This window comes from Mytilus edulis, chromosome 10 (assembly GCF_963676685.1).
Source record: "Mytilus edulis chromosome 10, xbMytEdul2.2, whole genome shotgun sequence".
In the NCBI taxonomy this organism is placed as follows: domain Eukaryota; kingdom Metazoa; phylum Mollusca; class Bivalvia; order Mytilida; family Mytilidae; genus Mytilus; species Mytilus edulis.
This window is the reverse complement of record NC_092353.1, coordinates 48,098,252-48,161,335: the sequence shown is the minus strand read 5'-3', so window position 1 is coordinate 48,161,335 and position 63,084 is coordinate 48,098,252. Positions and strand designations below refer to the sequence as shown.

Here is a 63,084-nt window from a genome sequence, read left to right as displayed (position 1 = left end):
GAATAGTAGTCAGTATTGGATCATGAGTAGAGGTATTTATAGACTCACGTATAAAAGTCAAATAATTGCTAATGACACTTTTGCTTTCTAAAAAATAATCTATCTGGGAGGTATCTCTTCCATTATAATGATAAAAGGTAAAAGTCTTTCCGCAAGACGGTGGTATTATAAGATTGTTTTCCTTTATAAAATCTCTAAAAACTTTATCTTGTTTAGAATCTCTATAAATAGATGCATTCATGTCCCCACCTATCACAATTCTGAATGCATTGCTATATTTTATGTAAATTTCTGATAGTTCATCAAGGATTTCCTGATAATTGTCTATGCTATTTGCATTGCCACGACACGGGAGATATGTAGATAAAAATATAAATGGCTGTGTAGTATTAAACTTGATACCTATAATTCTGTTGCCCCCGTCTGGTAAAAGTTCAACAAATTTTTCAAATTTCTTGTGAATACATATTGCCACTCCAGCATGGCCCCTACGGCGCTCATATGCATCAGAAAGTGAATTATCATCAAAACATTTTGCATAGCATATAAAGTCTTGTAAAAATTCATCAAGCTTATGTTTTTCATAACTGTGGAGCCAATGTTCTTGTAATAACAAAATATCGGAACGCTTTGAAAGAGTCTCAAGATATAACTTATTGCTATTAAATCCCTCAATATTAAATGTTAATAAATTTAAGGACGAAAGTACTGAAGACGGAGTCGATTCTTTCTCAATAGGGTTATCTATAGGCGAGTCTGCTGACTTTGGGTATGCCGAGTAGGTTTCCCCTTCTCCATATGAAGTCTGGTGATTGGTTGAATAAAATGGAGGTTTTGGTGATTTTGGTGTTGTTGGTTGAAGACCGACGCTCTTTGTTGGTAAGATGGTGGGCTTAGACATTGTGAAGTTTTCGTCATGTTCGTAGAGACATGTTTCGGACGAAAATTTTTCAGTCTTACTTTCGTCGGAGAGTGAGCACCTAAAAAATCAGAATTCTCATCATAGGACTTCATAGAGATTGTTTCATCACTTCTTGTGTTCAAAAGAAAGTCATCCATTTGGTGACATATGTTATGTAAACTTGCTGATTGAGCATGCGTTTTAATATTATCATTTTGCATATATGGCTTTCGACGTTTCTTTCCACGAGAAGTTTTTACATGAGGCACATGCGAGTTTCTTATGAAAGTTAATTCAGTGTTATTTTTATGCACATCAAGTTCTAATTGCCTAACCTTTTGCTCTAAAAACCAGATTTTCATTTCTCCTATTTCAGACTGTGGTGTACTCTGTACATTTTGTGTACAAGAATGTGAATTAGTAGAACCTTGTGTTGGATAATTTTCTAACTGTTCAACTCTCTGGTTAATAATTAGTAAAGAATGTTGAAGATCTTTATTCTTATCTTCCAAAGTTATAGAATATGCACGATTGGTAGCTAACTGCTTTTTAAGTTGATCAATTTCAGACTCATATTTCAGAATTTTACTGTCTTTAACTTTCAATAATTTATCTCTTTTTTCAATTTGAGTTTGGAGATGAGCAATCTCTGCTTTATGTAATTCAGTGTTATCAGGTGAATTAGCCATATTCGGACCAGATGGTAAGGTATTTACTTGATCTAGCAAACTTTCAGTCATAGCAGTTGGCTGACAGTTCTCTTTTAGTTCAAAAGTTCTAGTCGAGGGTGTTTGACCTACACTTTCTGTGTTGCTATTAAGATTTGCCTGGCGAATACAAGAATTAACAGCAATGTCTATGTCTGGGTTTACAGTACCCTGCTGACTGGTACACATCCTACATATATATGAATCGTCTTTAAGCTCTATCTCTAATACATTTTCAGGTGTTAAGCCCTCACATTTGAAGTGTATCCACTGATAACAAATGTCACAGGCTACAGATGTGGGATTTTCATCACATTGTTTATTACATACCAAACACAGTGGGAACTGGGGACCTATGAGTGGTTCATTACCACATGCTGCATTGTCCACAGCTGGAAGAGACAAAGCTTTATTTACATTTAATGAAGACAGTTTTTTCCCAGTAGATGCTGTTTCAATCTCTTGACAATTTTCTGCTGACTGACCCGATTTATTAAGGAATTGTTCACAGTATTCACGGATTTGCTCATTTATGTCACTAAAAGAGTCATTTCTATCTAAAATGTCTAAAATATGTATCAAGTAGTTCTCCACAAAAGTTATAATATGACCTTGATTCCCATTTAACAGTATCTTCGATTTTGAATTATAGAAATTTAACACAAAGAGTTTGTTATTTCCTTCAAAAACGGCAGTTGACTCAGAAACAACGGCCCCCCTTTTCTCTGTAGTTTCTGTGGTGTTTAAGGTAAGCCCTTTGCTATGTAAATAGTTTATTGTTACACTTTTAAATTCCTCATAGGCAGCTGCTGAAAAAGTTATCACAATGTTTCCTCGTGCCATAGATAATATTACTGAGTGAGGTCTAGAAGCAGCCTCAATTTTATTCTTTATTGCTTTACTCCTATCAAGTTCATAGTTTACGGGGAGTACAGTAAGATTTACAGTATCTACTTTCGCATCTTTAGATTTTAATTTAGAAGGTGTAAATGGCACCTTGGTGACTCTTGAGCGCCTACTACGCCTCGACAGTTCCATGACGGCACAATTATAAATAAGTCAATACTATCAATGGTAAAAATAAAACACGCAAGTAAAAATTTTACAGTAAAAATCAGGTAAAATGTACAACTACGCAGGTAAAATAATATACAGATGGTGTGGTGATGCAGTTCATGAAAGTTCTTGATAAAAGTCACTTCATTTAGAAATAAAAAGCTTACAAACAGATGCCTTTTTTAACAAAATTTCTATGCATTCAAGATGGCGCACAGTCCATGCCGTTTGAGATATGTACAGATAAAGTTCAACTTTCCAAAAGGAACGATATTTGGGCAGGAGTGAACGACGGAATGAGGAAGAATTGCTGTCTGATAAAATAATGTGTAAATAAAACACTGTTGTTAAAAACGAGAGTGCATAAAACCATAAAATAGGGTGCAAATCTTCTCTCTTGAATTTTCCGCCCGCCACCATTCCACACATGCGCAGACCTTACCGACCTTAGCCTCGATTTGAAATTTTAGGCGGAACTTATGAATATTCGTTGAGAATGGAGATGTGACCTCAGATGTCGAAGTTTTTTCGGCTTGAATACATACATGTAATGACCAAGAAAATATTAACACCAGATAGTTTTAAAACTAGAAAACAAGAAATTAAAGAATGAGAAGCAACATCTCAATTAAGATAGTTGATTGAGGTGCCCAAGAACAGTAAAGGGGGGTCAATAAAGCCTCATGTACTAACTGCCCATTTTAATGTATTTTTCCTTGTCAATATTCATTGTTTTACCAAAGGCAATAAAGAACTTCATATTGTTGTATAACCACGTCAGACTATGTTGGCAAGTTTCCCCAATGAGGTCTATTGGTTATGTTTGTTATTGGGTTTGTGCTTAATTCATGTTTACCAACCACCTTGTATTCATATTCATCGGATTTGTAGTGTCATTTATCTATTATTCCTGTTTATAAAACTACTAATTTAGAAAAGAGTGGCCATCAGAGTCCTTCGTTGATCTTGGCAAATGCCATTGGTTCCTTTGTTATGCTGGAGACCTTATTTTACTGTATTTTTGTCGAAAAAGCGAGAAATAGCGATCCTACATTCCGTCGTCGGCGTCCACAAATATTCACTCTGTAATTAACTTTTTGAAATTTTAATTACTTTCTTAAAATATCCTGGATTTCTACCAAACTTGGACAGACGCTTATTTATGACCATAAGATAGTATCCAGCATTGATTTTGTGTGAGATAAGGTCCCATGCACGTTTACTCCATATTCCTTTATTTCTGTTAAAGGATCTGAACACGTCTTAATGCAAGTTTAACCCTTCAATATAAAAGGTCATATGGCAATACATTGATGCTTTTTTTTATATAGATGATTTGATACCGGGAAATTGGTGGTCTTACTTTAATTTAAACCATGTCGGCTCTCTAGTTTTATCTAGAAAAAAGAGCCAGTTTTGTATTCTTTGATATGCATAAACGACCAGTAGCATCGTATATTCTTAAAATATTTTCTCGCACAATGTCTGGACATCGGTGGAGATGCAACATTGCAAAACCACACGTTTACAAATGAAAATCAACACTCAGACTATAGTCATAAAGTAGGAAAATAAATGAACAAAAGACAAACCCGGGACACAGAAGTACAAACAATAGACCAACAACTCTGAAAACTAAAAGTAAAATAGAACCATGGATCACGAAAAACATGAAGGGGCGACATCAGAGAGTGAAGAGAACTTGCTTTTTACAAGACACTTTCCGTGGAAACGATTTGATATGAAGACAATCTTTTGTTATTTGGTTTTTTTTTTTGAAATTTCCAACATAAGGCATTTGCCTCATTTGCTTCAATGTAGTTACGGCCCTGGCAACATAGTCTGACGTGGTTATACTACAATATGAAGTTCTTAATTGCCTTTGGTAAAAAAAATGAATATTGACAAGGAAAAATACATTAAAATGGGCAGTATGTACATGATGCTTTACTGACCCCCCTTTACTGTTCTTGGGCACCTCAATCAACTATCTAAATTGAGATTTTGCTTCTCATTCTTTAATTTTTTGTTTTCTAGTTTTAAAACTATCTGGTGTTAATATTGTCTTGGTCCTTACATGTATTCAAGCCGAAGACCTTCGACATCTTAGGCCACATCTGTTGCTTAGCTATATTTTGAATAAGCTAAATGCATTTTCAACCTATGTTTTAGTTTACTATGATCAATTTAAAACAATTGCCTCTCCAAAGACATATATATTTCTGATTTGGTACAAGCATTTTCTTATGTGTAACAGGTGGATTTATTCTGGTTTTGAAGTATCTTGCAGTTTGTTTGGAGCCATCTGATTTACATATAGTTTAAAATATAAACATTGGTAAATCAGCAGATTGTACAGCCCTTCCTACGCACCATAGTTCCTTTCCACATTGTGACATCATAACAAAACAAAACAAAAAAAACCAACACGTTTATTAATGTCATTTGTCCGAAGAGATTTTCTGGATTTACCTTCATTGAGAACGCTCAAAGCCAAACATTTAAAACATTTTTCGTATTGATTTTCATGATTTTACCTTTTGATTTGGGAACTTTCTGTATTGAATTTCCTCGGAGTTCGGGATTTTTGTTATTTTACTTTCATATACGTTATATCTCAAAAGAAAGTTAAACTACGGCACAATATCGAACACAGCTGCAAAATCTTGAACACATTCGAATTTAAATCAACTAATAGCAAATTCAAATATGTCTGAATAAATAAGAGCATTCACTTTTTGATAATTTTTAATTTATAAACGGGAAATTGAAACAAGGTGCGATTGTCCATAATTGTTTAAAGTCACTTCATTTAAACTGTGGTGGATAATTGTCCCTTTGGTAATCATATCACATCACCTTATTTTTAAAGATTTTCGGAAGACAGTGAAAACTTCCTCTGTTTAAAACAAAGTGTCAAACTTAGTAAAATATTGCAAAATAAACTTTTCCTGATGAATTTAAACCACATTTTGTAAACTTGACGGAAAGTTTCAAAGTAAAAAATAAAGTTCATGGTGAGTTAAATACACGACACGATAATATTGTATACTAGTACATGGTATGTTTACAGTGAGTTTCAATACAGTGAGTAAACAAGAGGCTATATAAATACTTGAAATATAATAAATTTTCGTTATAGATTTGATACAGGTGTGCGGATTTATTCATAATTCTATATTTTAAGGAACTCTTCCTGGTGTATTGTCATTCGGTTAAAGTTGAATTTATAACTTTAATGTTTGATTTTGATATGGATGAAGTGGATAATTTATTAACATATTCAGATTGATAAATGGCTTCATAGGTGATACATAAAATATCTCCATGCAAAAGATAGCAGACTAAACGACTTTATGTACACAGGGCTATTACATTACAAACAGTTTAGACTTTTAAGCTCTAAAATGTATAGGTAAATGTTATTTCAAAAAGTCACTTAGTTAACGATTTTAATGCATCCACAAAACATAGGGATATATCAAATATCATGAAAGCTTATGCTCTGCACTTTCTGTTTTTGCACAGTCGTCAATAATTCGCACGGTAGAGGTTTTGTTAAATCTATGTCAAAGGTCAATAATAAACATTCTAAGTTTTGTCGTAATCAAACAATATGGTCTGTGTTGGTTTTTGTATAATATCTTTATTCTAAAAATCATATGAACAGAATACAACACAACACTACAGTTCTAAATCAGTTGCGCAATGGTAACAGAAAATTGCAATTAAAAAAAACACCCGCAGAAGTGATAAAATTGTACATAAAGCTGAATTTGTCTTTACGCAATGATATTTATATGTTCAAAATAAAATCAGTTTATCTTTTATAGGCAAAAGAATTCTTTAGTATTTTTTAACTGCAATGAACGTAGAACTAGTCAGCTTTTACATTTGCCCTTACAACTACCATCTACATAAATGGATCAGTTTTCTTTCCGTTGTCTTGTTCCTACGAGCATTTGTGTTTGTTCTTTCCGTTCATATATATATATATATATATATAATAATATTTTTAAATTTGCAAACTACATTTCACATCAAATAATAACAGTTCGTTAAAATATTGTCACTAGCGCTTTCATGCCTTCTGGCAATCTTCAGGCGACGTTTTAACAATCTATATATATTGTCCCCGTACGGCCTTCAACAATGAGCAAAGCCCATAGCGCAAAGTAAGCTAAAGAAAGGCCCCGCAATAAAAATGCAAAACAATTCAAACGAGAAAACTAAGTTAATTCAATTCAATCTGTGGATAACTGTCATGTTCTGAAAAAGGTCACGATGGGTACTTAGCAGACGGACGGCATTTGTAATAAACCACCACAATCAAAGACGTGTTAAAAGTGTCATTTGTTAGTTCAGTCTGTTTTTGACGGAAATACAACGAAATGTGTCTATTAAGATTTGAGTGTTTCTCCTTGACAACATCTGTACTTATGTCAGCATCACATTTTTCTCACCGGTTGGGACAGACTTGTTTCTGCATGTTAATGAATTCCATTTCATGACCAAAGAATGACAAAACAGATAATTTTAAATTTCATTGAAAATTTATAAAAATGAAGAATATCATCATGACTATTTTTTCAATAATCAGAATGATTAAGGGTCACCTTTTCCTAAGTCAATACTTAGTTTTTAAATAGTTATAATTCTATAGATTGACAATTTAAAACGATTTGTTACACATAAACTCATCATAGATGCCAGGATTGAAATTTCATATTTATGCAGACGCGCATGTATTAGGCATGTCAGTACAGAGGTACAAATATATATTGTTAATTAAAACATACATAAATTCCAGCATTTTGATAATATCATCTTCGTCAATTTTTCTGATCAATTTATATCTCCGATTCTCATTTTTATGGAAAAAAAATCTGTTTAATCCGATGGTGAAGTCGATCTTTTAAATGAGAATGGGTAATAGTAATGTAAAGCGTTGAAAAAACAAAGGTCTAAATAATTAATGAAAATATTGACTGAATTATTTTCAACGTATATTCAAGTTGATTAAAATCGTCCCTTACTATCGACTTTTAAATTAGACTGCACGTATATTTCAGTTATTCTGTTACATTTTGTTTTCTTTCTTTAATTTTTTATTTAAAATTACTAGAGCATGACATTTTTTTCAAATTATTTGCTTTGTCATATCTCTTGCTTGAATTGTGCATTTTACATTGTTAACTCTTCGTCTTTGTTACCACACAATATGTTTTAATTAAATGTGGAAATGTGGAAACGCTTTTTTATCATATCGTTTATTACAACAATAGCATGTTAAATGGTTTCTATTTTGGAATATTAAGGGGGAAGGGGGTTGTCCCGATGTCCCGAAAAAGGTTCTGTACTCCTCATTAATGTTCACGTGGCAGTTTAATATTAACCATATACAATTTATCTAATATATGTTATGATAATTTCGTCACCATTACCAAATGTCTATATTCGTCAAGTGAGATACATTATGTAGTTGTTGGAGAAAAATGACATATTCTTCTCATGATATTCAACAGTTAACGAGAAGAAAAGGGGTTGGGGATGAAGTTTAATTTCATACAAAATGACACAACTATCCATCAAATTATAATTAAAGTGGACGAAGGCAATTTTAAGTAACTGTACGGCTTTCAACAATAAAAAATAAATCCGTATCGAACATGCATATGTATAGTCGGCTGTAAAAAAAACCTGACATGAAAAATACAAAACAATTAAATTGAGAAAACTAATTAAATATTTTTTTCAATCATTATTCGTTACTGAACATATACATGTATATGTGCATGTGGTGTTTTGTTCTATTGTAATATCTTGGACCTTGTTGTATGGATAGACATATCTCACCCTAATTGACTCATAAATCTGACACCAAGCTTGCCAGTGTTTGTTATTACTCTCTCGAGTGCCGCTAGCTAAGCAGAGGAAACAAAATACTTAATTACAAATATTTCGGGCTAACCCGCCTTGAGTTCAAACTGATGATATCTCAAAATAGAAGCTAGCACAATACCACAAAATCATCAAGATGGTTCATATTGAAATGACATCAACTGTACTGTACTGTGATACAACTCGAGATTCTACTGACGAGGAAAGGTAACACTATGCCACAGAAATCTCTTGCATGAGTTCAAATCCCACCGAGGGAACCTTCCTGAACTAAATTGCAGATTTAACATTGTTGTGTTTATATGTAGAGTAAGCATGTTTACTTTTTTTGCAAAATACAACGTTAGAGGAGGGTAAAACAGAGATATCCTAGCGCATGAAATACATGTATGAACAACATTTATCAGAGAAAAGTAAATACATAAAATGAGAACTAGTATACCATCAACATAAGATATGGCTGATCGCAAATACATAAATATGTAGAATTTCTTTCAATGTACTGATGAATAGTCCTTTAGTATAATAAAAAATAGGTAGGTAAATAGTGTCGTTTTAGATTGAGGTCGGGATAATTTAGAACCTAAAATGAAGTTAACTTATTTGATAGGGACAGAAATGTAACCTTGTAACGTGTCACAAATGTACCCTTCATAAAGTGTTTGCAAAGGTTTTTAACCTGCAAAGAGCTTGCATTATCTCTATCTTCATGACGAACTAACATAGCTGCGAATTATCATACATCCCACACATCGATCAGGACGTCTCACTCAAAGGTTATACTGCCAGTCAGCGAAAGACCTTAAGTGACGATACTTCATATCTCCAGCATCCCTAACGGTAATGTGAATGTTTGTTTAAATATAAAAGAATTACACTGCTTTCTAGTATACATGTGTTTCAATTTGTTTTTGCTTTACAAATCATCGACAACATACGTTTATCAATCATCATAAACATTTCAAATCAAACGTTACAAAGCTATGTGCATCTTAGGAATTTTTGTACAAGTGTGGGGTTAATATTTTCTACGAAAATTAACTGTTGTATAGTACTCGATAACAGGGTTTTATGGGTTTCCCCTTAATGAGCCGTTTGCCCAGTTCTTTGTCCTATCATAACGGGACTGTGGTCTTCCGTCTTCTTTATTTCCAAATTGGTATAAGCTCCTTCTTTTCCATTTGTCTATTCCATTTCACTTCAATTAAATGTTAACATGGGGTATAATATTCTTATTAATCGTTATTAACTGTTCTAGTTGTCTCTTCGGAATCAGCAATTTCGTCTGTTTCTTGGCTTTTGACAATTAGATCATGGTCTCCGGCCCTTTCGATCGTAAAATTAATAACATCTCTTTTATTTTTTATTTCAGGTTCCCATTAACCTTTGAGTTTTAAATATTTATTACATTTTACTAACCCACAAAGATAACGTTTTGCTACATAAATTGAACCTTCGATGACTGCTTCACTGACTCTTTTCCTACCTCATCACAACAAGCATTAGTGAGGTATTTTATGACCAGATGTTCTTTTGCATTTTCTCGTTCATTTTGAAATGCCGTTTCTATCAATTCTTCAATCCTGTCTGAAAGTTCGTCCAATAACTCATTTGGATTTGGGAAGATGTTCTTTAGATTTTCGAAAATGAGTAATGGATAGCCAACTGAGTCAAATCGGTCGTTAAAAAGTTTGTACAATGTTCTGTAGTATGCTTGTACCGTATATGGCCTGTTCCTATATAACTTTAGTTCATATTGGATATGTTGAATCTGTCTGAATGGTAAAATCTGTCTTTACGTCAGGTGAGTTTTCAATCAGACATAAACATGGAGCCTTAAATAGTGTCTGGAGTGATATGGCTATATAGAAAACTATTATTAAAGAGTCTAAATGTTGTAGAGGCATCATATAGGACTGACAAGGAAAAAACCGCTGTACCTTAATGGATGCTTAAAAGACACATCAATACGCAGTTTAGCTGTAAAATTGGATAAAGTTCAGGATAAGCCACATAGGCAGTAATTGATCACGAAGTAAACAAGCGAACGACAATGGCCCGAAACAACAAGAATGACTCTAATTTGTTAGGGTATATGCATTCAAATATGACTGATCCATCCATTTAAATATGTTAATGTTGCCGATCATCCTAAGCCATTGAAAATTACTAGTATTTCTACAGAAATGAAAGCCTCAATGAATGTTCATGATTCTCCTCTTAAATCTCTTGAACATGGCAACAGATGGTTAAATCTTTTGTGGAAGGCTGCACGAATGAGTCTGAAACCCATGTCTTCTACAGTCTTATGTCGAGGTATTCTCTTGATACTTTCGATGATACGACCTAGACCTCAAAACTCAAGTGTAAAGCAGGTGACTTTGTTAAGGCATATATAAACCCAGTAAAAATAGTTCGTCGTGCATTAGTTCTTGGTAATGTTCGTGAGAATGAGACTTTGGTCAGGATATTTGCAAATCCTATGGTCCTATACCTTCAGCTCTGTTCCATGATGATGGTACCATGTGGAAATGTTGTAAATGGTATATAATTCATCTCATTGAAGAGCAAATTTGCACTTCTTTTAATCTTCCAAGTTATGATAATATTTATCAAAGGTACCAGGCTTATAACTTGATACGCCAAACGCGCGTTTTGTCTACATAATACTCATCAGTGACGCTCAGATCAAAATATTTAGAAACCAAACAAGTATAAAGTTGAAGAGCATTGAGGACAAAATTTTCAAAAAAATTTGCCAAATCCGATAAGTTTTCAAACGGGAGGTTATGAATCACCGTTAACATTGGAGGTGCATATATGATCCAAAGGAAAAGTTCAGGTATCTTCATGATGATCAAAGGGTGGAGTTTGCCGCCACAAAGAATGCCAGTCTTGTGAAAATTATCACCTGTGAAAACACGTTTTATAGCACATCACAAGTGCAATGCTTCAAACGCAAGTTTGAATAAACTCTCATATTGCTAAACCAGTGATAATACTTTTCAAAGACTCTGGTTGGTAAGAGTCTAACACGGTTTGCTCTCGGTTTTCTTTAAGGGACCTATGTCAGCAGATTTCCTTCAATACATTTGTGTACGTATACGGACAAAGGCAAACAGCTTGCAATAACAATTGTGTATGCAACCAACAGAAATCCGCGTATACCCATATTTGTTTGTGTGAAGGGTCTGATGGTTGTAGAAATTATTTAACTCACCGCGTAATACTGAAAGAAGACGACGATGAAAACAATGATTGATATCAGGTTTTCGAAAGTTGGCATGCCCTTTGTTTGTTAAAATATCCCATACAACCACTCTTTCTAAGGAGTCCATGTGTGCTTTAGCATGGTAAAGCACATAAAATTTCATAGAGCTAGAATATACGCTGAAACTTTAGTCTATCATTAAACTCATTTGTTTTAATTGCCTTGTGAACTATTTGTGACTGGCAAAAATATATATAAATCAAAGCAAAAACCAAATTGACTTCGATTCTTTTTATGAATTCCGTAAAATTCAGAAATATATCTTTAGAAGTACATGCGATGTAAAAAAATGAATTGAGTCGGTTGTTCCATCTTCGATTTAGTTGCTAGTCTGAACTCCCTTTAAAATGTGCATTTCGTGGTTTCATTATTTTCAAATCAAGTTGAAAATAAAGTGTCACAGTTTATTTCATTATGAATTTCTTGTTTAGTAACAATTCAGATATTTTTTGGAGACCTTTTATAATCTGTTGTGAAATAAATTGGAAGTGAAAAACTCAATCATTAACCTTTGACCTTATTTTAAAACAAATTGCACCATATGTCACTTCTACGACCAGGCCAAAATTAAAAAATACATATTTCTCTTTCCAAAAAGTCATAATTCATCCTGCAGGTAGGGTAGTCAATTAAAGTTGAAAAATTGTTGGCTTGGTCACTCCACTATATGCATCATAATACATTTGAAATCAATTATTCAAATAATTGATTAGATTGACGCCATTGGTCACATTTTGTGAATATAACATTCAGTTTGCAATGATCATGTTATATGTACAGGTAACTATACAGGTATCTACAACATTAAAAAACAAATAATAGTCAAATTGTTTAAATACACTTTGGCAAATAATTCATGAACACTATTGATCGTTATTCGTTCAAATTTGACAAGTGCTGTCAATACAACATGTGTACAATGGTCATGTAATACAATTCCCAGACCTACTTGTGTTTTTCTTCGTGTTCAAAATGGCTCAAGCGGCGTCTCCAAAATGTGGAAGTTGTTTCCAAATCCATGAAATATACATAGTATATTTTTGCATTGAATGTGAGAATTATTATTGTGAAGAATGTAATACAGCACATACATATCAGAAGGTTACGCGTCATCATCAGACTCAAAAAGCCACCGACCTGATTCCTGGAGTTAAATCTGTATGCAGCGAGCACAAAGAAAAATTTGTCTTAATGTGTAATACCTGTAATGTACAGGTATGTACCAGTTGTGTTGCAGAAAATCACAATGGACATAATTTTTCGAAATTTGTCGATGTAGTCTCTAAATTACAAGAAGAAAATGGAATAAAAGTTCGTGCCAAGACAAATGTGGCAAATCAAAATATAAACGAGATTGAGAATAACTTGAAATCATTTGAGAATGACGTTGTGTCTGTTATTAAAGCCATCACCAATGAAAGCAGCATGATAAAACGTATGATTGATACATCTGTAGCTGAGATGATTGCCTTGGTGAAAGATCAATCTAAGAAGGAGAAAGATAACATTGACAAGATACATCATGCTTCTTATCGCGTTTATATAGATGGACAGGACCTAGACAAATCGAATCGGGCACTTGATAAGACATGGCCGGTCTGGGCTAGGATACAGAGGCTGAATGATCTGAAAGAAAAGATCAAGAAACTAGATATAAATGTTCTTTCCGAGTTTCCAACCGTATCTCTCAATCGCAAATCTGTATCTGAAGATGATATCAGGAAGCTAATCAGCACATATACTTTAAGGTAAATACTAACATATCTGTGTTCTGATAAATTTGTATCATTAATTTAAATAAACCAAAAATTACCGAAATACATATTTGATTTTGGTTTATATTGTCAAACTTTTTAAAAGTGAAATCAATAAATCTCAACCTTTAGGTTAAAGACAGACACAGTTTTGTTCAAAAGATCTCTTATTAAGAAACAGTTCTTCACAGATAAGATATTTATATTTAAAGGAAAGCAACCACGTGCGATGATAATGTAAAAAATTGAATCAAAGTAAATGTTTCTCATTTCTAAAAAAAAAAATCACTTGTTTTCTATATAATATTTAGAAACCGGTATTGATTCTAAAAAATACCAGAAGTTAGTACTATGAACCTAAATGATTGAAGCGCTGTAAAGTGTATAATAGATTTTTTTAATTTCATGACAATTCGGATGTTTTTTTCGTGCATCATTTAATCAATATACCATCTTTTCATCCTAAGAGCTTCTCCTCATCCTATCAGGACTGCTTTTGTAGTAGGCCTTAGACCATAACTAATTCCCTTTGATCGCGGTCTAGGAATATAGTTCCCAATTAATATATGAGGTATTTCTTCCTACGTATTCTGACTACGTTTTTTGTAATGATTACTATTAAAGTGGTCCTATAAGTTGCATAGATATTGAAATAAGTAAAACATGTGTACAAGTTTTTTTTTGTTTAAAGTGAAAGTAGTGATTTGGCCAAAATAAAAGTAGGGTAACAATTAGCCTTCGTCATTTATTCAAAATTCAAATCTTACCATTGGCATGTTAATAGGGCTCTCAAAAAGCACAGATGGATTGTCCCGGGACAAGCATATTTTATTCAGATAATTATGGTCTATAAGCATTTAAATTTAACAAATTAAATTGAGTATCTATCTTAAGCCATTTTTAATCAAAAAAATAAATGCATGTCAAGTTTCAAATTAAAGTGAAGCTTAGCATAAATTGATGTGTTCACAAATTAATGTAGAAAAAGGTAAACATGTTAAAAGATTAGAGTAGTTTAAACTGACAATTTAAAGGTATATTTACCCCAATTCGGTCACTTATATATTATAACAACTCTTTATTGTTCATAGTTTACAAGTCTTTTCATCATTATTCTATTTGCATTGATAAAAGACAAAGAGAACAAATTTGACGTAAATCTATTGATAAGTTTAAATTCTTATGAAAGTTGAAATTATATACTAGTAAAGAATGTTCTAAAGAAAAATACTGTACATTAAAAATTAAAAAATACGTTAGATACACGTTGTTAATTATTAAGCAATGTTTTGTTAAAGTTGTAAAACATTCATTCCTCACTGTAGTATGTGTTCACCAGTCAAAGAAAAACAAGACCAACAACATGGAAATCTATATAGATGTTCTTATTGTGGGTAAGTTCTAACAATAAACTTGTCCTTTTGATTTTAGATCACATAAAATGCCACTGAAAAAGCTATGTGTCAACGTGACTAATACGTAAGATGAAAGAGATAGTAAACACAATTGATCTCTTTTGACAGAACAATATCGTGTAACGCCTGATTTTGTCGTAGTATCGTACATGCATCTTTCTTTTTATCTAATATTTATGTCAAGCAAATGGTCATTTGCAAATAATATAAACAAGATTTATATTATGTTCGCTGAATTTTCTAACTCAGCATTTTCAAGACTATTTCGTGGCGTATTAGTGAACACGTTTTTTGTTAACTTGGTGAACTAAAATCAATGTGATTTTAGTTTGAAGTTTTCTCGATATTTTATGTAAAGGAGTAGGTCCAGTAAGACCTCTTTTTGGCCCAGAAATATAGTAGTTTTACAAAATTGTTAAAATGTAAACTTTTAGTTATTTATTGTTCGTAGATAGTAGATGTTTTTGTGTTCTGTTAAATTGTTCCTTTTAAAATTGTTAAACGATGATGACTGATGTACCCATATTTTGACTATTATATTTATTGTGTCTGTTTATTTAACGCATCAATGTAAAAATATCGGATATTGATGAGACTGTCATTAAAGTGAGAGGGTTAGCGCTATAGAACCAGGTTTAATCCACCATTTTCTACATTTGAAAATGCCTGTACCAAGTCAGGAATATGACAGTTCTTGTCCATTCGTTTTTGATGCGTTTTGTTATTTGATTTTGCCATGTGATTATGGACTTTCCCAATTGATCTTCCTCTAAGTTCAGTATTTTTGTGATTTTACTTTTTATTGCACAGTAAAATGCTTCTGCTACATAAATATGGGCTGTTTTTGACAATACAATGCACATTTATCGGGTACTAGCACCATTAAGTCATGCTAAATAACTGAAAACTTCACAATTCTAGCATTTTAGTTAAATTTTAGACGGTTTTCGTGTAAAACGAAAGTGGCCGCATACGTGTTCATCCTTAATATTCAAATGTAAGTTGTATTTTACGATAAAACATAACATATATAAAGGTTGAGGATGAACACTGATGCGGCCACTTTCATTTCAGACAAAAACCAGCTGAAAGTGACATTTTTCGGCATATTTGGTAGATTTTTCATATTTCAGCTTGAATAGGTGCGTTTTTAATGACTAAATCAGTTAAAATCTTTCACATCAACTAATGGAATCAAATAAAATAGGCACTTAAGTGTTTAAAAAGTGTTCAAAATCTTTCGTCAGATGAACCTGAAATTTGAGGCCAAAATCGGTCCTTACTGGACCACTCCTTTATTTATCTTCTTGAGAATTTGAATTGCCCGGTAAAATATTTTGCCGTACATTAAGGTACGTGATTTCCCCTATAACCGATCGAGCACACATTTTGAGTGAGCTTTTTTGATAAAATGTTCGATAACGGTTGATGAAGTACATTACATTTGTCTTTTCACTTAGTTATGAGTACTCGTCATGAATATTTATGATAAATTAGGCACTGGACGAATAGTCGATCAGGAATAAAATTGTGTTGATATGTATACATCTAGTAGAGTCTACCGAGTAAAGACATTTGCTATATAGGCCGTCTGTGGAAAAACAATGCGAATGTTGTTTACATATTTTAATAACGCTCAAGTCTGATATGAAAAGTCTTAAACACGATAATCTGTCATAAGCAGACCTGTCGTCAGGTCTAGTCAATAGCATGCTTGTTCACAGGTCTGATCAGAAGCAGACTTTTCTACAGGTCTGGTTAGGAGCTGACCTGTCGACAGGCCTGGTCTGGGACAGACCTGTCATCAGGACTGGTCAAAAGCAGACTTGTCCACAGGTCTGGTCCGGAGCAGATCTGTCGATAGGTCTGCAGCAGTCCTAAAAAAGCAGACCAACGGCGAAGTTAACTTGCTTGTCTGCTTCAAATGGAGAAGGTTCACGAAGGGTTTAAATTAGTCCTGAATTTTTTATGTTTTTTAAATCGGGCCAAAAAATTACAAATTTCACTTAGAAATACATGTGATAATGCTAGTAAGACAAAAATATTTTTTCTGGCACTTCCCTTTATAATTTATGGAGCTATGACCGCTTAAAATACATAATTTGTATTAAAAGGTTAATTTTGGTACTTTTTTCCCATAATTGTAATTGTGTTTGGAATAATTAACTTTGGCCGCCATCTACGATCCAAATTGTTTTTATATTGATGAAATCTATATCAAAATTGGAACCTTTTGGTTACAACACATTTTGGATCGTAGGTGGCGGCCAATGTGTTTCTAAAGCTTTTAGGTCTGAAAAATGCACAAAATCATCATATTTTGACAAAATGTCTAAAATAGGTATACTTTGGAGAACGTTTTGTACCCTTATGAAAAGAATTGATATATTTAGCATTAAGACATTTGAAATAGACCAATTTAAGAACCAATTTGAGACCTTTTTGGTGTTTTATGATAAAGTTGATATTTTAGGCCATTTTGTGCCATAAGTTAACTTAAAAAGCAGTCAACAAGTCTGCTCCAAGTTAACATTTGTCAAGGTTAGGACCACACCCACCGGTACCTTTAATAACATTTAATTATTGTATAACCTGAGGCCATAATTGTTCTCTTAATAAGACGTCATTGAAATCTAAACAAAGTTGGCATCTCATTGATAAGAAGTATTGGATCATCTGATTAATAAAGACAAGAAGTTTGTTGGGAATTGTTTTTTTGGTTCTATTCAGAATCATAAACAGTTTTTAGTGTCAAAATGGGATACCTGTTTTTATATCTAAACAAGAATTTCAATGCATAGACATTAGTACATTGTCAAAAGAATTTTGTCTACTTTCTAATTTTTGAATAAAAAGGCTACGACAAATCAACTGTTTTTCTAGTCTAGCTTAATTTCTAACTCTTATTGAAAATTCCGCTCCAATGTTAATGTACTACAGAACTTAACATAAGACTCATTTCTTATTATGATTTTTAATCTATTTTCTTGTTTCACAATAAAAGTTCCTTAATTTATTGACAAGCATTTAAAACAGTAAAGTCTATTGATATACATAACAATTTGGAGGTAGATCTGATTGAGCATAATGCAGCTTATAACAATAGATACAAGTAAGTCATTTAAGGGGGCTCGGGTGTCTTCCTCCATCTTGTATTTTGCAGAAGCAGATAACTTTGGTCTAGATATTTGATGAAATGTGCAAATTTTGAGAGTTGCATGTAATTTATGTAAAAGACTTTTGATATAAATATAAACAATTGTGTGTTTTATCAATATTACAGCTGTAATTTCTCAAAAACACCTTGTTTGTGTTTGAATATTTTTTTTAACTTTGCAAAATGACGGGTGATAATTCAGATAAAGTAAATCTTATAATTGAAAGTGTTATGAATTTACCTATCTTGAAGTAGCAAGAAAACAAGTTTGGTGACCCTATTTTTTCTTTTTCTTATCTGAAAGCATGTTATCAGAGCCATCGTCTCACATTTCATCTTAAAGTTTTGATAGTACTTTTTAGCTCACCTGGCCCAAAATCTTCTCCTCTGAAACTACTGGGCCAAATTTAACCACACTTAGCCAGAATCACCATTAGTGTATCTAGTTTACAAAACGTGTCCGGTGACCCGGCCAACCAACCATAATGGCCGCCATGAGTAAAAATAGAACATAGGTGTAAATGTAGATTTCGGCTTATATCTCTAAAACCAGAGCATTTAGAGCAAATTTGAGAAAGTAAAATTGTTTATCAGGTCAAGATCTATCTGCCCTGAAATTTTCAGATGAATCCGACAACCAGTTGTTGGGTTGCTGACCAATAATTGGTAATTTTAAGGAAATTTTGTCGTTTTTCGTTACTATCTTAAATATTATTATAGATAGAGATAAACTGTAACAGCAATAATGTTCAGCAAAGTAAAATCTAATAAAAAGTTAACATGACCAAAATGATCATTTGACCCCTTTAGGAGTTATTGCTCTTTATAGTCAATACTTGTCAATTTTTCTAAAAAATTTGTTATCTTGTACAAAAATCTTCTCCTCTTAAACTATTAAGACAAATTTAACCAAACTTGTCTTCAATTATCATTAGGGTATCTAGATTGCAAAATGAGTCTGGAGACCAGGCCAACCATCCAAGATGGCCGCTATGGCTAAAAATAGAACATAGAGTAATATGCAGTTTTTGGCTAAATTCTCAGACCCCAAGCATTTAAAGCAAATATGACGTCGTCAAATTTGTTCGTTAGGTCAACGTCTATCTGCCCTAAAATTTTTAGACCAATCAGGAAACCCGTTGTCGGGTTGCTGCCCACGAATTAGTAATTTTCAGAAAATTTTGCAGCTTTTGGTTATTATCTTGAAAATCATTATAGATAGAGATAAACTGTAAACAGCAATTACGTATAGAAAAGTAAGACCTACAAATCAGGCATTATAATTCAAATGGTCAATTAACCCCTAAAGGAATTATTGCCCTTTATAGTCAATTTTCAACAATTTTATAAATTTTGTAAATTTCTATTCGTTTATGATATGCACATAGACCAAGGTGAGCGACACAGGCTCTTTAGAGCCTCTAGGTTTTTTTTTAGCACACATAATTTGATTTTCCATGCATAATCTATACAAAATCTAACAATTTTGCACAACCTGTAGGGTGAAAAAAGTCCGATGACTCATACTTTTTAATATATTTTGAAAAAAGCATGATAAAAACTTCATTTTGAAAAGTTATCAAAAAAATGTATCAATCTTAATTAAGACTCCATTGCAACCTCAATAAACTCTGAAGTCTTATTAAGTTAAATATTCTATTTCATCTGAACATTAAAGTCATGTATACAAAACATATTTTTTATTTAAAAAAGGTGATATTTCATCAAACTTTTTCACTAAAGTAATCGAAAAGTAATCGATGATCACATCACAATTTTTGCTGTAATTCAATAAAAGACGATAACATGTAATCGAAAATGACTTTGATAACAGATTATTGTCGATTACTGGAAAATATGTAATCAATTAATTACAATCGAGTACGATTTCAGGTAATGATTACCCCTATCCCTGCCTTTTATGGTATCTACACATCAATCAATGGTCAGTGTTATCTACAATAATTCAATTGACAACTGGATATAATTTCAAATTAAGTTATCCAACGGTTGTAAAATCCTTACAACCGTAACTTAAATGTTTAATTAAGCTAAGACATAATACGTCACTGACAAAACAGTTGAAAAAATGCACAATTATTTTTTATCAGTTGGGTACAAAAAGTCTTAAACATTTTGATAATATGCATACTACTCGGTTTTTTATCATCATGTTCTCTTTAAATTTGATTTTCTTCTGTCTTCATACTACATATATTGTAAAATGTGACAATTTTTTTGGAGAAGAAAAACCGACACTAACAATAAGAAGACAAAATAAACATTACAGATAAAATAAATAGTCGAGGATTGAATACATGGGTTTTTAACAGTCACTCCACGGTTTAGAATACACAATATTGTGCAATATTAATTTTTCAAAACTACACATGCTGTATACCTTTTACAGAGTAAATGTACACATTATATTTGGCGAATCAGAACAACCATTTCATAAACGTATGACGGCCGTCGTATCAACAATAGATGCAAGCCAGACCTTCTTCTCAGTCGACATTTATCCTCCCCTGGTCACACTAAGGCGGATATCTATCGACTAAACAAATTTTGGAGCTATTGAAGCGTTGTTATGTTCAGTTTTAATTGTATTAATTTCAAGATTGTTACAGTCAAATCAGAATACTATAGTATATATATATATATATATATATATACAACTCGTCTAAACATCAACCCAACAATGTTAGATCTGTAAATTTGCTTTCGCAAATTTTTGGTTCTTCCCTCGCCGGGATTCGAACTCATGCTACTGTGATATCGTGACACCAAATCGCCTGCACTGCAGCCGTCCCGCTAGACCACACGACCACCTGGGCTCTCAAAAAAAGAGCTTTCGCTGGCCGTGTGTTACCTTTCCACGTCAGTTTTAACCTAGCGGAGTACTACAGTACATGATATATAAGGCATGAAGATGTTATTGTTGCAGATCAGCTAAATTATCTATAGTAAAGGATCCTACAAATTAATGTAATATACAGTCACAGAAAATAATTATATTTATAAGTACGTCTGAGTCAGTGACAACTCTACAACAGATGTGTCCATCGGATCGCCATCAATGATGGCGATACATGGCTGTGTACATAATGTATATACAACTCGTCTAAACATCAACCCAACAATGTTAGATCTGTAAATTTGCTTTCGCAAATTTTTGGTTCTTCCCTCGCCGGGATTCGAACTCATGCTACTGTGATATCGTGACACCAAATCGCCTGCACTGCAGCCGTCCCGCTAGACCACACGACCACCTGGGCTCTCAAAAAAAGAGCTTTCGCTGGCCGTGTGTTACCTTTCCACGTCAGTTTGAATCTAGCGGCGTACTACAGTACATGATATATAAAGCATGAAGATGTTATTGTTACAGATCAGCTAAATTATCTATAGTAAAGGATCCTACAAATTAATGTAATATACAGTCACAGAAAATAATTATATTTATAAGTACGTCTGAGTCAGTGACAACTCTACAACAGATGTGTCCATCGGATCGCCATCAATGATGGCGATACATGGCTGTGTACATAATGTATATACATTATATTTCTACAAGCATATAAAAACATAAAAGTTAATACTATTTTTATTAATAGAAATAATATACATAATATATATATATATATATATATATGATTCATTTTACGTCATAAATCATACTAATAAAGGATACCTGTTATTGTTTTATACGCTTTTTAGGCGTAAACCAACGTATTTTTGCGAGTTTCGTGTTTTATTCTTTCTATTCCTCTTTGCGTCTATTTATTTTTTTATTTTACTTGATGTAGATAAATAAGAACAGATCTAAAGTTTAATATATTTTCGACGAGTTATTATCGCGTTATTGTTTACTCTTGGAAGTCGCGAAAAATAAATCACTCACGAAAATAAGTCGGTTTACTGTGTATATGTGTGCATGTTTTTGGCACAGTCATTTGTATTTGTTTTATATGACAATTAAAATATTTATTATTACCATTGAAGGAATGAAGAAATTACACAGTTAAGACATTCATTATTATGGTAAGTATATAAATTATATTTCTACAAGCATATAAAAACATAAAAGTTAATACTATTTTTATTAATAGAAAAAAGAAACAACTACATCTTCCTTGTTTTGTTCACACATTGTTAATCAATACAAAGGAACTTTATGTGACTGTCACACAAGTTAAGGGTTTAGGTAGTAGAGAATTGATAAGAAGTAGTGATTATCGTTTTCGAATCCACTACTTCTTATCAATTCTCTAGCTTAACCCATTTCTATTAAAACGACTATCTATTTCATGATCTGACAATGAATCAACGGAATTTCATGAAAACAATTTCGTATTTGGTCTTTTTTATTATCTAATAGCTGGAAATGATTAGATCCACACGGTTCACATTTATATATAACTTAATACAAATTCAATTTAACTTAAATGTGTTGTTATCTCTCCTTTTTTATTACCAGATTTTATATTTGTAAATAATTAAATATTTCATTCAGTGTTTAATCATTACAAATAAATTATATTGATTAGATTTTAGTATTTATAATTGTATTCAAAAAGACATATAATTAATATATGGAATTTTTTAAATCTTTTTTGGAAAGTTAAAAAAAAATGATTACCAACATTTAGAAACCTTTGATATTTACAGATATAGTATTTAGTAACCTAATAAGCAAGTCTATGTCGATTATAGCTTCCGTATGATTGAAATTACAACATACATACAAAATGACTAAAAACATTTTACATGTAAATGAAGTATACATGTCACAACAATACCACTTCACTAGGCACCAGTTGCTGGAAAAATAGATACATTGATAACTGAAATATTATATATAACTTTTGTGTAAACTGGTTCTGTTTCATTATGTTTTAATTATTTTAACGTTATTACATTTGGCATCCATCGTCAATCAGTTAATGAACTAGTATTATTTGTGGTACGCATTCTGAAACCTAAGCAGAATTGCCTTTGCTACAAATGTACAATATAAAATAATGTCAATTTTGAAATCTATTATGTAAGCTGTTCATAGCCGTGATCGTCTAGCCGTTGGTACCGAAAGAAATACACGTGATATTAGCAGTACCTAGTTCAAGCCTAGTACCCGGAATGATTTTTTTTTGTAATGTTTTTCTCTACCAAAACATTATTTTTAATCTTAGGGGTATCTATATTTCATTTTTACTATAAAGTTGACGATTTTTGTTCTGGTTTTACCGTCAAATCAGTAGTTCTACAGTCGTAGCTTTACACACTTTATTCACATTAAATGTCAGTTAAATGTTGATGTATGTTTGGACCATTTATAACCAAACAAAGAAAAACTAAGTGATCATAGTATGATATCATTATAATCCTAAAATCAAAAGTAAGCATTTGCTATTATGATTAGGGAAAGGCCGTGTACGTTACAAGTGATAAGTGTAATGTGTACATGGATGTTTATTTTATCAAGGAATTGTACTAATAAGTACTATTTACAATTCCTTGGTTTTATAGTGTTTATATATTTTATTAGATAACAAAAAGATAAAAATACAGTTTATTGACATGCATTGAAAGATATACGCTATAAGAGTGATATTTAAATAATAAATTATATCAGCACTCGTAGTCTAGTGGTATCATGATAGACTACATACTTTACTGTCGAAAATACGCGCGAGTTCGAACCTTTCATTAGTCACTCGTTTTTGAGAGGATATCATATCGTAAGTTTAAAAGTTTAATGTTATGACATTAGTTATCTTAAGTTAACACGGTGGTCAGTGGATTCTTAAAAAAAAATCCACTGTTAGAACAATAGACTGACGTCAGAGTAATGGGTTAACTATATATAACACCAGTTTAAATCAACCGTTTTCTTTATAAGAAAATTCCGGTACCAAGTCAGGAACGTGGCAACTGTCTTTCATTCGTTTGATGTGTATAAACTTTTGAATTTGTCATTTGATATTGGATTCCGGTTTGAATTTTCCTTGACGTTCAGTATATTGTTATTTTACTTGTTTCATTACACACGCCAAATTTCCTGAGTTTATTGCCGAAGTAATATTAATGATGTGATGTTATACTACGTTTTGTATCTGTAACATGCTTTAAACCAGTAGAAAATGAAATTTAACTTTATTTACACCTGTGGCTTACCATTGCGTTATAATAATCCAAATGTACTTAAAACAAGAACTATCTTTAAAAAAGTTATCCGACGTATTTAAATTTGAGCATATGTTTAAAACTATCATTTCGATAACATTCAGAAGCACAATGATACCATTTAAATCTTTGTGTTCAGTATTCTCGGTCCTCGTATCTTTCTGTTTACATTTACCAAAACCCCGCGGAAATCTCACATGCGTAGGTGCGTTCTAAAAGTGATGTACAACAAAGTTTACATTAAAAATTATATAATTGTCCCGAATAAACAGCTGTCACGGATGCAAAGAGCTATTGGAGAAACAATTATTTTAATAAAAACATAAATCTTTGTAAGATCTAGTTCAGATATTTATAGTTTTTCACTTGCTTTCCATCACGATATAATTAACGAGACGTTTTTTTAAACACAACCAAATCACCCACCATGACATCATTTTGTCCAATCACAGAAAGGATTTTCGAGCATGCGTATTATGTTGCCATAGTGAAGCGTCCTTAAGTTCAAAGGGCACAAATCGAAACTAAAACCGACTACGTCGGAATAGGGATTCATTGATGAAAAACATTAGCACATGCTAATCATTATTGTGTACAAATTGTTATTAGACTAGTATCTAGTACTAAAATAGAAGTAAAACATCTTTCAAACTATGCGTTAAAAGGAATAGTTGGGATATCGTTCTGTTTACCTTTGCATTTGGTAAGCATATATTTGAATGACTCAAATTATTGTATAGAAAGATCCACTTCTAAACGAATACCTGACTTACATTAAATGTTAAGGTAAAGTCTTTTTAAAATATTGAAATATCACATAAAATTACCTCATACATTACCTGACTGCAGATGCTTTCCAATATAAACACCCAAAAGGTTTTTTTATATAAATTAAATAAATCCGAACATGTGAATTTTTATCCGACTTGTTCTTAATGTAGAGGCCAAAATAATTCCATTCCTAGTTCTCGACCAGTCATAACTGATACTATCAATAAAGATGTAAAATTGTACAAAGTGTAAACATGATAGTGTATTTATTTGGTATTTTTTCGATAGATATTTGATTGAAACAAAATACACTAAAAAAACCTTTTAATTAAAATTTAGATTAAAAATGAATTATCCTGTGTTCGCTTGCAATTAAAGTTCCTTAAATACAAACGCGTCATTTTCGTGACTAAAAAGGTTTTGTGTACACAAATAAAGTTTGGGATCCCTTCAACATAATTCAGTTGGTGTTATCGTCGATCGGTTAGACATAATTTAAATTAATACCAGGGAGATTACAGCTATCCCTGAATGTGGAACGAAAACATGGTGTGTATCTACACATACTATACAGCATAAATGTGTCTTTTGACCTATTGTATGAGTTATAGCGTGTGAATAGCTAAAGCGAGTACAAGAGTATAAGATTTGCATGAGGACAAAATAGACAAGTAGATATGTATTGTAATAGTTAAACTATTAATACACAGGTTTATCTTAAGCAGTTGAAGGCAACACCAGTAAACTCAGATAATGATAAAGGAAATTTAAATTTCAAAACATTGGTTTTTAAATTCTTTGTTAAATTTTTTACAATCATATCCTACAGCTTTTTTAGCTCCCCTTGGCCCAATGGGACCAGTACTCTTTTCTCATCACTTTTCGTCTGTCGTCCGTCGTCCGTCGTCGTTAACTTTTACAAAATTCCTTTCTGCTGAAACAACTGGGCCAAATTTAACCAAACTTGGCCACACTCATCATCGGGTATCTAGTTTGTCCGATGACCCCGTCCGAGAACCAAGATGGCTGACCTGGCTAAAAAAAGAATATAGGGTTAAATGCAATTTTTGGTTCATATTTCTGAAACCAAAGCATTTAGAGCAAATCTGACGAGATAAAATATTTCGTTAGGTCAAAATAATAAAAACGGGTTGCTACCCATGAATTGGTATTTCGAAGAAAATTATGCAGCTTTTGGTTATTATCTTGAATATTATTATAGATAGGGATAAACTGTAAACAGTAACAATGTACAACAAAGCAAGACCTAGAAATAAATCAACATAACCAAAATGGTCAATTGACCCCGTAAGGAGTTATTGCCCTTTAAAGTCATTTTTTGTGCAATTATTATAAACTACAAGATATTTTCCTCTGTAACTACTGGGTCAAGTTCATCATAGATAGAGATAATTGAAACCAGCAAGAATGTTCAGTAAATAAACTCTATAAACACATCTAATTGTTATCAGCAAGAATGTTCAGTAAAGAAATATCTACAAACACATTACCATCACCAAAACACAATTTTGTCATGAATCAATATGTGTCCTTTGTTTAATATGCACAAAGACCTAGGTTAGCGACACAGGCTCTTGAGAACATATAGTTTGTATAATTAATCACTCATAAATATATTTTTGGATATATTTTTCAATTTTGAATTTCAGACCTCAACAACATTTCATGCAATTGCATTTATTAACCTTTTCTGTTTCCGTCTCATTTAACGATACAGCAATTGATTTGTCAATTCGAGGTATCATTGTACTCATATAGAGATTCAACAAGAATATTCTGGTAAAAAAAATAAATAGAAAAAATGTAGTATTCGTGAGAATTTTGTACGAATATTTATTTGGTTGTAAGAACAATTTTTCGGAACTAGTAAGTATGACATTATTAGAATATCACAATTCATAATGCTGTAAATAAACTTTTTACTGCATGTTTTAAACTAAAAAAAATAATGGCATGCAGGTTCCTTTGTAAGCACCACGGTTGTTATGCTAACAATTTAAATATTAAGTGCGGTTAATTCTATTACGGGAAGTTATATATATAAATGATATAACAAAATTCATTGGTGCCTGTTTGTTTCTGTTATTCGATAAGTATGTGTTTCCAAAAAGTCCAATGCTGCTTCAAAATAAAACATTACGCTATATATTCCTCCATTGATTTCCCAATTCTTACATCACTGTCTGAGGTAAGGAAAAGGGTTGACATCCCTCTTTTTTTTTACCGCGCCCCATTATCCATATATGTGATTATCCGGAGCATGTAATTCAGTTGTTGCTATTTGTGTTGCATATTTGTTTTTTATTCATTTTATTGGGACAAATTTTAGGCCGTTCAATTGTTTTATATTAGTCATATCGGGGCCTTTAAATGCTTACTATGTTTTGAAGGCCGTACGGTGACCTATAGTTGGGGCAATATGCGCAATTGTTTCTCCATAGGCGGAAATGGTAACGTTTTCTTCTTTAGCCCAGCCCATATCGTAAACTTGTATATGAATGATGGCTTATTTCGAAGCTGAGTCATTTTCACATATGTGGTTAAATTTTCGGGGTATGAAGTGTGATTTATTTTTCCGTAGCTTAGCATACCCCGAAAATCCTTTCGTAATGCGGCTCTTCATGGTAAAAAGTCCCTTTTTCCACACAATAATTTCTTTTAAAATCTAAAACTTTGAATACATATAATAACTCCATAATTTTACACATGTATTCTAAGGTCCTATACTTTGCAGATCAGCACAAATGGTTAAGCTCAATCACTTGTTAAAAATTGAAACATTTCTAATATCACTACACAGAAATTTTTTGTTTCCAAAAAAACTTTTGTGTTCCTCAATCAGAGGCGCATTAGGGATATTGTCCCAGTTGTTGATTTCTGTGTCATTTGGTCTCATGTGAAGAGTGGGGGTTCTCATTATAGTAGAGTTCCATCGACATTGACCCATTTGCTTACGAGAACTAACGTGGACAAAAAGTGTGGAAGAAGATTAATAAAAATAATAAGAAAAAAAGAAACGTAGAATAACAATACGTCACCCCAACTCCGTTGAGGGTGCCATAACTAGACTTGCCATTGCAAGCAATAGCGGATGTCACCCTGGTCCGCAAATTTCTACTTAACATCAGCCATTTCAAAGTGTTCAATCAGTGAATGCAAATGTACCATGACAACATATATTTCTGTTGGTTTTCATAGCGTTAGGTTAGCATTTTCAATTTTGTAAAATTATGCTGTTTCCATGGTAACGGTGGCCATTTTGAAAATTAAAAAGTCAAATGCAACATCAATGAATGGTGTTTAATATTTTTGTAAAGTTACAAGAAGTAATAAGCGTTTTGATATTTTTGCCGCGTTTCCATGGTAACGGCAGCCATTTTTGGAAATTCGAGGTTGATTTCCGCATGTAGATCTGCAAGTTAACATTTCTGCAACGTTTCATACATTTTTGAAGAATTTTCAAAATTTTGCTATTTTTGAACTGTTTCCATGGCAACAACTAAACTTCTATTTTTTCACTCTTTTACTGTTTCCATTGCAACGGTGGCCATCTTGGAAATGTCAACCTCCGATTGCACATCTGCACATGGAGGCCAACAATATTATATAGTTTCAATATAATTGGTTCATCCAATTCCGAGAAATAGTCTGGACAAAAAACTCCGTTTAGGGTGCCATAACTAGATTTGACATTGCAAGCAATAGCGGAGGATGTCACCACGTTCTGGTCATTGTCACAGTAGCAGCAACCAGTTTGATTGAACCAAAATCACAGGGCACGTCTAGTATACATGCATTTGATTCCCCCTTTTTTGTCTTCTCGTAGAATAAGATTGATGTTTATAAATAGTTGGGGAACTCTTTTGAATCTTAAATAAGACACACGCCAGAGGAGGAAGGTGGCGTAACGTGATTCTTAAGTATATTATCGTGGACTTAGTACATTAATAGTCTTTTTATAGGGGATCTCGGAACTGACAACATGTGTATATATTGACGGAGCGGCATACTAACTGTTCATTTTGTTTTTCAATAGCTCGCGTATCACACGATACATGTATCTTATCTTGTACAATTCAATTACACGCTTATCGATTGAATTAGCTAATGTGTATATTGTAGCAGGTGTTCAATTATCGGATGTGTACTTTAGTGCAAGTGCAGAAATGTTACTTATGTGTAATCTTAGTGTTTCTCTCTCACACTCAGATTTTCTCTTCAAAGCACGATTTTCGTATAGAAAAGAAGCACGTTAAATTATATATTAGTTTTTTCTAGCATATTCTAGAAGATGTTTTACAGTACAAATTTGTATTTGATTGTATGCACATACTCATGATTGCAGAATTTTGCCTCAAATTTGTGAGATGTCTTCTGTTTATTTTTTTTGCCAATACCATGACAACGGCGGCCATTCTAAAAATTTCAAGGACAGATTACGTTTCAATAGCATTTAACCGGGAATGAGCTAAAAATTTGTAAGAAAATGGTACTTTGACGTTTTTCCCATATGGGTCAATATTGCACTTTAGCCTTATCTCCATGGTAACAGCAGCAATCTAAACAATTCCAACGGCAATAATTTTACAGTTCATACTCTTGTTACGCGGGGTAGGTTTGGGGTCGTATCTGTAACGGTTGATTTACTATGAATTAATTAAGGAATTATTTTCGTTTTTTACACCTATGGACTGTTTCCACGGCAACGGTAGCCATTTTGAAAGTTGTAAAGATTGATTTCACGGTTTTCACGTGTATTAAAAAAAAAAGAAGAAAATGGGGAACTAATAGAAACCAAATTAAATATGTTTGCAGACGACACGCAATTGTTTTTCTTTATTATGGTATGCTTTATGGAGAGTAATGACAGGTAACTATTAATTGATTATGTTACATCAATTCTCAATATAACCAAAACAACAATTTATTGATAAGAGTTTAAAATTCTCTTTTTAAATAAACAATAATGATTTCATTCTACCTGTATTTTTAGATTAAAACTTTTTTTTTTAAATATTAAACATATTTTATTAACAATCACCTGTTATATCAACCCTCAGATGCCCAGGGGAGCAACTAAGGGGGCCCCAATTTTTGCAGTCTCATTTGTCGGGGAAAAGGCAAATGAAAAAAAAACTCCCACTATAAATTATTAACATCACCCTTTATAAATATTATTTATCCTTGTACACATGTACATGTACCTGCAATCATTATCGATCTATATATCTATACCTCTCACCATATATAATTATTTGAATAAAGTATGTTATTTTATCTTTATTTATTTCTCACAAAGGCTACTTATAGGTTAGACAATACTTGGTCCTGTTTTATGAAGATTTAAGCCCAAGGCGAAGCCCCCCTTTTGAGAAAAAAAATTGGCTGCTTATATAGGGAATCACCGAAGCGTGGCAAGATCGGGCCCCCTCTTAGGCAGCCAGTGGGCCCCACACTTATGAAAATTTCTGGATCCTCCACTGCCTTCAACATTAAATGCTTACTTTTTATTGATAAATTTAAACGTATTGTGTTTCTCCGAAAACAATCTTTTGCTTTATATATCAGCAGTCTGGCATTGTGTTTTTTGGAAAGAAAAAGAAAATAATTCCCTCAAATGTAAGGTATATAAATTAAATAAATATCATTTTATGTATCCTTACAATTTTTTTTTGTGTATTCTATATATGTGTACCATTAGAAAATGCATGAACTTTTGCAAAATTCAAAAAGTTTTTATTTTAAACTTTGCTCTTTCATCAGTAGGCTATTTTCCCAAGGAAAATGCCTTAGGGGATTGTACTCTTAGTTAGTGCAGCTATTAGGAGTTCACTTTTATAATTAACTGACAATGAAAAGTCATTCATGTATAGCATTCCATAGTGCAATGAAAACCATGTACTATGAAAATTAAAGGGCAAAAAACTGACTTTTCATTGGACGAGAAGGGGTGAGTATGTTCTAACTGTATTTATTTTAGAAGTTTCAATTTGATCGTACATCAAGTCTTTTGTTATGTTAATTTCATTTACATTTAATTTCTGGTCGAGTGATTATTTACCACTTGCGATTTGTTTAAGGGATGTTTTCATTCATAAAAAAAAATGGATTAATGAAATGATTTCCAAAAAGGATTTATTTCAAAGATATTGTGAGTAGATATCTGTTTATAATATACCGCGCTGAAGTACGTCCATTATTCATAGTTCATTATTCAAAATTCAATAATGAATAATGAATTAAATGATTCACTAATCACTATTCAATATTCAATATTTAAGAATGAATAATGAATAATGAAATAGTTTATGTTTCATTATTCAACTTAGAGCGGTGAATAGTGAAATAAAAATTAAAAAAATTGACTGTGACACTATAGATATACCCGTATTTCTAAATTCGTCTTTTTGGTGTTATCTTACAATATAATTGGCCAACTAAAACTAATTAGTAGATTTTCATCCAAATTTTTGAAAAAAATGGGGCGGGTGGGAGGATTTTATTTTTTAAATTATATTTCATATGAAACCTTCTTGTCAGGTGTTATTCGATCATATATGCAAGTGTAATAATAAACTTATATCATGTAAATACAACCATTAGGTATCGTGTATAAGACAATATAAACAATCAAAACCAAGGAGTAACCAAAGACTCATAAAACCAAAAGACATTTGCACCAACAGTTACAAATAATAAGTAGGAAACAACACAAACTCCACTAAAAACCAGGAATGAAATCAAGTGCTCCGGAAAGGTAAGCATTTCCTGTAACGTATACGGAACCCGTCATGTTATTTGTTTGTTCAGTTCGGTAATGATGGAAGGTTGTTATGAGTGAGGAAGAATATCACTGAGATATGATTTCTGACACACTGTTGTCATAATGGCCAATCAGCTCATGATGGCAACCATACAATTGAGTGATGACCATAATTTGATGATTCATAGCCCTGTCTTAGCAACTTTTGAGAAAGCAGTATTCCTCGTTCAACAAAATCAGCGTACATGTACTTTGAGCTAGCTCTAGAGTAACGTATCAATATTGAGACACATTTACTCCATATGCTGGTGCCGCTTTTTCAAATTCGTATTCAAGTATAAATCTCTAACTGGCCACAACTGTTCTACATGTAATTGCCGCTTTAGAAACCTATTTTTATAGTAAACAGCAGAAATGTGAGGAAATCATGTGCTCTCGATCTTCAGTTGGACTACCTACATGAAATATATTTTGCTTTCTAAGCTATGTTTTGTTGTCCGAATAAAATGAAGCAAATCCATTGGTATGCAACACGAGTACGATAAGTACAGAATAAAATGAAAACTCAAACAGTGTTGAAATAATAGGGTTGGTCCTTATATGCAAGATGCAAATATAATTACAATGTAGAACAGAGTTGTTTAATGACTCTATTGTGGGTATTGGGACAGAGGATGTTTGCTGGTTTTCTTTTTAACAAAAAACGAAAGGCATGGCTAAATTTATTTTTAAGAGCTTGCTGTAAATTAATAAATTAAAAATGCGTATGTTTGTCGATTTTCTGAACTCAATATACGGTCATTAATCTAAAAAGTTCATGCTTGTGTCAATTTCTTTATTCCAGTCAAATGTGTTCCACGATTCTGATGCTTTTGGGTTTCCTTCACAGTCCAAATTTCTTGACACAAAGTCATTGTATAAATAAAATAAATCTAAGGTGTTTTACTCGCAAACATTTGTCATTTGTGACATACAGTAGTGTACGGCGATTTGCGTTCTTGGACACAGCGAATATTTTACGCCCTTCTCATAATCAATCTTTTAATTTATTCTCGGTAAATGATGTTGTCATCATAGATCAGCAGAATATATCGACTTAATCATCCAGTTAGAATACTCTAAGAAATACGAAAACCGAAATTTAAAACAGGAAGCTTTACACGAAACGAAATATCGACGGTTACCGGTAACGGAAATGAACAAAATCCGGAAATCGTAATTTTTTCAAAAATAAAAAAAATCGGGGCGGGAAGATTTCAGAGGGGCGGGCGGGGATGAAAATCTATCAATTAATTTTAATTGGCCTATTCAAATTAATATCAGAAAAAATAGATAAAAACACTCTTTCAATTTTAATTTGATATATTTATCTAGTTCCTAGTTTCGGAGGATAAACTAGTGGATTTTCCTAACTATTTTTAACAGAAATTCCTTGGTTCAATGTATGGACGACCTGAATGCCAAAACATTTTTTTTTCAAAATTGAAATACTCTACGTGGTCTTTCTATTTTAATTTTCACTGGACCTTTACTTTTCTTTATCCTTTAATAAATTATAGATAAAACAAGTCGATCGTGCCGCAATGACCATTAGAGGGGTTACAAAGGACCTACATGCCAAAATACGCGTGAAAATTAAGAAATAGCCAATTTTGAATAATGGAATAGACTGCTGCGACCCTTTAGCCCCTTATTATAGATAAACCTTATACCTCATTCGAAAGCTTATTACAAGAGGAACAAACGTTATATAGTCAATATGTTCCGCAACGCATATTAGAGGAGAAACGAAGGACCTAAATATCATAATACGCTTGAACATCAAGAAATAGCTTATTTTGAATAATTGGAATGAAATGTTGCAACCCTTCAGTCCATAATCAACGCAAAATTCATACACCAAATTAAAGCTTATTGATAGAGGAATAAACTGAGCATAAACGATATGTGCCGCAATGACCATTACAGGGATTACTGAGGACCTAAATGCCAAAATACGCGTGAAAATTAAGAAATAGCCAATTTTGAATAATGAAATGGATATTTTGAATAATGAAATGGACTGCTGAGACCCTTTAGCTTCTAATTATAGATAAACCTTATACCTCATTCGAAAGCTTATTACGAGAGGAACAAAAAGAATATAGTCAACATGTTTCGCAACGCATATTAGAGGAGAAACGAAGGACCTAAATATCGAAATGCGCTTGAACAAGAAGAAATAGCTTATTTTGAATAATGGAATCGACTGTTGCAACCCTTCAGTCCCTAGTTAAGGCAAAATTTATACACCAAATCAAAGCTTATTGATAGAGGAATAAACTGAGTATAAACGATATGCGCCGCAATGACCATTAGAGGGAGGACCTAAATGCCAAAATACGCGTGATAATTAAAAAATAGCCAATTTTGAATAATGAAATGAATATTTTGAATAATTGAATGGATTGTTGTGACCCTTTAACCCCTAACTACAGATATACATTATACCTCATTTGAAAGCTTATTAAGAGAGGAACAGTAGTAAGAATACGAGAGTTCTGCCACACCCCCATTTTGAGGTTGTGGTCCAGGGAAAATGTGTCTTTGTGGAAGAAAGAAACACACACAAAAAATAAAAATTCACAGATAGAAAAAACACAACGGCTTTTAAGATTACACATATGTCTGATCACAGATAGAATACGGCGCAAGAGGTAAAATTCTAAAAAAAAACCTGACCGCTGTTAAGGCCAATCGAGAACAGCGCTGCAATGATGAGGAAATTCTCAAATGGTGAGTAGTAGGGCAGGACTAACCCTGGATTGTCAAAGACATTAAAGATGTTGACACGAGGAAAAGGTCTGCAAAATTATAACCTTATGCTGGAAAGGGAAAATTTTTCGCATATGGGGATGTGAGATCGAGATTAAACAAGCAGCTGACCACCGTCTTGGCAAAGAGAGAGACCGATGGAGCTGTGCAAATTGTGAGCTATGGGGTGAAAAAATGGAGACGCACCGGGTAGGTTTCACGACTTTCTAATTTTTTATAAGGATTGTAGGATCGGAAGTGTAAGAATATGTTTTGTAGGCCCGAAAACTGGGTCTACAAACCAGTGAATTGTGGATGGTGGTTTTGGGGTGACCTTAATTGATTTTTTTTATTGTTATGATGAAGACATGGATCCAATAGTGAACATGGAGTTAGTAGTTGGAAACGTCAAAGCCCTGAGAGGTATAGCCAAAATGAACCACCTTCGAGGGTACTCCCGGTTGAGGAAAGATCAGTTGGTTGAGAGTTGATAGAAACGAAGACAAATCTTAAATTTCATCGTCGTCCCAAACCCCACACGAGGAAGGAGATTATCACCCAGGCAAAACAACTTGGGTTGAAAGAGGTTTGCAGGCTGTAGATAGATCGACTGCTAAAGAAGGTGCATGAAAAGATTTGGGAAGATAGGAAAGTCATTGGGGATAAACTTGAGGTACATTCGCCGAAGAAAGCCGTTAAATTTGTATTTACTACCTGGAATATGACCCCCATTATCGGCATGGATGTGCAGACCTCCCTTGAGGTCTCTTGGATGTCACGGTTGGAACTTATAGAAGATTGGGATTGAACGAAGGATACTTTCACTCGGGAAACTAAATTTTCACCGCGGCCACGGACTTAGTTGAAACCCTTGAAGAGATGGATGAAAAGATCGTAGAAAACATTGCCCAGTGGACAAAACTAGGGAAATGGTGAATACTTCCACGGTCCAGCGGGTTGTATCCCTTCTCAAATGTACCTTTCTTCTTGGTGATTCAAAAAATGGCGGTGGTTTCATGGGAGGTATGCTGCCGTAAAGGTTCCAATACAACTTGTTTTCATGCTCCTTATGACTTGCGGCAACAGGGGCCATCTTGATAGCGATGTTTGGTGATATTGTACTGGCGAACAAGTTCGTCCAGGACATCGATATACGTGCGTGTGGAAAGTATTTGAACATTTTCTCTTTCATAGTGCGGTTCCAACGATTGAAAATACTTGACTTCTCTTCGTTCCCGGTGGAGTAGAGAACGATACAATGCCTTTGAAGCAGCTGAATTACATGTTTGTTGTAAAATTCAGTGCCTTTGTCTGTCCATAGCTTCTTGGCCACACCGCTTGGAAGGCATCCCGCACCGTCACCCCCTTCTTGTTCGTGAGTGGTTTCAGCCAGCCATATTTTGAGAAGACATGGATAATGCTCAGGATAAATTTATTGCCCTTGTTGTCCCTGGAGAAGTCACTCATATCAACGAGGTCGGCCGCCCAGGTCTCACCAACACCACCAACCGCTACACAACGTTTATGAAACTTGCAGCGTCGAACTGGTTTGTGCAACTCCTCAGCTAGCTCATCGGTCCAGCGAACATTTTTTTTAACACCCAGACCGAATCGAACTTTTGTTCCGATGATGGGTCCGACGATGCTGCAGTTCAAGCGTTTGCGTGTGGTAAAGGTTGGGAATGGTGTTAAGCGAGTCTAGCATAGCTTGGTCACATATGGAGTTGTGTGCGGTTGCGTCCTTGTGCTGGCATAACAAAGATCGTGGTGATATGCTGCCTGGTCAACTTGATTGATGGGTTTCGACCAATCCTTCGGGTGCAATCTGGAAGTAGTCGCTTGCTAAGTTTAGTCCCTGGCACGATGAAGTTGTGTCCGGGTAGATGCATTTCCATTCACTACAAACTCCTCAGAGTCTGAATTGACCAGTTTTTGTGCTCGACCAGTAAAATCGAGCACACATTTTACTCGACTAGTCTCGACATTGTCTCGACTGTACTTAACTGTACTTAAGTGTACTCGACTAGGTCTCGACTTTACTTAATAAGTCTGATTCAGTACTTGATGATCTTTGTATAGTCTGAAATGGTCTTGACCAAGGCTCGACCTGTCTCGACCTGTCTTGACTAGTCTCGACCTGTCTCGACTAGTCTCGACTCAGTCTCAAACAGTCTCGACCTGTCTCGACTAGTCTTGACCTACAAATTTAGTTTTGACTGGTGTAAATCAGCCCATCTAACTAAATTAAATATTGATCTTAAAAAATTTAAGCTTATTAGGTAGTTTGATTTATTGCTGTCAAATGAAAGAATTTAATTTTACAATATGTAAAAAAAAAATTATTATATAAAAATTCAGATAGGCATCTTTAATTTTTTTTATAACTTTTTCAAATCAACTTGGATTTTCATCAAACTATGCAGCTATCTTACATATATATCAAGCTTACTGAATCCCATTTCATTTAGTTTTTTGTTGTATTGCTGTAAAATTTAAGAATTAAAGTAATCTTGGTATAAAAAGCTAGGATTTGCAATTCGGACAAAATAGAGATAGTACACTTTAATTTTTTTTAAAACTTTTTCAAATCAACTTGGATTTGCATCAAACTATGCAGCTATCTTACATATATATCAAGCTTACTGAATCCCATTTCATTTAGTTTTTTGTTGTATTGCTGTAAAATTTAAGAATTAAAGTAATTTTGGTATAAAAAGCTAGGATTTGCAATTCGGACAAAATAGAGATAGTACACTTTAATTTTTTTAATAACTTTTTCAAATCAACTTGGATTTGCATCAAACTATGCAGCTATCTTACATATATATCAAGCTTACTTGAATCCCATTTCATTTAGTTTTTTGTTGTATTGCTGTAAAATTTAAGAATTAAAGTAATCTTGGTATAAAAAGCTAGGATTTGCAATTCGGACAAAATAGAGATAGTACACTTTAATTTTTTTAATAACTTTTGCAAATCAACTTGGATGTTCATCAAACTATGCAGCTATCTTACATATATATTAAGCTTACTGAATCCCATTTCATTTAGTTATTTGTTGTTTTGCTGTAAAATTTAAGAATTAAAGTAATTTTGGTAAAAAAAGCTAGGATTTGCAATTCGGACAAAATAGAGATAGCACACTTTAATTTTTTTTTATAACTTTTTCAAATCAATTTGGATTAGCATCAAACTATGCAGCTATCTTACATATATATCAAGCTTACTGAATCCCATTTCATTTAGTTTTTTGTTGTATTGCTGTAAAATTTAAGAATTAAATTAATCTAGGTCAAAAAAGCTAGAATTTGCAGTTCGAACAAAATAGAGAAAGTACACTTTAAGCTTTTTAATAACTTTTTCAAATCAACTTGGATTTTATCAAAACTATATAGCTACCTTGGTGATCTTACTAAATCCCAGGTTGTTATGAAGTTTTAAAATATATTTTTGTCAAATTTAATGACATGACACTATACATGATTTAATTACATCAGTACACATGAGTTTTACAGGTAAAAAGAAAGCCCTACTTTTCTTAAACTCGTGTATTACTTATCTAGTGAATTAAAAGCCCTGCGATTTAGATTTAACAGGATGTTGCAACTTTGAATAAATGTTATTTAGAATTTAAAACTCTCTGGTAGATGTGATCTTTTTAATAAGTTTGCCCCAAGCAGAAGGTATTGCTTTATAAATCACCACAAATCAGAAGAACTATTTTAATAATTTCTAATGTTTCATCCCTTTTTGATATATTTATATAGTGTATATCAAAAGGAATAAAACATTAAAGGAATTATATTAATATTTTATGTATACTTTTTCCCAAATTAAAGATATATTTCTAATATCGTAGCTTTTTGACCTAGGTTAATTAAATTCTTAAATTTGACAGAAATACACCAAACAAAATAACAACCTATGTTTCAGTAAGATCAATATATTGTAAAGATATTTGTAGAGTTTGATGAAAATCTAAGTTGATTTGAAAAAGTTATGAAAAAAAATAAAGTGTACCATCTCTATTTTGTCAAAACTGCAAATCCTAGCTTTTTTTACCTAGATTAAATTAATTCTTAAATTTGACAGCAATACAACAAACTTTATAACAACCTGGGATTCAGTAAGAAGAATACATCACCAAGGTAGCTATATAGTTTCAATAAAATCCAAGTTGAATTTAAAAAGTTATAAAAAAAATTAAAGTGTACTATCTCTATTTTGTTCGAACTGCAAATTCTAGCTTTTTTGACCTAGATTAATTTAATTCTTAAATTTGACAGCAATACAACAAAAAACAAAATGACCTGAGATTTAGTAAGCTTAGTATACATTTAAGATAGCTGCATAGTTTGATGCAAATCCAAGTTGATTTGAAAAAGTTATTAAAAAAATTAAAGTGTACTATCTCTATTTTGTCCGAATTGCAAATCCTAGCTTTTTATACCAAGATTACTTTAATTCTTAAATTTTACAGCAATACAACAAAAAACTAAATGAAATGGGATTCAGTAAGCTTGATATATATGTAAGATAGCTGCATAGTTTGATGAATATCCAAGTTGATTTGAAAAAGTTATTTAAAAAATTAAAGTGTACTATCTCTATTTTGTCCGAATTGCAAATCCTAGCTTTTTTTACCAAAATTACTTTAATTCTTAAATTTTACAGCAATACAACAAAAAACTAAATGAAATGGGATTCAATAAGCTTGATATATATCTAAGATATCTGCATAGTTTGATGAAAATCCAAGTTGATTTGAAAAAGTTATAAAAAAAATTAAAGATGCCTATCTGAATTTTTATATAATAATTTTTTTTTTACATATTGTAAAATTAAATTCTTTCATTTGACAGCAATAAATCAAACTACCTAATAAGCTTGAATTTTTTAAGATCAATATTTAATTTAGTTAGATGGGCTGCTTTACACCAGTCAAAACTAAATTTGAAGGTCAAGACTAGTCGAGACAGGTCGAGACTGGTTGAGACTGAGTCGAGACTAGTCGAGACAGGTCGAGACTAGTCAAGACAGGTCGAGACAGGTCGAGCCTTGGTCAAGACCATTTCAGACTACACAAAGATCATCAAGTACTGAATCAGACTAATTAAGTAAAGTCGAGACCTAGTCGAGACCTAGTCGAGTACACTTAAGTACAGTTAAGTACAGTCGAGACAATGTCGAGACTAGTCGAGTAAAATGTGTGCTCGATTTTACTGGTCGAGCACAAAAACTGGTCAATTCAGACTCTGAGGAGTTTGTAGTGATTGGTAAACGGTTGTTTAGTTTGTTCATGGACCCTGTACCGGTTGAAGCAACAAACTGAGACTTCTTGGCATCGCACACCTTGCAGTTTCTAACCTTTCTCCGTCGCCCTTTGCTGGTCATTACCTCGCTGGTGTTAACTGTGTCCGTCTTCCTACGACTTTCACGCAGAAAATCACCGCTATCTTATTTTAATAAATGAACGTTGAAGACATTTCCTGTTAACGCCCGCACGAGGAGTAATCACTACCTCGTACCTCAGCGATTGATAAGACGGTTGATCATTGGGAAGTCGGACTGTGGTAAGACAACGCTGCTGGACAACATATTCAACGCATGGAACTCTACATTATGGTAAGGCGGAGCGATTTTCTCAACCCCAATGCCCTGTCAAGACCATTCGAGGCCACCAGTGCACATACCCATGATACTTGAATCTTTCGAAGAAAAGGGATCCGTATCAGCTGTGTAATACCTTCATTTGCAACTCATCGATTAGGGGCGTTCACACCAACGCTTAGGAGCGTTCACCAACATTCGATTCTATTAGATAAATGACGTTTATCAAGATTATCGACCCTAAGCAGCATGAGGGACTTGCCAGGGAGTTGCAATACACCAAACGGAAGATGCAAGCCAGTAATTTGCAGCATCGTCGCGACAAGATTCAACTTAACCGGGACCTTTACAATGTGTTCAAGCCTGTAGTTGAGGCTCAGCGAGAGGCAGCTTCACAGATCACTGAAAAGATAGCAGACCTTCTTGCAACAGAGCCAGCCCTCCCTCCTCCATCGCCCGAGTTTGCCGACCCACTACTGATTGCACCACCTACAGACACCGTCCTCGGAGCTCGAGCACAGCAGCATTTGCAGCTCAGTATGACTACTTCCGCCGACCACACCTTTGGGTTGCGATCTGAAAACGATGGTATCTTCATCGGAAGCTCACCAGTTACTTTTGACGGCTATAATGTTTTCATGGATAATGTGAAGTACAAAGAAACCCTTGGCCTCTGGGAAGTCATTGTGAAAAAGAAACCAGAATCGTTTGAGCTCGACGACCTTGACGACTATGTAGAGATCCTGAAAAGTTCCGGTACTATGTTTAAAGGCAATTCCATTCTTTCAAGAAACCGGGCCCGAAGGGGAATAAGAATTACGAGTGGAAGGGAATCGTGTCCCACATCTACCAGAAGTATAAGTTTGGCAGTGAGCTGCAAACCGTGATTTTTCCAGCTTCAAGCAGCTTCTCGATCGCTTGGAACTGTGTGCTGCAACATATATAGTGAGCAGGAAATAGTGGTGTGCGCAACGAAATTGTGTCGATTATCCATGCTATGAAAAAGGGGTAGACATATCAGCATCGAAGAATATATAGCGCTTCATCATAGCATCCTATAATTAAATGTTGCAAATCAAGAAAGGTTACGCCTGAAAGTACGCATACGGTGGTAGAGGACTGTTTGACACAATCGCCAGTTTGGCTGGACGCATGTTTACTTCCTCTGCAACCAAAACCATAGGAAGTAAGGCCGTGAGTGCAAACACCAATGTAGCCTTGAAAGGTGTTGAAAAAGTGGCCCCCAAAGCCGTCGACCATGTGGTTAATAAAGTGACCCTCCCCGAGAACGCAGAATGTCTTCAAACCAAGTTGAACAACCCGATCTCCGGTTCTGGCATTGCTACCACCCACGACTTCGTGCAGCGCTATAAATAAATACATAATGTCCAACATCCTTATAATCACCCAAGGGTTGACCTTCGACGAATGTCTTCAAGAATATCAGGTTCACGAATACGAACCTCAAGCTGGTGCCAATAATCCAGGTGAGATCCGAATCAACATCGAAACCCAAGACTTATTCCTCCATCCCGCTGAAAGTTATCTCTTGGTAGAGGGGCTACTGTAAAAGAACCACGATAGTGCATATGCTAATGCAAATCTAGTGTCTCTCATTCACAATGGAATCATGTATCTCTTTTAATGCAATTAATGCAAGCTCTTAGGCCAGCTGATGGAACATATCAACGATCCAGTCGTTGCCATCACCATGCTGGGAATGTTGATTTATCCAAATAATTTCTCCAAATCCCAAGGTCTCAACTAGCTGTGGTACAAAGATTCATCTACCGAAGCCGAAGCCGAAAACACAGGGTATGCAGCACGTCATGGTATATTATCACCAAGCCCGACAACAAAGGATCGTTTTCATTCCCCATATACCCCTGACGGCTTTGCAGACGATTACAACAAGATTGTGTATGGATTCAAGCACGAACTGTCACTCGTGCGCGCCTCGGACGACAAGACGACAATGCCATCCTGCTGTTGCCGTCAACGACGTGGCGAAAATCAACCTGAGTTAAATCTCTTGGTTTGTTTCTCACGTCCTTCCTTCCTTTCGATAAAACAAAACTGCGGTTGAACAAGACCATCCAGAGCAAGAGTAAGATCGATTGTGGTTTCCGAATACGACAGTGTGATTCTACACGTGTTACCCAAACCTTACAGTTCCACTGGCGTTTGTCTGCCAAGAACAGTCGGGAGAAACCGAGATATATCATTGTAGCCTTTCAGACCGGAAAAAGTACGATCGGACTCAAAATGCAGCCGTGTTCGACCACTGCCTGTTGCGAACTATCTACGTCACTCTCAACGCAGAACGCAACCCGGCGGTAGACTTCAATGCCAGTTTCACACTAACCAATATCGTCAGAGTGTACAAGAATGTCGCAGAGTTCTGAAAAAACTACTTCAACCTGGACCGTTTTATCAACAACTACAACATTAACCCCTCTGATTTCGTCGATCTGTACCCACTGTTTGTCATTGATGTCAGTCACTAGTCCGAGCGGTTGAAAGAGTCGACCGTTGGCATTTAGATCCTGATCGAGTTCGATAATGGATAAAATTCACCTACAAGTAACTCCTCTTTGCAAGCCACCCTGCCGAAGTCTATGCGATCGTTATGAAGGTAATTAAACAACTGAGAAGTATGACGGTATTGAAGAGTGGAAGCAAAAAAATGTGACAATTGTGTACCATAAATAAATGGATAACACATGCTTGCCGCAACTTGCTAATAACACCAACCCCAAGCATTGGTTTTCCTAGAAACGATAGACAAATCCCTACCCGGTTCAACCCCCACGAGATGGCATTGGTGAACCTGGAAACCAACAACTCCATCCTTAACATACATATGCATATAGGTAACAATTCCTTCCGATACCCTCCGGACGATGGTGCCAACTGGGTTTCCATCGCACTGAGCACAGGTTCCTATGACATCGAAGACATTAACAATGAAATCCAGCGGCAGCTACGGCTCAACAAACACAAAACAAAGATCATCATCGATGCCAACCGGGCGACCATAAGAGCAACGCTGACCCTCGCCAGACTCTATCAAGTAGACTTCAACGTTGTCAGTTATACATTAGCATCAACACCGTCTTGGGATTCAAGTAGCAGATTAACACGTTCGGTATGATCACAAACGGCTATACAGAAGGGGCGCACATTGTAAATATCATCAGAATCAATAGCATTCTGGTGAATAGTGATATCAACCATGGAAGTTATGTAAATAAACTCATCATAGATACCAGGACTAAATTGTATATATACGCCAGATGCGCGTTTCGTCTACAAAAGACTCATCAGTGACGCTCGAATCCAAAAAAGTAAAAAAAAAAGCCAAATAAAGTACGAGGTTGAAGAGCGTTGAGATCCAAAATTCCTAAAAGTGTTGCCTAATACAGCTAAGGTAATCTATGCCTGAGGTAGAAAAGCCTTAGTATTTCAAAAAATTCAAAATTTGGTAAACAGATAATTTACAAATATAACAATATCAATGATAATTCATGTCAGCACAAAAGCTGACAACTGGGCTTGTGATATCCTCGGGGAAATAAATCTCCACCAGCAGTGGTTGTAAATAAACTCATCATAGATACCAGTACTACATTGTATATATATACGCCAGACGCGCGTTTCGTCTACAAAAGACTCATCAGTGACGCTCGAATAAAAAAAAGTAAAAAAAAAGCCAAATAAAGTACGAAGTTGAAGAGCGTTGAGATCCAAAATTCCTAAAAGTGTTGTCAAATACGGCTATTGGCTATTTCTTAATTTTCACGCGTATTTTGGCATGTAGGTTCTCTGTAATCCCTCTAATGGTCATTGCGGCACATATCGTTTATACTCAGTTTATTCCTCTATCAATAAGCTTTAATTTGGTGTATAAATTTTGCGTTGATTAGGGATTGAAGGGTTGCAACATTTTATTCCATTATTCAAAACAAGCTATTTCTTCATGTTCAAGCGTATTTCGATATTTACGTCCTTCGTTTTTCCTCTAATATGCGTTGCGGAACATGTTTACTATATACATTTTGTTCCTCTCGTAATAAGCTTTCGAATGAGGTATAAGGTTTATCTATAATTAGGGGCGTAAGGGTCGCAGCAGTCCATTCAACTATTCAAAATATCCATTTCATTATTCAAAATTGGCTATTTCTTAATTTTCACGCGTATTTCGGCATTTAGGTCCTCCGTAACCCCTTATGGTCATTGCGGCACAATCGACATGTTCTATCTATAACTTAATAAAGGATGAAGAATAGCAAAGGTTCAGTGAAAATTTAAAAAAAAAGAAAGACCACGTAGAGTATTTTTAATTTTGAAAAAATATGTTTTGGCATTCAGGTCGTCCATACATTGAACCAAGGAATTTCTGTTAAAAATAGTTAGGAAAATCCACTAGTTTACCCTCCGAAAACTAGGAACTAGATAAATATATATAATTAAAATTGATAGAGTGTTTTTATCTATTTTTTCTGATATTAATATTTGTTAGATAACACCAAAAAGACGAATTTAGAAATACGGGATATATCCATAGTGTCACAGTAAAAAAAAAATTATTTCACTATTCACCGCTTCAAGTTGAATAATGAAACATAAACTATTTCATTATTCATTATTCAATTTTTAAACATTGAATAGTGAATAGTGAACTATTTCATTATTCATTATTGAATTTTGAATAATGAACTATGAATAATGGACGTACTTCAGCGCGGTTTATAATATGAACCTGTTGATACAGCATGTCTTGTTACAATTAGATGATATACATGAATTACATACACAATAGAAATTACATGCAGGGAGTTGAGAGCAGTGTACATATTATTATTCAATCAGTATCAAAGAGGTCATTGCATTGACCTGACCACGCGAAACATATATTTCTATTAAAAAAATGTCACACATAGTAGGAAAGGCTTCGTTTTTCGTATTTGGTTTAAGATATTTGAGCAAAAATTGCTTTTCATGTTTCATCATATTTAAAATCACCGATTTACTTATCCCTTTCTTTTGATATTTTGCGATATTTCTAGTTTTCCAGATAACCCATTTCGTGATTAGAAGCACCGTATCTAAAATTTGGGTATAAGATGCATCTGCATTAATGACCCCAAAAAATATACTTGTTTCCGATTTTTGTAATTTTTCGATATTTAATTTTGAACAAAATTCCCATATTTTCTAAAAAAAAATCCCGCCAAACGTCTTCCACCAGTTTACAATAAATAAAAAGATGAAAAAGTGATTCTTTTTCATTGCAAAAGTGACACTTCCCATTTGAGCGATTCATTTTTTGTTATTGTATATCATATTTGTATTTCGTTCATTGTTTTGTACTTAACTCAGGCCGTAAGTTTCCCGTTGGAGTTGTTTTGCATTTGTCATGTAGGGTCTTTTCATAGCTGACTATGCGGTATAGGTCTTAATCATTGTTGAAGGCCATCCGGTGTCCTATAGTCGTTTACGTCTTTGTCATTTGGTCTCTGGTTGAGATTTGCCTCATTGGTTATCATACCACGTCTTCCTATTTGTATAAGCATCTCCCTTTTGTTCTTCAATGTATTGAGAGATATAATTTGAAGTATCGACAAATGTACACTAATTGCACACAGACAGACAGATCAGAAAGTGTACACACGTTAAAACTCAAATATGAAGTCATGCAGTAGCGATGTTTCTGAGAAAAGTAACACAATTATAGTTAGACGATCGGACAGAAGAAAAATAAAGTGTTTTCAATATAGCTCTACTTCTAGACAAACAAGTACGCCAATATTCATACAGTTACGCCGTATGAAAGGTAATGCAACTTATCTATTGATAAAGACATCCTTGAATATTATTCTCTAATACTAGCTGCTGTACTTCCTATGAAATGTTATACTACAACTTCATTTTCAGTCGACTGATGCAATTATGAAATGAAATTGCACAAAACAGCTCAAACTATAGAACAAGAAGTACTCCTTATAATCTAGATTTGAAAAATGATTATCTTTTGAATGTAAAAAGAAAAAAAAATCCAAGTACGTCGGGGCCTTTTAAAGCTGACAGGTTTTGTCATTGTTGAAGGTTATATATATACGGTTAATTAATGGTATCACCTCACTTAATTTATAGTTGGTTCACATTTTGCCATGTTAGGGCCTTTGCAATAAAGTTATACTCTTTCGGTACATGAAGCAATTTAAAACTAATGTCTGACGGAGCTGCACCTTTATACTTCTATAAGATTTTTCTGTTTTGCCGTACATCTAATCTGCTGGGATCCTTTTTTGTATCCTTTTTTATTATGAAAAGGTTCCTGTTCAAATTCCGTTTCGTAAATGTTTAGCACAAATGTTTAGTGATTTTACGAATAACCATCTTATGAATGTTTATGATAAAGTATCAACGCTTTGGAAAACACCTTCATATCACAGCATAGTCGTGTACGGCGGGAATGATTACACGACGTTGGTGCGATTAAAACTTTATATAACGTAATTTAGCGCCATACTGACAGACGTCGTAAAAAAATAAGGTATATGGCTTTTATTGAAAAAACATGCACATGGACCCATATTTTTTTCTTTTGCAATCAATCAAGTACTGTTTCAAGAACATTCCGCCAAAATTTCAAGAAAAAATCAACGATCAATTTTTTTCTGCACTTCCGAAAAGACGCAAAAATATGGTCAATTTCTTTATTTCGCATATATCAATCTAAATCCGGAAAATGATGATTTGGTTTAACCCTAAACTTGTTTCAGCATGTAGATGCCATGGATCAAGGGAACGTTTTACAAAAAAAAACGGTTAAGTTATGACTTTTTGTTCAAAAGTATTGTTACTTTCTTTAAAAGTCATTATTTGTGAATTTTCGTGAATTTTCCTTCAGATATGCAAATTTCGAACCAAATTATCTCAAAAAGTAAGTCATGAAGGTACTTTTTTCTTTTCATATTTGGAAAGTACACATTGAAATTGACCTACTATCAAAATTTTAGGAAAAAATCAACGAGGGATCTCTACTGTATCGTATGCCCTTAATTCTTATTCAAAGTTTCCCAAATGTATTCCCATGGTAGTTCATTACCAAAATGTAAAGTCCACTTAAACTGGCTATTTGGTGCTGTTTTATTCTCATAAAAGTATCTAATATCTTTAAGGCATAATTTTTTGGCATCAACGACAACTCTGTTTTTTATAAGTTGACAAGAATTTATTATGTTTATAGGTCTATCAGAATGACTTTGTATGATAGAGTCTGTTTTTAAAACGTCTATTTGTTGAGGTGTTAACGAAGATTTAATGCGGCTATATTGTGCAATCCAATTCCTTTTATATTTAAGACTATTAAAAATATCAAAAGAAGTTTTAAAAGATTAATTGATTAAGTCCCATATATCTTTTATTATTTTTATTCCGCTGGGGGCAAAATTTGCATAATATAATGCATGTCCCTTGAACTTAAATTTACAATTGCCGAATATATTTTCTTGTAAAAGGTCCTTTTTCGTGACCGATGTTTGGATTTTCTGTAAGTCAGTCCAGGAAATTAAAAGTTCTTTATAATATTTGGACATTTGTATTTGCCTAAAACATATAGTGTCCGAACAAGAACATATAAAAAAATCTGTATCAAAATTTTCGTCTAGGGACGTTAACCAGTATTTTCATATTGCATTCCATTTTTGTGTTTTTGAGTTGACAATACTGTACACACTTTTCACCTGTTTTGATTATATAAAGTCGCTTAAGTTTATCATTCCTATCCCCCCCTTTTCTATCGGTAAACAGCACACTGTTCTAGCGATTTGGTTTGTTTTCCCATCCCATATAAAGGACCATATAATATTATTTATATGTTTTTCGTATATATCCGGGATACCTCTCATTTCAATTTCGTATCCAATGACAGACAGTACAAAGGATTTAATAAGTAAAATTTTTCCCGTAAATGTGAGATCTCTTGACTTCCAAACTTCCGTCATGTCCATACAGCTTTTTATCTTATTTATTTTTTCTAACCCAATTTGATCTTAGTACACCCCATATCAATGTTGTACCCTTAATGCTTTTACAGGACGCTTAGACCATTTAATTTTGTTAAATTTTGTTTTTTTATTTCGCCACTTACCTAAATAAATGCCAACAGTCTTATCCATATTCATTTTAGCCCCCGAAGCGTTTTCGTATCAAATGCTTTCTGTTGATCCAAAAATAATATCGCGCCCTCCTCATCTTCTAATTCACAAAAATCTATAACATCTTGTAGTAATATATTGCCTTGAAAAATGTTGCGCCCTTTGACAAACCTTTTTGATCGAATCAATCATTTGCGGTAATACATTTTTTAACCTTTCCGCGAGTACTTTGGAAATAAATGTATAGTCCGTGTTCAAAAGCGTTATAGGACGCCAATTTTTTATGTCTTCTCTCTCCCCAAACTAAACATAAGCGTTATCATCCCTCTATATTGAGATTCACAGAGCAAACTGTTGTCCTTTATCAAATACCAATATATTTTGTAAAATTCATTTACAATTCCGTCTTCACCAGGGGATTTATCAGGTTTCAAAATTGTAATGGCCTTACTTTATTTCATCCAAAGTTATTTCCATTTCACACATTTTTTTAATTTTCTTCGGTTAGTTTATGGTCTATATTCTGTAATAGATTTTCTGCAGCCTCCCTATCCCACCCCTCGGACGTAAATAATTTTTGTAGAAAGATACTTGTTCTTCTAAAATAGATTCTATATAATCTTTATACTTTCCGTCTGCACCTTTTCTAGACCATACTTTTTCCGCACCCCTATTTTTTCTTGATTAAAGAAGTACCCTGTAGATTTTTCGCCTTTCTCGTACCAATTAACTTTAGACCTAATTCTGACTGCCTCGGCTTTATTGTCATAATAGTCTTTTATTTTAACTTTTAAATCGTTCTCATTATTTGTAAGATCGGATCCCGTCATTTTATCCAACCTTTTTTTACCACTCCCTTATCTGTTTTTCTGTAACGTTTAATTGCTTTGCCACTCCTATAGTAATACTTTTTATTTTTATCTTAGCTTCCTCTCACCATTCAAGACTATTTTCGAAATTATTTTTTTTTTTAATTTCAAGTTTTCCCAAAAGCTTTCGAACGTATTTCTAAATAAATCCGATTGAATAATTGATGAGTTCATTTGTTTTTCATTTCATGAATACACTGTTGTGGTCACTGAACGGAAAATACTATTTTTGCCTGTTGCGATTTATATTGAAGCTCACTACTTATAAAGATATAATCAATTCGTGACCTTGAGTTACCCAGACAAAAAGAATATTGTTTGTCTTTAGGGTATCGTTTTCTCCACACGTCTTTTAACTCGTTATGCTCGACAAATGTTTTTAATTCAAGCGATCCAATGTCTTTAATAGTTATCCAACAAGGACGCGGTATGTCAGTGTAAGATCACCCCGATGGCCGGAGGCCAGAGGGTGATCTAACACTGACACACCAAGTCTGAGTGGGATAACTATTTTAAATACCAGCTGTTTAAGTTTAATAGTGGATTTGACATTCTCGGCAAAAATGTCACAGAACAAAGGAAAGCATACTTAACAAAACTCAAACTGGGGTGATCTGTTAGGGGTGATCCGGCTTAGATCACCCCTGTTAGAACAAAGGAGCTTGGATGTAATCTCGAAAAGGCACCGGTTTTCGATCTAAGTTTTAGAGTACAGTTAAAATCCCCAAGAACGATATTTCTATTACTGTTATCAATAAGAATATTTAAAAAAAAATCATTTTCTGTCACCAGCCAAATTGGGAGCATAAATAAAAATCCCGTTATTTCCTGGTGTTTTAACATGTACAGAAATTGTTCTACCATTACTATCTTGGCCGTTTTTAGAGATTTCAAATTAAAGTTTTTCTGAAAAAAGAATCGCTACCCCTTTTGAAATACTTGATCCATGATTCTAAAAACTGTCCCCCTTCCTTTCGTTTTTTTATTTCGTTTCGATCTCGCTAGAGCTATGTGTTTCTTGCAAGCATATTACGTCAATATTTTTCTTTTTACACCAGTAAAAAACGGCATTTCGTTTTTTTATTATCTACAATGCCATTGACATGTAAGGTTCATGTTGACCCTTTGGATAAAATGGCCGTATTTTCACCTCAAAATTTACTCTGAGTACAAACAAACCTGCGCATCTGTAAAAATTTTAAGGCATAGCATGACCTTGATAAATAAATTTCAAATATGTTTTATGTTTTAGAAAAATAAAAACTTACCAGGATTTTGTCGTGCATATTTTTTCATTCCTCCAGAAGGTGCCAAAATAAACTAAGTTTGGAAACAGGTTTGAGAACTTCCTCACAGGTAATAATTAAAGTGGGCTGTATTGATTGATATGGACAATAGATGGACAATAGATATTTGACAATAATTGGTGATTTAAACTGTGTACCTGAGTGGACCATATCAAGGGAAACTCAACTGTTTGTTAATTTGATCATCTTCTGCAGGGACGAAAAAAAGTGCACGGCAAAATCCAGTTAAGTTACGAATGTTCTAAATCATACAATTCATTTGAATTCTATTTATCTAGGGAATGCTATGCCTTTAAACTTTTCCAGATGCACAGGTTTGTCTGTACTCAGAGTCATTTTAGGCAAAGGGTCCACATGAACCTTAAACTAACAATTGAAATTGACATGATACAAAGTTATGGTAAAATAATGCTTCGTTTTTTTCATTAATCATAAGTGCTACATATATGTAAAAAGAATTTATAAACAATATATAGAAAGTCTCTCACAATTGCAAATGTTTCATTTTGCTCGTGCTTACTTATTACATCGTCACAGTTCACTTGGATGAGCCCGTAACTGCCTTTTAAATTTTATTAAATAAACACCTTCATTCATTTTTCCAATTTGTGATCTAGGTCGAAACCCACATTGGTTACTACAAATAATCATGGAAACTTGTTTTCTTCGGTCAACATGATAATTAAAAATATTGTATATTTTACTATCTGATAACACATTGGTAATTTCATAGTGTATGTTGGTGAACATACACATAAGTTACAACAACTCTTTGAAATATTTGTCAATTTTACATTGATAAAAGGGTCGCAATTCAGGACATAGTCCAAATGTTTATATGTCAATAAAAATAAACATAGAAATTATACAAGCTGTTTGAAATTAGCATTGATTTTGATTATTGTTGACATTTTACATCGCACATCATTTGTTGAAAGAATATTTTTACTAAATAAGAGGGTACGTGTAAATGTATGGTGATATGGAAGCCCTGTTAACAACCATCTGAAAGATTATCAACATGTTTGAATTTGTTCACAGATATGATTTTTATGTTAACAATAAAATACTGTTCATGGAGTACTATTTCATAAAGTGGCTTTATTTAAATAATACCGAAATATTTAACATTGTAATTTTCTTCTTTCAGTGAGTAAGTACATGCTTCTTCGAAGTATACATAAATCCATTAACTTTAACTTTCATGACTGATATCACTAAACTAGAATGATTAAATGTTTTTGCAATGTCAATTACATATTAAATTAAATCGATTTTGACTGATGATGCAATTCCTGATATATCTATTTTATCAACACATAATCTCAACATAGAAACCAGGATTTAAATTTTGTAGTTGTATTTCGTCTACAAAAGATTCATCAGTGACGCTCGAAAAAAAAAAACCCGTTAAAATGGCCAAATAAAGTACAAGGTTGAAGAGTATTGAGAACACAGTCAACGTTCATTAAACACAACAATTAGTTCCATTAGATTATTTTGTTCATGGCATGCATTCAACAGAGGACAAAAATATAGAAGAGAAAACTGTAACCAAATAGAATATTATTAACAGATCGCACCAAGATCAAAACGAAAACTGACAAATATACGAACCCTTGTTAACAACAAGCTGAATGTAAAACATAATATTTAACAACAATAACTTAATAAAAAAAACTTGGGAGAATGTTGGTGCCCTGAAAACGTTGTTGTTTTTGTTGCCCGTCAAGTTACTTTGATGATACAAACTGGCTGATAAAAAGATTATTGACAGAAAATTAGATGTTTATGTGGGAGAATTGATTTCGTGCACAAATCGTAAAAATGATATAAACAAAACATGCATTGATACTACATTATAAATAGTCAAAATAAAAGCACCATAAAATGCTTTAGTATGGGAACCATCGTATAAATAACTTCAGAGTTTTGTAGATCACTAATTTCGTAATTTGATTATAGATTAATGTATATCCCACATGTACAACTATTGTTTATTGTGCATAATGCCCGAGTATTTGGTTTGGGGTCCATTGGGAAAGTAAGTGGTTAAAAATAAAAAGGCAATTTGAATTCCTTATAAACGTATCATTTGTTTATTATCTTTCCGTTTTTTTTTTTGGGTGATTAAACAAATAGCAAAGCACAGTATGCAATTCGTTGTCAACGTTACAGTTCAAATTCAATAGTGTAGAAAGCAACTTATTAACAGTATGTTAGGGATTGTCAACGTTAATAATCAACTAAAATGAGTATGATAAAGTTTTTGTACAGACAATTTGACCTTTACTTAATTGTTGTTATAAGTACGTTATATATCACAGTCTGTTGCAATACGAAAAAGGTAAGGAGGAGATTTCAGAACTATTTCTACAACCAGTAGCTGGTGCAAACTTAAATCAAAGGTAATGGGTAAAGATCAATGCATCCTACTAATTGGGTTTTGTATTGAAAAGACCAGAATGTTGAATGAATTGTAATTCAATGAACAAAAATCCAACATGTAATGAAACAATTTGAGCAGTCGATATAAATACAAAAATAAGTTCAAATCTCATAACATCCAGAATTAAAACATAACACAAGATAAGATACATTAGATACATGTTTTTGTTTTAATATACTGAATTTAATCGAATTCAGCGTGGTACTCATGTTATTATTTACATTATTCTGCATGAACATTATGTTTTTCTATTTCTTTTCATTCATAGTCTCTGTGCAAAGTGCACGGATCGGGGGTAAGTGTTTAAAATATATAAGGGAACTATTTTGTACACAAAAAGAACATTTCAATAGTAAAGAAGAGTATCAGTAATTCAAATTGTAATTTATTTCAAAGAGAAATCATTTAGTTATGTCGTTAATATCACAGAGTATCTTATACGATATTGTTTAATTCAATGAACTATCAGAATTTTAAAAAATGCGGATCCTTCGCTGGTTTAAAAAACGACGTTCACATAGTATACATACTGAATAAATTACAAGCTCTATGTAGCTATCTTCTGATTATATAATACAAACAATAGATCTCAGAGTTGTTGCGAAAGAAAAGGTATACATGACAAACATACACTTATGTGTTACTTCAAAACCACTAAGGCAAGCATATATTCCTATATTCCTTTTTAATTATTGGTTATTAAAGTACAGCATCGTGTCAATAATTATACACTGCAATTGTATAAAGTTTTGTTCATCAGATCATTTGTTTGTGGACATTTTTACAATAAATGAATAGGATGTGCGTAGATCCATTTAAGTCATATCGATTATTTGTTAATTAGTGTTAATTGGCTCAGAACCAACTTTTTTGATAGGTAATACCATATTCGATGTGGTTTTATTATGATGTCTCAAAAGCGAGAAAAATAATCTCAGGACAATGATTGGATAATTAACCAACTTTAGTTATACTCATTATTTCATACTTTTTGAAACTTTTAATGGTGTGTATCAGGCAAGATTTAATATTGCAAAATGGTTTAAAAGAAGTATTTTACAAATAACACGATTTTTTGCAGTAGGGATGTTTAAAAATGCACAGTGATATAGTATCAATTTTCCTTACATGACAAACTGAAAATATTTCAACGTTCATTCTTTTGAGTATTAATTGTTGTTACAGTGGAATGACCTTTATCAAAAAGGTTTAACAGAATCATTGGAACAGTACCATATGTCTACCCACACGTAGTGTAGTAACTTACGAGGAACTTTTAAATGCAATGACTGCAACCTTCACGTATGAATAACATGTATTATCTAGCTTTTTATTGTGTGTGTTGAAATGTGTGTCGAATTTAACCTAACACATTGACGTTAGTGTTTGTAAATATTATTTATCTGAAGTAGTTAATCACATATTTTATAATTGTGTTTTGTAGTTTTTAGTAAATAGTTCCTGCTATTTTTATGTTTAAATACAATTCACTACTGGAATATATATTTCGTGTGTACAATATACCATAACATCATAATCTATTTTGTGTCTGTCTTTATACCAAATCAGATATCTTATCTAAAATGTATTTAAAAAATAAAGAATAAATGCTAATCTATTATCTTTTTTTCTGATATGACATCATATCATGTAATCGTTTAATAATTAACGTTATGATACAGTTAGATTCAACACATGTGTACTGACCTGTAGAATATTTAGTTTGCAGTATTATTAGTTAGTGAAAAATGAAAGATAACACTACATCCAGTTAATAACTTGCCATCATGACATAATAGTTGATCCATTCTACACTGCCGTTTTATTTTAAACTTGCTATGTGAGTATAGCACTGCCATGCATTATTTACACTGATCAAAATAATATCAATATTTTGTATGACGAATAAGAAAGTTGGTCAATATTCATCACTACTAAAAAGAATAACTGTCTATACCAGTTCTAGTCGTTCTACGATTTACCATTTTTGTCATAGTTGTAACAGTTGCTTAAGTTGACTATTGCAGTTATTAAGTATCTCTTCGAATTTTCAATACGTTTTTCCTAAACACAAATAAAGAGGGGCGAAAGATACCACAGGGACAGTCAAACTTATAGATCGAATATAAACTGACAACGCCATGGCTTAAAAAGATAAATAAAAAACAGACAAAAAATAGAACGCAATACACAACATAGAAAAGTAAAGACTAAGCAAAATGAACCCCTCCAAAAACTGGATGTGATCTCAGGTGCTCTTGAAGGTCAAGCAGATTATGTGCCACATGTGTCAACCGTCGTGGTACTCGTTTTATTACAAACCCGGTAAATAGTCTTATTCGGTAGTTCATATTCGTGAAAAGGGGAGGGATTGCATTACGAGATAAGAAACATATTCGATATCATCTGATGGCGTTCGGAAAATGTACGAAGGGATGATTTACACTTCACCATTTGTAACACTTGGTTTACTAACTTCCGTGTGAGAAGCAACCCTCTATCAATAAGAGCATGATATGACATAGAAGTCCGGGAATACCATATCAATTGGGAGATGTATGCAGGCGCTGCTGGAATGTTATTACATAGAAATGGAAAGTAACAATGATGTAAATAGTTGTCACAGTCGTTATAGGACTGATACAACTGTTAAAAAGTTGTTAAACTACATGTGAAAAAATCTCACCTATCAGATACACAGAAAAATGTGTGCAAATATATTTGTAACCAAATGCATCTCTAACTGTAACAGTTAATACTTTTTGAAGTTATCAAAATACAGTGTAACCTGCCTAATTCGACAATCGAGTATTCAAAGATTCTGCTTTATCCGAATTTTGTCTGGTCCCATATTGCAAATATATTGTGTCGGATTAGGCAAGTTACTCTGTAACAACTGTTTTTATTAAGTAAAAGGTGTACACCGATTTTTAGGCATGCAAGGTTGTCTACTATAACCACGTCACTTCATAGAAACGGCCAATATGTTGTAAACAATACTGATAAAAAAACAACAACAAAGTTTTGTTGAACATTTTTAAAATGCATGCTTTACAGCTATGGAAAATCAAAATATGTATTAATATATTGTTATTCAATATATTTCATTTTACTGTATTCAATTTGTGAATACTAGTAGTTTGTCAAAACATCAATATTTACCAGACTTTGCACTTTTTATTGTACCGAGTGGCCTATTTGTAGTTCAATTGTCTAAATAAATATCATTTCGTAAGTCATTATTGATGCAAAAATTTTATGAGTCATGTTGATATATTTATTCACAACTTTTTTCTCAACCATATTTGTATCATAAATATTTTGCAAAGAATGTATTTATAAATGGATGGTCGTAATGTATAAGACAGACACAATGACTCGCTTCAGTGAAAGTAAAAGTTTTCCAAAAGGTTCAGGTAGAGATTAAATCTTTCATATATTTACAAGATGGTTTAGAGCTTGTTTCTATACTTTCTATAGACTCCGGTCTTATTTAAGTCTACGTGCTAACCCCAATATGGCTTTTTAAAATTTCTGTAGTTTCAGGTGGTTTCCTAATGATATTAACCCAAAACATTTATGTAATCACACAAACGCCGGTGTGATATTGTTATACAATTCAAAATTTACCAGACGAGTTGCTACTTTCTACTTATTCAAAGGTCATGGTATCTTTTTTTTTAAGAAAAAGAGTTCCAGGGACTTCCGGATTATAAAAAGTAAAATCCCCAAAATACTAAACTCCGAGGTAAATTCAATCGGAAAGTCCTAATATCAAATAACAAAACACACCAAACGAATTGAAAACAACTTTCATAGTCCTAACTTGGTATAGGCATTTTCAAACGTCGAAAATGGTGGATTCAACCTGGTTTTATAGCGCTAAACCTCTTACTTGTATGCCAGTTTCATTAAGTTCCGTTGTATTTACAACGATGTGTGAACAAAACAGACATAATGAATAAATAAGTCAAAATATGTGTGCAGTAGTCATCACTGTGTTACAATCTCAAAACAAACAATCATTTCCAAAAAAGCACAAAAGCATCTATCAAATTAAAAAAACACATTCATTGTTTCGCGTGTCTGACGTCAGAAAATGTGAACGTGACATAGGAAGAAATTTTGTCGTTCGAAGTTTATTCAAAACAATTTTATAATTTCACATAGGGAACGTTGGTATACAGGATTAAAAAATCAAAAGTATGATAAAATTAATTTCAGAAATAGACCGAGATTTAAAATTTTCCAGAAGTTCTTTAGAATTTTCAAGAATCCAGATATGGTTAAAACCACTACGCGAGTAAAATAATTTTGTCGTTTGTCGTTCAAAGTATTTTCAAATTTATAATAGAACAATAACATAATGACACATAATAGAACAATAACATGAATAACACAATGAATGATTCATGTTCAAATATAGGATTTATTACAACTCGTCTTATGAAAGAAAAAGAGAAAGAAAAAAGCTTAAATAAGAAGGTAACGTCAAAGATGCTGCCAAATATAAACATAAAGTAAAACAATATTGGCGACATTATTTGGATTTTCATCACATTGACACGAATAGTAACTGGTAGGAACTGGACACAACCTTTTGATTTTGTAAGTCAATTATTTAGAATTCGTCGTTTACTTCCAGTTTCATTCAGTCCCATTGAAATATCGTTCTAAAATTAGTTCCAAAACAGCTGTCACAAGTGGAAAATAGCAATGAATTTCATAAATATCATAAGCACACTTAATTCTGTGAAAAAATGTTCATTTCCAATTAATAGTTTTTGTGTAATAAAATTTTCAAATGTTATTACTAAGGTAGTTAGTCTTTTTAGCCAAAATTTTGAGAAAATGGGTGAAGGGTACAAAAAATGATTTTAACAGAAGCATGAACATCCCATAAAACTTTTTCTTTTCAAAATTCTTAAATGTATTTTTTCCAATCATTTATAACAAAGAAGTTGAAATAATATGCATTTTGTTCTTTAAGCTGAGAAAAATCACAAATTTACAAAATTGACAACATGGTAAATTTGACACGAAAAAGCATCAAAATATGATAAAACTTTCTTATATTAACACCTACCTATATTTGTTTTAGTTGAATTTATTCAGATTAGTCCACTTCATCTTTATTATGAGTATGACAAAGAGTCTAATTGTGGAACTGTGATTTTTCTCACGATAATAGCCCAAAAATGGGTAAAAATAGATTTAAAATAGGAAAATCATCAAAATTGTGTACTTTCAAAGGGCCGTAGCAGAAAAAGAAGTGCACTACCATATGTTTTAATCTTCACCAATTATTTTTTTTACAGTCATATAAACCCAAAAATCAGGTTTAGAAAAAAAGTTTAATTCTAGAAATTTTTGGCTCCTCAGAGGTGTACATCCTTAAGGTTGCAGTCTTGTAATTGACTACTCCATAGGCTTACATGCAAAACAGCTGATCTTTAAAAATAAAAAATATAAAAAATGCTACATAGAATTTTTTTTTCATGTTCATATCATGTATGTACTAATGTGAAATTGTGATTTAATAAAAAAAAAAAAAAAAAAAGTGGGTCATGCCACGAAGAATAAAAAGTTACGTAATCCTGACGTCAAAACATTTTTTTTTATACTTTCTGTTTCCTGTTTTTACTAGGCCGCACCACTTCCAGTAAACATGATATCCTTCCACTTTCCTCAAAAGATGCAGGATTTGTTTAAAGTCTATATATATGTTTCAAATCAGAATAAACCTATAATCAAACAGAAAAAATTGAGTTAAAAAAAAAAATCAGAAAAAAATGCACTATTTTGTTTACCTTCATGTTTTGACATGCACCGGAAACTGGAGTTGTAATACAAGACTGGTACCTTAAGACAGTATTTTTTAGGTATGCAATATCAATAAATTATCAGAATTAATAAAACAACGACAATAAGTCAGAATTCGTCATTTAACAACATGTTTACTGAAAACAGCATTTTTCATATAACCAACCTCAGGCCCAACATCAATGAATTAACATAATTGATGCAACAATTACAATTATTTGACATTTTGTCCATGGTAATTGGCCAGCAAAATTCTTTTTATTCTTTATAAAGTTTAAATTTCATATAATCTATGAAAACGTTTTTCTTTGCTCTCATCCCAAATGGCATTTACTGACCCCATATATATCGTATTAGTTCACTAGCACACTAGTTTACTAATGATATTGATATATCTTTAAAACATGTTAAAGAAAATACATTTAAAACAATAAAGAATTGTTAAAAATGTCAATAAAACCTTTAGATAAACGAGTAAGAAAATTATCGTGGTGTTTGATTTTTTTCTCTAAAAGGCCAATCGAGTTTTCAATTTCATAAGCATCAGATTATACATGTTATACATATATAATTGTTTGGTTCATGAGATCAATCTAAAATTAAAAAATAGAAAAAAAATTGTAAACAATATTATTTCATGTTTAGAAATGTCGTTATTGCATTTATAGTGTTTTTATATAAATATATAGATATTGTATGTTGTAGGTGGTAGTGAATCATAAGGTAATGGTATGCGTCTATTGCATAGAACTGTCCTATGGATGTCTCATGCCGCTGGCTATCAATATTTTTTGTAAAACGAAAGTCGACTGAGTAAGTATTTCCTGCCAATTAATAGCCTCTACATTATCAAGACTTCAGCATTAGCCTCCCCGCGGTAATGCATGGAAACTGGAAACTGGAAACCTTAATCAGTCGAATCTGTTGGGCATCTTGGAACACACGAGCCCCAGAAATGCAGTATGTAGGCTAATTGGTATGTAAACATTCCCTAGCACTCATTACCTTTGTCCAAACTATGGGTGAAATAGTCTGCAAGGAGAGGGGCGCAGCAATGTCAATTTTCCTAAGAGAAGAAAACTCTGAAATAAAAAAACAATGGGTAGATCATACACGTTTATATAAGGAAGTCATCTATCTATTTGAAGAAAAACCATAAAAAAATAACCCTGGAACACCAGGTTGGGGAATGAGCTATGGCGTTATCTCCACACACATAAAAACAGCATTTGGTTAGGAAAACACGGATTAGAAAAGAAAAGCATCTCTTCTCGTAACATTAGAATACCAGCAGAACTCTGCGCATATAAATGGGACTAGTGAAAGCCAACAGGAAGCTAGTCACACGAAAAGTATCCTGAATGCGAGAACCAAACTTAAATTGGGCTTTTGAAATGTCCGTAAAATGTAGAAGATCGGGAAAATAGCCTACGCGTTAAGAGAAATGAAGAAAATTAAGCTGCACATATTAGTTATAAATAAGCTCATTATATATTCCAGGATATAAGTGAATGCAGATGGACAACTTGACAAATACCGGAGATACTCTGGTAAAAAGATGACAAACATCAGGGAGGAGTTGCCATTATTCTCAACAAATCACCTTCTAAATCCCTCATTGGAACAATCCAATAAATGAAAAATAATAACAGCAAGACAAAATGCAAAACCAACAAAGACATCAGCCATCCAAGTCTAGTATTCCCCAATAAATGAAGCTGGTAAAGAAATAAAAATAGAACTCTATGAAATGCTTAGAGCTGAGATAGAGAAAATCCTCAAAAAAACTTTAACAATCATCATTGGAGATTTTAATGCTAAAACGAGACAAGATAACAGTGGGTTTGAGAGAATAATGGGGAAACCTTGCTATGGAATCATGAATGAAAATAGAGAACTTCTAGTAGACCGCTGTGGGCTAAACAGTCTTGTAAAAATGAAACATTTTGCCAAAACAAGGAGGTTCATAAGCTGACTTTGGTTGCATCTGAAGGTATAGATAAAAATCAGATTGACCACCTAGCAATTAACGGTAAATTGAAGAGACCATTAAAAATATTAGAGTAAGGCGAGCCGCTGATTTAGGAAGTGATCATCACAGCAAACGTCAAACTTATGAGAAGCTTGCAGGGAACACATATTTGACACCAGAAAATCAGACAGATTAAAACCAACCATGACTTTAAATTAGAACTGAAGAACCTTTCTCAACTCTCAAAAGAACGTAAATGTAAAAACATGGAAGGAAGATTTCAAACGCCAAAAATACAAATAATGGATCAAACCAGAGACATGCAATATTAATGACAACAGAAAAGAGCTTAATAAAAAATATCTGTAACACTCACTCTGATAGAATTATAGATTATCGTTGATCATCTCAACGAGATTGATTTTCTCGCTTGAGCTGGTACAGCGAAAGTGAGAAAAGCAATCGAGTTGAGATGACCAATGATAATCTGTTTATCGCTATTTTACCTATGACGACGTTGTCAATTTCATGTCAATTTCCTTCGCAACGCCATGTGAACTCCTTAGTTTCTAGCGATAATTTTTCCATCTCAAGCGAGAAACATGATATGAAAATTATCACAAAAAAAGATCAAAGGAAAAATGCACAAAATAGCGATAATGAAAGATAGATGAAATTAACATTTCAAAAATGCATTCAACATGTTCAATATGCCAGAACCAGAAACAACAGTAACCATACCCATCATGTATCACGTAATTATGGCTGTAAATATAGAAATTCCACAAAAATCAAGGATTATGTAAGCAGTAAAATGCCTTAGAAACGATAAAGCACCGGAAACGATAAGCTATCAGCGGTATTTGAATCAGATCCGACCTTAACACACACCATTCAAAAATTTATGCAAAATATCAAAATACAGAAAAACTGGTCATAAGCTAACATCATAAGAAAGACGATCTCACAAACTGCAAGACCTGGAGAAAAATCACCTTATCACCAATCCCAAAAACATTGTCAATAAAATATAAACAAATAGAAGTACTAGTATAAAAGCAATTGTTAACACACTCAGAAAGAATAGTCAGCTTAGTAAAGGAAATAGTTGTTGCAATCACATATATCTGTGGTATGAAACATCGTACAGTGCACAGAATGGCAGAGACAACTGATGTTAAACTTTATAGACTTTGAAAAATACTTTGACAGTATACACAGATAAGGCTTATGAAGTTATGGAATACATGCAAAAATACTACAACTTATCAAAATGTTTTATACATGATTCTGATGCATTGTAGGTATTTCATGCACGAGGATAAAAGTTTATGTGATCGGTAACTGCCAGTCACCACTTATAAAAAAGGAGTGCTCCATATACCTACGCGTATTGTCATATACAATATAACAGGTGACTGCAGGTCGCATCCTATTTATCTGTATCAAATGTTGCCTATAAGTACCGAGTCACGTCAAATGGACATTACCAAAATTAACTAAAAAGTAAAAGTATCAATTAACAAAGACAAATAAAAAAATATTATAGATAAAACTTTTTTATTATTAAGATGACAAACAACGTCAGTATCTAGAATCTATAGTTCAAAACCATGGTATATTATTTATGAAGTTGTTACGGAATATTTATCAACAAGCTCTTTGTATCTTCCGATGAACCCTTTTAGAAAAAAGTACGAGATGTCCTTTGACATACCCCTAGGGCGTTCATCAACTTTCTGCTCAGAAACTGATGACTTTAAACAAAGTTTGAGTAGAATCTCTGTAATTTGCTTCATGGGATGTTTTCAAAATGCAACCAAAGAAATTTATCTTACGGACGCTATAAAGAGTTGGTTAAACACTATAGAATATACTTTTTACAGATGATATTAGAATATAATGACTTGAGACCTTACGAATACATATCTTATGGCATGTCCTTAATTACCCATCGTTAGAAATGTCTTATTCATAAGATACATTCGAGAACAACGTTTCATATCTGGCCTTTCAATTACCTTCTTGTCTATCAAATATATGATTGCAAATATAAAATATTTTAAAACTGGTACGATGTAAATGTGATCTGCAGTCACCTACCATTTTGCCTGCTATGACTGTAAATAGTGTTTTAAATGTTTCCAATGATCATATTACTTGTAAATCACAGGCTATTCTGTTGATAATTGCAAA

The 63,084-nt window shown here is 33.1% G+C and overlaps 1 protein-coding gene and 1 long non-coding RNA gene across 2 annotated transcripts; both read left to right on the top strand.

Moving 5' to 3' along the window:
• The first annotated feature begins 12,808 nt into the window (after positions 1–12,808).
• LOC139492796 (E3 ubiquitin-protein ligase TRIM33-like) lies at positions 12,809–13,588 on the top strand. Its single transcript, XM_071280951.1, has one exon. The coding sequence runs from the start codon at positions 12,809–12,811 to the stop codon at positions 13,586–13,588; it is 780 nt and encodes a 259-aa protein (XP_071137052.1).
• A 1,339-nt stretch (positions 13,589–14,927) lies between these two features.
• On the top strand, positions 14,928–53,426 carry LOC139492461 (uncharacterized). The gene is made up of 3 exons (XR_011656849.1): positions 14,928–14,984; positions 22,165–22,203; positions 53,362–53,426. It is a non-coding gene; the product is annotated as an uncharacterized lncRNA (long non-coding RNA).
• Positions 53,427–63,084: the final 9,658 nt, after the last annotated feature.

Bases quoted from the DNA above. Each gene is read 5' to 3' on its own strand.
- LOC139492796 (XM_071280951.1), top strand. From the start codon at position 12,809: ATGGCTCAAGCGGCGTCTCCAAAATGTGGAAGTTGTTTCCAAATCCAT.